Here is a 69907-nt window from a genome sequence, read left to right as displayed (position 1 = left end):
GGTCGGCAAATTATTATTATACATGAATACCAGTAGCATATCCATAAAAGATTTCATAGTAACAATTTTGTATCATTGAATATTTTAGAGTATCTTATATGATCTTTTAGGAGTGGCTACATATTTCATGAGTTATTTCCTTATTTAATTAGGATTAGGAGTCTAGTATTAATATTAATATATATAGTTGTTAGTACTTAGTCTCTCGTTCATTAGTTCATATCATGTTATATCAAATCAATATCCTTATGATTTCAACATGTACAAATTGATCTGCACATGCAGTGCTGCAGCATCATCCATGGCTGCTTTAAAACAGCCAACAATTAGAGTTGTTGCTATTATTGCTGAAGGAGTACCCGAGTCAGACACTAAGCAATTGATTGCATATGCCCGATCAAACAATAAGGTGGGAGTTGAAATAGATATTGGTCGACTTAATAGCTATATAGTAACATGGAAAAACTGATTTTAATGCTCTTGATTTGATAGGTTGTTATTGGCCCAGCCACAGTTGGAGGCATTCAAGCAGGTGCTTTTAAAATTGGTGACACAGCTGGAACAATTGACAATATAATTCAGTGCAAGCTCTACAGGCCTGGATCTGTTGGATTTGTTTCTAAATCTGTATGTTGTTATTTACTTCTTACTCATGTTTATGTCATCTTCGCATTGGGGATACACTTTTTCTTCTAGTACCACTATAAAGCTTTTGATAATGCCAACCTGCTTTTATATTAAGAAGGTGCAGGATGTTTTCAAGGTCTTAGCAAATGCATGCATTTATTTTTTGAATTTAGATATGATACTTTGTTATGTGTACCTATCTTGTACCCAGAGAAAGATTCCACCAACAGAAGCTAATTCAAGTTCCAAATAGCAGCTTCAAAAAATTTAAGAATCTTGCCTTTTGCCTGTTTATACTTGTCCATCATGGATTAGTTCATCTAGAATCTTGAAAAATAGTATAGTTACTTACTAGTTCTTGGCTGTCTCTTGAATACCTTGTTTATTTACTAGCTTATTGTGTAGGTAGTATGCTGGTGTGATTGGGCAGAGTGAAATGGCTAATAGCAATTTTCTGGAGCTCACATCCTTATCTTTGAATTTATTTTTCTCTCATTTAAATTTTGTTTCTCCTTTCTGAAAGAACCAAAGAGATTGCCTTTATATACTTTTGTGGAGATTGAACTCAATCTTTATATTAGATTTCAGAGTGGACAGTGAGATGATAATAATAATGGTGGAACACAGATAAATCAAATTATAACTAGAGAATGGCAAAGCTTAATGGCATCATAGCATGAATTGGTAGTTTACTTGCGTGATAAGGTTTTTGAACATTAATAGTCACTCTTCTCCTCCCCTTCTCTCTCTATTGCTAAATAATGGTAATAGCTTCTTTAGCTAATATTAATATCACATGTTCAATGAAATTGCTTTTATTTAACATTTAGCACCAAATAGTGTTTTATAGATATTTAACAGTTGATCTTTATTTTTTTTATTTTTTGCGTGATTTAATGTGTGAATGGATGGTTCTGAGGGAAGATAACTTTTTAAATTACAGGGTGGGATGTCCAATGAACTATACAACACTATTGCCCGCGTAACTGATGGGATTTATGAAGGTATTTATATGCTGACTTTATCTTTTCTGTTTTGTTAATGCCAGTATTGAGTTATGTCTTATTTCACTGTAGGCATTGCTATTGGAGGAGATGTTTTCCCTGGTTCCACACTTTCTGACCATGTTTTACGGTTTAACAACATGCCACAGGTAAATTTTTGCTTTCTTCTTGGGGAGCTACCTAAAATGTTTGCATCAAGTAGAATCTAGAGCATATAAGTGTTTTTGGTTATTTACTGTCTTGGATTACATTAAACTTCAGGTTAAAATGATGGTAGTACTTGGGGAACTTGGTGGGCGTGATGAGTATTCCTTAGTGGAGGCCTTAAAACAAGGAAAAGTATCCAAACCGGTTGTTGCCTGGGTCAGTGGGACATGTGCACGACTATTCAAATCTGAAGTACAATTTGGTCATGCAGTATGTCTCAGCTCCTTTAACTTTGACAAAATTCTCAATTAAAGCATTCATCATAAAAGGACAACATTCTTAATGTTTGTTGGCTCTTGCATAAATCAGGGAGCCAAAAGTGGTGGTGAGTTGGAGTCTGCTCAAGCAAAGAATCAGGCACTAAGGGATGCTGGAGCTGTTGTTCCCACATCATATGAAGCTTTTGAAGTTTCAATTAAGGAAACATTTGATAAATTGGTTAGTATGCATGTATATTGAAATTTTCCTTAAGTTTAATTGAGTTTTCTCCCATCTCCTAATCCTGGAAATAGACAATGGTTGAAGAAGTCTCTTTAATTTCCTTAATAAGTTGTAATATTCATAGTTATCTTATCTTTGATAGGTTGAAGATGGGAAGATCACACCAATCAAGGAAATCACACCTCCACCAATCCCTGAGGACCTTAGTACTGCAATTAAGAGTGGAAAAGTCCGTGCTCCAACTCATATTATTTCCACCATTTCTGATGACAGAGGTATGTGTTGGAATCCACTGATGTAATTTAGAAATTGGATGCCTTTCATTTTCTGGATAAGACACTCAAATTTGATAGTTAAACTAAAGTTTTCTTCCAATATTTTCTGAAGGAGAGGAGCCATGCTATGCTGGTGTACCCATGTCTTCCATTATTGAAAAAGGTTATGGTGTTGGTGATGTTATCTCTCTTTTGTGGTTTAAACGAAGCCTTCCCCGTTACTGTACTCAATTTATTGAGGTAGGCTATTCAACAGCAGAGATTTCATTGAATACTTTCCTTTCACAGTGTTTGTCTGGAGTATGTGAAAATATTCTACACTCTACAGACAAACTTTTATGTTGTCAGTTTTCCTTTTAGATTTTTTTTCCCAAAGCAAACTATTCATATCATCTTCCACCTTCTATCTTGCTGATACATTACATTGGTCAGATATGCATCATGCTATGTGCCGACCATGGTCCTTGTGTCTCTGGTGCTCACAATACTATTGTGACAGCAAGGGCTGGGAAGGACCTAGTTTCTAGTCTTGTATCAGGTAAATACATGCCTTTAATCTGTCAACTACCGGTGTGGGTATTGTATCTGATGGGGTGACCAAAACTTTGTATGCTAATAATGTCATAAAACGGTTACTAACAAGCTTCTGAAACAGGTTTGCTTACAATTGGTCCTCGATTTGGGGGTGCCATTGATGATGCTGCTCGCTACTTCAAGGATGCTCATGACAGGGTATGATTAGTTCTTTCCTGTGAAGCTGGTTGGAACTAGAATAAAAACATCGGGGAGTGGTAGAATGAACCTAATGGGTTAAAGAATTATTTTATAAAATAAACTTAGAACCAGGGGAAAAATTCAAAAACCTCAGATCCCCTCCAGCCCCAAAAAAATAAAAATAAAAACACCACGAACCTTGTCTTTCATCTAATGTGTGGTACTTTTTACTGTGTCTTGTCACAGGCGCTTAGTCCTTATGAGTTTGTTGAAAGTATGAAGAAGAAGGGAATTCGTGTGCCAGGAATAGGGCACAGGTAACGTATTCCATCTGTTCATTTTATTAAGCAATAAATGTTCCAATTCCCTTGCTATTGCTGTAGTGTTTTATAATAAATCCGAGGCTTTGTTTTGCCTTGTGAACAGGATCAAGAATAGGGACAACAAAGATAAGAGAGTTGAGCTGCTACAGAAGTTTGCACGCACACATTTTCCTTCTGTGAAATACATGGAATATGCTGTTCAAGTTGAGACCTACACGCTCACAAAGGCAAATAATTTAGTTCTTAACGTAGATGGTGCAATTGGATCTCTTTTCTTGGATCTTCTTGCTGGTAGTGGAATGTTCACCAAACAAGAGATTGATGAAATTGTGGAGATTGGCTATCTGAATGGCCTCTTTGTGCTGGCACGCTCCATTGGTCTGATTGGGTAAGTTTAAATTAATTATACCATTTCATGTGAACAACACTTTTTAGACATTGTTGTAGTTTTAGACCTTTGTGGCTATTTTATCCACAATTCTCTAGTGGACTTATGATCCAAAGAGTTATACATTCAGTAGATGGCCTTCATAACCACTACTACTGGATATGCTGTCGTTTGTGAATCAATTGAACTGAGAATATCCATCCATCTAAAAAAAAATAAAAAATTATGGCTTGGTCTCATTCATTATTTAAAATTTCAGGCACACCTTTGACCAAAAGCGATTGAAGCAACCACTTTACCGTCACCCATGGGAGGATGTTCTCTACACAAAGTGAGAAAGTTTTGTGCGACTGTAAGAACTTTGGCATGCTTCAAATTAGCAATCTTTTGGGAAATCATGCACATCTGAAATATGCTGGAGTGGTTTTGTAGCTGTTAGACTAGTGTTGTACGATCTATTGGTGAAAAGTCATCTTCCATTTGTAACTTGTATTAAATTTCATAAAGAGAGAACTTGGTCATTTTTAAAATTATATTTCTCTTGATGAATATTTTGGCGCATTTATTCTGCAGTATGATATATGTTCATGGAAACGACAATTTTATTGCCCTCAGCGTATGAAATGTTTTGCTATGGCCGCTAAAAGATCCGGTTTGAATACGTTGGTGGCCTATTTTCTCATGCACAACTTTGAAACTTATTTCAGTTTCCAAAACGATTAGTGATGGGCCAAAAAATATAGTATTACCTCCGGTCTTATATTTATCCATAGGAAATAAAAAATAATATTTTCTTGGTATTAATTATGAGGAATATAAGATTATTTTTTTATTGTTATTTTATTTTCCTAATTAATTATGAGATCTATTAATTTTTTTTGGATAAGTGTGAGATCTATTAATGATTTCTCATAAAAGTGGAAGTATTTATTGAGCTATCAATAAAAAAAAAAGGTATACTTAGTTGAAAAATTATATATCCCTTAAATCATTTAATATAATGGGTGGTTTTGAAATAAAATTAAATTGATAAAAATTAATTAATCTAATCATTCTTATTGGTGTTGATCAATTAGATAATTGTTTCTTATCAATAAGATCAAATGAGATAATTCTTATTTTATAAGCTGATTTTATAAGATTGAATTAGTTTATAATTCAGAAAAATTTTAAAAAAAATATTTTGTGATGAGTGAAGTATGGTGGGGATGGAAATGGACAGAAAGAAAATAAAATAAAATCATCTTGAAAATATGAAATTTCTTCCGTCGGTTGTTGCTGTATACCAAACCTTCACAAGAAATGGTTAAAAAATTTAATAGGTGTATTTTTAATTTTTCAAATCCAGTCGTCGTTGCTGTTCACTGGCTAGTGAGTCATCAAACTATAGTATTTCCAATAAGAACAAAAACACCAACAGTCTAGGTTACTTTTAGAAGCACATTCATAAATCAAAACCCAGCTTCTGACAACCTTAAATAAATGTGAAAACTATTGGTTTGGTTCTGAGTTTTCACATGCGTGGATGCTTTGAATTTTTGAAGTTTTATCATCGATCGCGCATTGTACAGCCATCAATAAAGTTGTGAAAGGATTGGAGAGTTATCTCTTTGCTAAGACAACCTTGCGAATATTATTGTTATCTTGTCTGTCATGATCGTTACCTTCTTTTTTAGAAAAATAAATAAATAAATTGATAATCATCATGCATTGTTACTATTAAAACTATACATTGAGAAAAAGTAAATAAAATAATCTTTGGCAACAACAATAATGGTACTATAGCTATCGTCATTTCTTTCAAGCCCATCATCGTAGCTCTCTCTATGGTTGTTGTTGATAAAATTATTCTCTTCTCTACCACTGTTTTTGTTCGTAGAATCTTAACTAGTACTAGAATTATATCTATTCCATTACCTCCACTGCTACTTTTTATCACCTCATCTATCTTCAACAATTGACTCAATCACCTTTTCACATGGCATTATTTGCTTCGTATTCCTTCGTTTATAAACCGAGTTATCGTACTATGATCCAAATGTCACAAAAAGCATCACTCCATTAATCAACGAAAAGCATTTTACATGCACACATTTTGGTATCATTATAAACTAATTAACAAGGCTCAAGGTTCATGATAATTAGTAGATAACTAGGTTCTAAGTATATTGTCTAGGAATGAAAAATCCTTAGTATATTGTCAAGACTTTAAGAAACAAATTTCATTTTAATGAAAAAGACTATTGGTTTGAGAAATCCTTAGTGTAAAAAAAAAATTGTCACTATATTATTTTTTCGTTCAATTAATTTCCTAACGATATTTAGAACCCAATGTTAATGCAATTGCTCTTATTGGGATATACTATGTTAATTCAGTAGTTGGAAAAGAATAAAGAAATGAGGGAGAGGTCATATATTTGAATTCTCCCATCTGATAAAATGGTAATACAAAAACAATATAATTGAGCAACAATGCATGACTAACTGCATAATTTTTTATTGTAACAAATCAAAATTAAACCCTAATAATTGTATGAAACATTTCTAGTTATCCATTCGTATGTCTCACATCTCTCTGCAGTCTGCAGACTCTCACATGTAAAACTACGTGGTAGAATCAAGTGTAGATACGTGGAAAACAAATAAAAGTAACTATATAATTTGCCTTTAAAAAAATAAACTATATATAATCAAATTATAACAAATATTCAGATATGAAATAATGTGCGTTAGTTAGATTAATCTAATCTACTGATAAACATGAGAATTGTCATTTGACTGACACATTTATTCACTGTTTGTTTTTTTTATAGTAAAAGTGATTTTATCTTAATATTAAAATAGAATCACTTTTAAAATGTACGAATACTTTTTTAAAAGTTATAATAAGTTTCACACTTAAAATAAACTTTGTGGAAAATTTCTCAAATTACACATTTTGTCACGTATCTTTTCTTAAATTTCATAAGTTTGTCAAATTTTTTTAATGTACACCATATTTTTATGTTCACTGTTCTGACTTCCGTATCAGCCTCTTTTTTTAAATTAATTTATATGTTTACATTTTTATTTTAATTTAAATTATTAAATAGTACAAATATTATATTATATAAATATATTTTAATTGATTTTAAAAATAATTTTTTTATTAAAATAATTTTTTTAATAAAAAATAATATTATTAAACATAATTACTTATCTTGTATTATTTAATTTATATAAGGTATTTTGTAGGTGAACATTTTTTTAAATATGAATTTTGTATAATAATATATTTGTTTTAGTAAAAAAATTAAAACTTTTAATATTATTATGTTATTAAATATAATTTGTTTGTTTATGTCATTATATTTTTTTTAAAAATGATAATACTTTTTGTTTAACAATTTATTTATTTATAGAAGAGCATTATACTACATTATAAATAGAGTACTTAAACAATTATATATGGTCAAGGAAAAATTTAAGATGAAAGCATGTTAAAATAATTGTTTTCTGTTATGGTCATGTTGCCGTTAAATTCCACATTTTTTTTACTTTTTCATTCATTTTCATCTTCGTCTATCTTAGTAGTAAAATCGAACGACCCTTTGCGATCCTCTTTTTCCCTCGATCACTCATCTCCTTCATATTATTGTCACTTCGTGTGAGTAGATGTACAAAGATGTATTGTAAAGTGAATAGGGCGACACATAATTTATGGGATCAAGATTGACAATCACACTTTTGCTCATGGGATCAAGATTGACAATCACACTTTTGCTCGTGTGACCGTGCCACTGATAGTGCCACGTAAAAATAAATAAATTAACATAATAACAATTGTTGGTAAAATCATGATCATGAAAAGATTCATATATGTCGTTTTGCCAGAAGTCTTTTGTGTGATTACTGATTAATCATTTCTCATTGAAATTATAATTTAATTGAATTACATTGTTTTTTTTACGAAAAGTACTCAAATATTTTTTTTTATAATTTACATTAAGGAGATAGAAATGTAATATACTGAGATATGTGAAAAAATAGTTGAAATATGTGAATTTTTTTGCATTGTTAATCAATAACAAATTATTATGTATAATAAGTTAACTTATTTTTATAATAATTAAATAACAATTTTTTTATAATTAATTAATTAATTTTATAATAATCATCTTAAAAATCATATCTATTAAAATAACTAATAGATTGATAATGTAAAAGTTTTTATAGGTGCATAAAAATTCAACTCTAAATGTGTTTGGCAAACCTAATTTATAAGCTAATTAAGACTTATATGTGAGTATAAGCTAAGATCTAGAAACTTAAAAAATGTCGGATTGATAATGTCATATAAGATCAATTGATAAACTAGTTGATAAATGTTAAATGATATAAAATGGCATGTTTATTATTTGATTATTATAATTATATATCAATATATTTATTTATCACTTTCAATATTTAAATTTCTTGTAATATCATATTATCTTAAAAATGAAGGCAACTCTTTTTAAATTTTATATTATTCAAAAAATGATGAAAAATTGATGATTTTGCTTAATACTCTTCAAGTATGATAACCAAAATAATAAAAATAAAATAAAAATAATAAAATGAGATTTCTGGTAAGTTAGTGAGAAATAAAGAAGGTTTTTTTTAAAAAAAAAATCTAGGAAATTATAAGCTACTAAGAGTGGCTTGTGCTCGCAAGGGAGAAAAAGAGAGAGTAAATTGATAAAGGAAAAAAAAAACCCACCAAAACAGTATGTGGGAGCGACACATATGATAGTAGCTGCCTGGTTTTTATATTAGGATAGATAAAATACTTGAAATAGTTTACAAAAATAAGTATATGTATTATTTTTTTATATTTTTTTCACCCAATGTCGATAGAAGTGATAATGATCATTATTTTTTAATTAAGTGATCTAAAAATTCAAATTTTGATTAATTTGAATATGAAATAAATTTTGACAGAAAAATAGTATTTATTTGATATGTATTTATGATTTTTGACAAAAATTAATCATCATTCTAGGATAAAACCATTCCTGCACTAATTTCAATATTTTAAACTAAAAAATATTACAATTTTAACATCTTTTAAAATAAAAAATTAGTCACAGTTAGAATTTTAAAAAATTATAAATTATTAAAAAATTTATTTATCAAATAATCAAATAAATTTGTAGATAATAAAAAAATTAAAAATTAATTAAAATATCTTATGAAAGATAACCTAAAAATCTTAAGAATATCTCCACCGTTGAATTATTGATTGTAGGAAGCTTGATAATGGAAAGAGGAAAGTCTGTTACAACAGTTTCTTTTAGCTATATTATCATAGTACAGTATATAATATAATATTATTTTCATCACATTAACTATATTACCACATTTTGCTTTCTTTTTATTTTATTTTAGTTTCTTGTTGGGTAAAAAAGTATACAAAATTATTGTAAAAGTGTTATTTTTTTACTGGATAAGTTTATATCAGCTTTCCAAGAAGTATTATTAAACTTTCTAATCTAATCTTTGGCCGTCACGGTCCTCCAATGTGGCAAAGCTCAATTATGTTCGCACGACCAAATCCCTGCCACTACTAATTCCACCTCACCAAAATCAGAACAAAAAAACAAAGAAAGCAAAAGCAAATAAAATTATATTATTTTTGAAAAGATAAAAAAATCTCCAGATAATTAATTACTTTAATCATATTCCTCAAAGTTAAACTCTATGAAAAGTACTTGACTAAACAAAAAAGTATATTGAGTGTAAGTTTGGAGCTCAAAAAGATGTTTTCAAAAGGATTAAGAATAGGCTTCATCACATAATGAATGGAAACACAAACAAACAAGTCCTAATATGTTTGATTATATGTTTACCTAATTTAATCTGCGGCTTGCTTTATTCCGTATAATAATGTCAATGCGAGTTTGTGACTCAAATCAGAGACAGTTACTTTTCTTCATTCAACAAATTAAAAGTAAAAACTATAAGTTGGACAAAAACAAATTATTAAGAACAATAATGACATAGTTAACATGACTAACAAGTGTAATAAGAGTATTGATTTTAAAATACTCCATAAATACACTTTTACCGATGGTAAACTGTAGTAGTAATTTTGAAGAAAGAAAGGGTTTTGATCAAGTTCACTTTTCTTTCAGAAGAAGCCATCGAGCAATCGCGTCGCGTGCGAGAGAAACGCCAAACAAGAAAAGCAGCGTTACTTTGCTGCTGCACCTGTCACTGTCACTCTGTCTTCTTTTTTTTTTCACTCTTCCCCTCCAAAATTTCGCTAAACAATAATCATAACCTCATGAAAAAAAGTGATAGAATAGAGAAGAAGAAGAAGAAGAAGAAGTGATAGAATAGAAGTAACTTTTTCTCTCTTCTCTGCAGTGGTGGTAATTTATTTTCCAATGGCTTCAGCAAGCGGAGCGGCGAATTCCTCCGTTCCGCCGCCGCAAATCCACACCTCACGAACAAAGCTGAGCCACCACAGCAGCAACAACAACAACAACATCGACTCCATGAGCAAGGCCATCGCGCAGTACACGGAGGACGCGCGGCTCCACGCCGTCTTCGAGCAGTCCGGCGAGTCCGGGAGGTCCTTCAACTACTCCGAATCAATCCGCATCGCATCGGAATCCGTCCCCGAGCAGCAGATAACGGCTTACCTTGTCAAAATCCAGCGCGGCGGCTTCATCCAGCCCTTCGGCTCCATGATCGCCGTCGACGAGCCCTCCTTCCGCATCCTCGGTTACTCCGACAACGCCCGCGACATGCTCGGCATTACTCCGCAGTCCGTCCCTTCGCTCGACGACAAGAACGACGCCGCCTTCGCTCTCGGCACCGATGTCCGAGCCCTCTTCACTCACTCCAGCGCCTTACTCCTCGAAAAGGCCTTCTCCGCACGCGAAATTAGCCTCATGAACCCTATCTGGATCCACTCCAGAACCTCCGGGAAGCCTTTCTATGGAATCCTCCACCGAATTGACGTCGGAATTGTCATCGATTTGGAGCCTGCGCGTACGGAGGATCCTGCCCTCTCTATCGCTGGAGCTGTCCAGTCGCAGAAGCTCGCGGTTCGCGCGATTTCGCAGCTTCAATCTCTCCCCGGCGGTGATGTTAAGCTTCTCTGTGACACTGTTGTGGAAAGTGTTAGGGAATTGACGGGTTATGATAGGGTTATGGTTTATAAGTTTCATGAGGATGAGCATGGAGAGGTTGTTTCTGAGAGTAAGAGGCCTGATTTGGAGCCTTACATTGGATTGCATTATCCTGCTACTGATATTCCTCAGGCTTCTAGGTTTTTGTTTAAGCAAAATAGAGTTAGGATGATTGTGGATTGTCATGCTTCTGCTGTGAGGGTGGTGCAGGATGAGGCTCTTGTGCAGCCTTTGTGTTTGGTTGGGTCCACCCTTAGGGCACCTCACGGTTGTCATGCTCAGTATATGGCTAACATGGGCTCGATTGCGTCTTTGGTGATGGCAGTTATTATCAATGGGAATGACGAGGAAGGCGTTGGTGGTCGCAGTTCGATGAGGCTGTGGGGGCTTGTTGTCTGCCACCATACCTCTGCCAGGTGTATTCCTTTTCCCTTGAGGTATGCTTGTGAGTTTCTGATGCAGGCGTTTGGGCTGCAGTTGAACATGGAGCTTCAGTTGGCCGCGCAGTCGTTGGAGAAGCGGGTTTTGAGGACACAGACTCTGTTGTGTGATATGCTTCTTAGGGACTCGCCTACTGGCATTGTTACTCAGAGTCCTAGTATAATGGACTTGGTGAAGTGTGATGGGGCTGCCCTTTATTTCCAAGGGAACTATTATCCGTTGGGTGTGACTCCAACTGAAGCTCAGATTAGGGATATTATTGAGTGGTTGTTGGCCTTCCATGGAGATTCGACCGGTTTGAGTACTGATAGTCTGGGTGATGCTGGATATCCCGGGGCTGCCTCGCTTGGGGATGCAGTTTGTGGGATGGCGGTTGCTTATATTACAGAGAAGGATTTTCTTTTCTGGTTCAGGTCGCACACGGCCAAAGAGATCAAATGGGGTGGTGCAAAGCATCATCCTGAGGACAAGGATGATGGGCAGAGAATGCATCCCCGTTCTTCCTTCAAGGCGTTTTTAGAAGTGGTGAAAAGCCGTAGCTTGCCGTGGGAGAATGCGGAAATGGATGCAATTCACTCTTTGCAGCTTATTCTGCGTGACTCGTTTAAAGATGCTGAGCATAGAAATTCTAAGGCTGTTGTGGATCCCCATGTGTCAGAACAAGAGTTGCAAGGGGTGGATGAACTAAGTTCTGTGGCCAGAGAGATGGTTAGATTGATAGAAACAGCCACTGCTCCAATATTTGCTGTTGATGTCGATGGCCACGTAAATGGGTGGAATGCAAAGGTTTCAGAATTAACAGGACTCCCAGTTGAGGAGGCTATGGGGAAGTCCTTGGTTCACGATCTTGTGTTTAAGGAGTCTGAAGAAACTATGAACAAGCTTCTTTCTCGTGCTTTAAAAGGTATCCTTTCTAACACTCTGGCATTCTGGTCAATTCATTGAGTATATTTGGTAGGAGAACCCTGTGCCTTCTGGAAGAGCATGCCAATCTGGCTATTTTTGTTTGGCAAAACTATACTTGTAAACATGATGGCTAGATGTTTAGTAGGTGCACAGGATACTTAATGGTATTGGAGTCAACTGGACAGTAATAATAGTTCATAGCACGATAAATAACTGCCTTTTCCAAATTATCCGATGTTGTAAACAACTATGCACATAATGGTTCAGTCATTAGTAATTCAATAAAAACCTCAACATAGGCATAAAATTCAACTTTGTAACAATGCAAAGCTTGTAAAAGGGAAAAAGACGAAAAGAAAATATTTGCAGTCCAATATAGTTTTCATTCTACGTTGGTTAGCATTCATGTCATTTAGGATCTAGTGTCTGCTTGATTGGAGTAAGAGGCTACTAGTGCAAAGGTGGAGATTCTGGAATTAATATCATTTTAACTCTTGCTTGATATAAAAAAGGTATGATGTTTTAGAAAACAAAATGTACTCAGTTTCACTTTTGTGCTTTCCTGCATTCCAAGTACTCAATCAGGCAGACTGTATTTCAATGAACTTAGAAGTAAATTGTTGCCTACTCTATAAACTACATCTAGTTTGGCTTTAGGAGAAATAAGGTATTGATAATTTGGTTGTACAATGACATAACTTAAATTTAATTAGTACAGGTGAAGAAGATAAGAATGTTGAGATAAAAATGAGGACGTTTGGCCCAGAACATCAAAATAAGGCAGTGTTTTTAGTGGTGAATGCTTGCTCCAGCAAGGATTTTACAAATAATGTAGTTGGAGTGTGCTTTGTTGGTCAGGATGTTACTGGTCAAAAAATTGTAATGGACAAATTCATCAACATACAAGGTGACTACAAGGCTATTGTACATAGCCCAAATCCTTTGATCCCTCCCATTTTTGCATCGGACGATAACACATGTTGCTTAGAGTGGAACACTGCAATGGAAAAGCTTACTGGTTGGGGCCGTGTGGATGTCATTGGAAAAATGTTGGTGGGAGAGGTTTTTGGTAGTTGCTGTCAGTTGAAGGGTTCAGATTCAATAACAAAGTTCATGATTGTCTTACACAATGCACTTGGTGGACAAGATACAGATAAATTCCCTTTCTCATTTCTTGATCGGCACGGAAAGTATGTACAAACTTTCCTGACTGCAAATAAGAGGGTTAACATGGAGGGTCAGATCATAGGAGCTTTTTGCTTTTTGCAAATCATGAGTCCGGAACTTCAGCAGGCTCTTAAGGCACAGAGACAACAAGAAAAGAATTCCTTTGGTAGGATGAAAGAGTTAGCTTATATTTGTCAAGGAGTTAAGAATCCTTTGAGTGGCATACGCTTTACAAACTCTCTTTTGGAGGCTACAAGCTTGACCAATGAGCAAAAGCAGTTTCTTGAGACTAGTGTTGCTTGTGAGAAGCAAATGTTAAAGATAATACGCGACGTTGATCTTGAAAGCATCGAGGATGGGTAAGTTTTCTATTTAATCCTTTAACAACTTTTGGTTGTCCTGGAAGAGTGTTAAGAATTATAGAACTTGGCTATATAAATCCAATATCCCTCTCATGTCACGTGAAAGCTTGCTAGTTTTGAAATGTGATGACTTACAGAATAACAATTCAAAGTTGTATAGTATTGAAATATAATAGCTAAGTTTTTAGAACAAATGGTATTTTGACATGGGACTAGGGACCGAGTTAGTCCTAAGGTTCAATGTTGCTCCACAGTACTGTAACTAAAATGTCAATGTAAAGTTGCCTGTAGGTCCAGACTTTTTGATTTGTGAGCCTGATATCTATATATATTTAAGGCCTTGCAGGTTTTCACGTGTGAGGTATGTTGGAATTCTAAAAGCTATCTGAAAGGTCAATGGGTTTTTTTCACTTGTGATATGATTCATGAAGGCATCCTATTGTGCAAATTGAGTATTGAATTTGCACTTGTCACCCAGCGTATTTGATGGTTTTATGTGAAATTAACTTCTCTAGTACTGCTAAAGATATAAACCTAACATAGTTATCAAGTTCATTATATAGTTATTTTTCCCTTCTGATAAGATAGTCCTGGTACTATTAGATGCTGATGACTGGTTGATGCTAAAGAACGAGAACATGAGAATTACTTAATATCTGATATTGATGGGGTGGGCAAATATCTTAAGGCCTGATTACTTTGAGAAAACATTTTTTTTTTTGTTTCTTGTTTCACTTTTAATTACAGTATTTTTTTTTTCTGTTTTCAAAGGTTTGTACAAGAAGCAATGAAAATAATTTTTAAAAAAACTGTTTTCTAGTTGGCTTTGATCATATCTATGTTTTATCGATATGACATGAAAATTTCAATTTTGCTTTGATCTGATAACATACCGAAGCATCTAATAGTTTGTCAAATGCCCTGTTTTTTACATGTTTGCCAATGATGTGTATGGATTTCACTTGTCTTGTATGGTGCTCCTAAATAGACTAAGTCAGACAAAGCACATGTCACTCATAAAAATATACACTACCTTCTCGCTAGGATATGCAAATTTTTGGAGTTGGTTGGTATCTGTGAATATCAATAATCAATTCTATCTCAATATACCCTACTTTGCTAGTGGGTTGCTATTTTCATTTCATGTTTTGGTTCCTTTGTTAGTTTCCTCTGTGTGCTTACTTGCTTTAATGCCTCTATAAACTTACTGCATTGATTATCTTTTGAGTAAGGTGTGATTCATTTTTTGTTTTCTATTTGGGGTTAGGTCCCTGGAGCTTGAAAAGGGGGAATTCTTGCTTGGAAATGTCATAAATGCAGTTGTTAGCCAAGTAATGTTACTGTTAAGAGAAAGAAATTTACAGTTGATTCGTGATATTCCTGAAGAAATCAAGACATTGGCAGTTTATGGTGATCAATTGAGGATTCAACAAGTGTTGTCTGATTTCTTGTTGAATATAGTGCGCTATGCACCATCTCCAGATGGCTGGGTAGAGATTCATGTACGTCCAAGAATAAAACAAATCTCAGATGGGCTCACTCTTCTCCATGCTGAATTTAGGTATTGTGGCAAGATCTTCAAGTAATTTTCATTATTTTTTTCTTCAAGAGTTTATGGATGATAATCTAAACCTCAAATAAGTGTTTTTAAGAGCCCCAGGTATAAATCTGTCAAAATATGACAATATAACAATTAAATATTCTGAAACTTATTGAAAAATCTAAGTTTCCCATCTGAACTCACCCCTCAACAGAGCGTGCTTAATTTTTAACTCTCTCTGGAAGACCCTGGAGATAGATGTGATATTTTTATCCACTACTGTTACGATCTCTTGCCATTCCATGTAATTTCTTGAAAAGAGATTACACAAAAGAAGAAATAACTGTTCTTACACTACAAAAAGAAAGAAAGAAAAATATAAAAATTGCAATTGCTGATTATTAGCTAAATGCATTCTATACATTTAGCAACTTGTAGTACTAACCTGTTTTCTATATATTCAATTTTTACTTGGCTGTTATTATTTTCGAGTGGTTAATATTTGTTTGTGTTATATTTTTTCTTTTATGAAGAATGGTATGTCCTGGTGAAGGTCTTCCTCCTGAATTGATTCAAGACATGTTCAATAACAGTCGGTGGGGGACTCAAGAAGGTTTAGGGCTGAGCATGAGCAGGAAGATTCTAAAGCTAATGAACGGCGAAGTGCAGTATATCAGGGAGGCCGAACGGTGCTACTTCTATGTTCTTCTTGAACTACCTGTGACACGGAGAAGCTCTAAAAAGTGTTAAATATGTATTCTGTAGCTGTAAGATTAAGTTTAAAGCCCTGGCATTGCCCCTCATGCTGACCGTAGATAGTTTGTTGTTATAGATTATGCTCTCACCTAACAAGGCAACTTAAGGGGCAAGCATTTGAACAAGCTGATTTGGCTAGCTATCTCAGTCACATGTAATTCTACCAAATTGGACTGTTGTTTTGCACCCTGACAAAACTTGTTCGGTACAGCAAGAGTGGCTAGTTAATATGTGGCTAAATGTAACCTTAAATCTTACTGATAAAGATATGGCAGAGTAGATGAAATGAAGTTTCGCCAATATGCGCACATGTTTATGGCCAAGTGGAGTCTCCTGTGAACATTTTCAAGCAAATGCTTACATCATTAGCAGCTGTAGTGAACTCCAATCTATAGTTGGATTGAACTGCATCCATCTCCTGCACTGTTGTATGTTCTGATAGTAACTGCTTATACCAAATGCGTTCCCAAGTGGGCAAATAATTGTAAAATCTTAGTCTCCAACAAGATTTGCCATCTGCAATGTTGCTTTCCAACTCTCCACCTTTTTTTTTTCCATCATTGCCTGTAAATCCCTACCTACTCTGTAATAAAAGCTGGATTATTTATCCCGTATTTTTTTTTTAATTTCGTGAAAACTAGCTTTTCTTTAATAAAAAAAATGAAATGCACTTATCTTTCTTTATTGTCTTTATTTTTGAGACTGTGTTTCTGAGATTTATTTTATTCCGCAACACATTAGGGAGCGAGTGAATATCCTTAGAGAACTCCAAAGCTGATGTTACTGGATGGTTTGATGAGCTTGAAAGCTTTTGTAGTGTTTTTTTCTTGTATCTTGAGTTCACCATTCAAACATCACAATTATGGGAATTGCTTATTTTTATATATGAGATCATGAGGGTGAGTACGACCAGATACTGTTTACTAAATAACACTAGTTGAACGGATCAAATAAGGGATTGAGGATGTTCTAATTGAAATGAACATAATGTTGAAAGTAAATCCACTTGAAGTGAAACATAGTTAACAACGACTTGGTTTTGGGTTTTTCAACAATCAAGAGAAAATTTTTAGGATGACAGATTTGATGGTTAAGTCTTCTAAGGAAACTACTAATTGTGTGGTTAGTTAAAATAAAAATCATTCATCCATTACATAATATAAATTCAAGTACATCAACATCCTAATTCAGTAATTAGGGATTTAGTGATAAATTATGACAAAAAATGAAAAGAGAAAAGAAATAAAAAAAAGAGAGGAACTTTATTAATGAATTGATGAGGAAAGGTGTACTTCAAATGCTTTACATTTGCAAAGTATTCTTTCTTCCTTTTGTTTTACGCCACAAGTACAATTAGTGATATTTTATGGACGGCATTCAGGTGCTATGCTCAAGAGCAGACACACTTTGCAGCAAATATCGTTTCGAGTAGCCGGTGTTCAAACATCGGCTTCCTACCTAATGCTCTCAAGCTTAATATATAATAAAAAGAGGAAATCTAAGTGTTTTTGGCTAACGTTTCTTCTCTATGCATTAAGATAAGACTTCACAAATGTCAGAAATATATGTTATTTGTGTACTTTCTTTTATGATTAAGTATTTTGAGTGATTGCGAGAAGATCTTTTTACAGCATTTTTGTTGATTGTTATCTCCTAGCATGAGAGAGAGAGAGAATAAGAGTTTTGAAAGTCAAGTTACATGAATGTATCATCATTTAATTTTACTCATGCGAAGCAATGTGAACTTAATTTAAGGACGGATTCATTGATCAAAGGTAACTAAATCTTACTACCAACTACATATGCTTCTATTCGGAATGACGCCCTAGCAGAACAATTCATTGATACTTGTTGGAAATAATCAGTTCAGATCCATGTATATGTAGGTTCAACGTATACTTAGCAAATAGCATTCATTAGCATTGGATAGGATGTAGCACCCCTTATTATTCTTCCTTGTAATCATGAAGTTTAATTACTTCAGAAAGTTTAATTCATTTTTTTTAAATCCTCTTAGCATCTCCCCTCCCCCAGCATACTAATCAGTCTAAACATGCATAAAACATGGTAGACTACTCGATTCAAAAGGCAAAACTCTTAAAGAGAGAAAATAGACAAATAATCAAGATAATCTCGTTGAGGAGATAAGTACTCTTAAAAATAGTATAATCTTATTTAAACTAAAGAAGAGGAGGACCAAGCACATGTGATTATTAATGATGATAAGATTTTAATATACTATTTCGTTATATGTTGTTGGAAATACACCTTATTATGATTATTTTTAGTCCACCTTAGATGTCGTGGGCAAAGAGATAATACATATAGTATATAAGTGAGAAATAATCCTTATCTTGTAAATTGATTTTGAGGTTGAGTTTGATCTAAACTCAAGTTGTAATATGGTAACAAAATCTATCTTAAATTCATTGATGAGTCACGAGTTTATCATGCTCTAAGGAGGTAACTTTGAGTGTAAGTGTCAACCGTAGCCTACCTTAATTGTGGTGGGTAGTCATGGGCAAAGAGAGGTGCGTTGAATTCTCATACTAGCTAAAAATAGTGTATAAAATATATAAGAGAGAACAATACTCATCTTAGAAGTTAATTTTGTGGTGTTAGTTAACCCTAAACCTACTTTGTAACATAGGCAAAATATGGAATTGAAAAGGCTAAATAATTGTTAACAACACTTTGGTATGGTGGATATGATTGGCTCAATTTTTTTTAAAAATGAAATCTAAATTAAACGTGTTATCAAAATAAAAATCAGAGTATTCAGGGATTGGATTAGACCAGTTTTAAAGAGAAAAATCATTCAATCTAATCACTTTGATTTTCTTAATCATCCAATCAAATGGTTTCTCTATTTAAAACCAATCAAATCACTTCGATTTAAATGAAATATAAATTAATCATCCAATCAGTTTGATTAAAAATTTAAGTTCGCAACTAATCTAATCCCATTTAAAATGCTTTGGATTAGATTAGATTTTAATTTTAATCATTTTTTATTCTTTGGAGAAAGTATTAAATAAATGGTAATATATGATAAACATAGTAAAAGATAATTTAAGATTTTAAATATCTTCGTTATAAGTCAATAAACAATTAATAGTAGTAGTATAACTCTTCAAATATACACTATATATTAAAATTAAATTTACAAACTTAATAATTATACTTATGCACTTTTAATCAAATAGTTACTAAAAATTATCTTCAATCAAATTGTTTTTTCACAAAAAATTATAAATTATGTGATAATTTTGTAAACATATATAAAAAATGTAAACATGTAGTAACATAAATTTATTTATAAAAAGGTATATGTATATATAAGTTAGGTTTCAATTGGATTGAATTTTAAAATCAAATCTAAATTTGATCCAATCTAATGAATTTTTTTTAAAAAAAAATTGATCCATTTGATTTTTTATTTTTTTGGTTTTTTTATTATGTGGATAAGTTTTTTGGTTTTGATTGAATTAGATTGATTGATAAATACCCCTATATCAAAAGGTACAACACCTTTATAGGATAAATGTATCTTTATGTAAAAGTGAAATGAAATTGTTAAATATAAAAAAGTTAAATATGATTTTGATCCTCTAAATATTGAATCATATTGCTTTTAGTCCTCCAAAAATAATTTTATTGTATTTGGTCCTTAAATTTTTTAAAATTATCCTTTTAAGTCCTATATTTAACTTAAGTCTTTAAAAAGGAAGTTTGATCACACTTAAAAAAAAATTGTCTCTTTTACAAAAATGTATTATGTGAAGATCAAATTTGTTTCTCATAAATTCAACGTGTATTATAAGGTTGTTATTGTTTAATGAGAAATGCTACCAACAACATAGAATTAGTGGTCTCAAATTCAAGATTTAAATATATAACGATATGAAATGCAAAATGTTTAGAAGAAATTTTTTATCCAATTTAGTAATAATAGTGATATTCGACTTAAATAACATGTATCTTATAGATGGTAAAATAAACTATCCAACAATCAACTTAGATCTAATTCAAACCTAAAAATAAAGTCCAAAAACCCAATTTTAACTAACTTTTAATGAGTTTTTTAGACTTAGGCCGCGCTAGGCACTTGATTGAATTGGAGTAAAATGTTCAAATTCAATTTAAGCTTATAAAATTAAAATAAAGTCCTATATTTCATTAGGTCGGTCCGGCTAAACTAAACATTTTCTCAGCATTGTTTCATATAAGAGATAAATGTGATCTAAGAGGAAAATAAAAATCTCTACTTAAAAGATTCATGCATATATATCTTCTGTATAATCTAATCTAATAATTTCCATTTAATATTCTAACGTTTCACGATTCCTAAAACATAAAATATGAAGAAGAACAAGAATTAAAGTTGAAGCCGCCTAACACCGTCAAAGCCGACCGAACAAAAGGAAAGAAGCTAAAACAAAACTGGAACTGATAAAAAAGAAGAGCTTGCCGTTTGTTGTTGACCCTTGTAAGTTGCGAACAACACATATGACATGATTTGTGTTCTTCTTTCTTAAAAGTTGAGATAGTTAGTATTTGATCATGGGTAGTAGTACTGAAATGGGAATCCCAGAAGAAGAAAAAGAAGAAGAGCTTCTGAAGAAGATAGAACGGCTAGAAGCTGGTCACGCTCACCTCAAGCAAGAAATGTCCAACTTCAAGCTCTTCCAAAACAACAAGTCTCGTTCCAGGTTCGGTGCTGCCACGTGTAACAAACCCTCTTCTTCTCTGCATCAAAATGGAAACAAGTATCTCAATATCTTGCAGTCAATGGGCCACGCTGTTCATGTGTTGGATCTTCAATGTCGTATCATGTACTGGTGAGTAGCTTATTTTGATGCTTCTTCAAGTTTTGTCATGTGGGGTGTTCATTTTTGTTGCATCTCAGTGGTAAAAATTGTTTTTTTATTTCTGGGGTTGACTATTTTGTGATCATCGTTTTTTGCAGGAACCCTAGTGCGGAGAGTATGTATGGTTATGCCGCTGAAGAAGTTCTAGGGCAGGATGGGATTGAGATGCTTGTGGATCCCAGTGATTTTGGCTTAGCCAATGATGTGTTCAACCATGTCAAAAGGGGAGAGAGTTGGAGAGGCCAGCTCCCTGTTAAGAATAAGAGAGGGGATAGGTTCTATGCTGTTACAACCAATACACCTTTCTATGATGATGATGATGGAAGCTTGGTTGGGGTTATTTGTGTCTCCTGTGATTCAAGGCCCTTCCTTGAGACCAGAATTCCCTTGTCAGGGGTAGAGAATGCCGAACCGGATTCAGGTTTGAATGGTCGTAGGAGGAGTAGCATTTCGGATAAGCTTGGCCTTGACTCTAAGCAGCCACTTCAAGCTGCTCTGGCGTCGAAAATTTCAAATTTGGTTAGTCTTGTGCTTTTCGTGTTTGTGTTTTATGTATAGTTTGGCTTGTCTTGATGTTTGCAATCGTTGAGGCAGGCCTCGAAGGTGAGTAACAAAGTTAAGTCTAGAATCAGGACTGGAGAAAGTAACACCAATGGTGAAGGTGGGAGCGGAGAGAGTCATCATTCTGAGCCTAGTCTCTCGGACTGTGTTCTAGCTGACCAGAGAGAGGATGGTAATTCAAGTGGAGCTAGCACACCCAGAGGAGAGGTGCTAAAATCTCCTTTTGGTGTATTTTCTCATGTTGAAGAGAAATCCGAAGGAAAATCTGTTAGAGGCTCGGGTGAACAAAGTCAAGGAAAACCTATTCACAAGATCATAACTTCTAAGGCTGAAACATGGATTCAAAAGAAAACATCTTCATGGCCATGGAGAGCAAACGATCAGGAAGGATCCGAGGCAAGGAATGTTCGTGTTGCCTGGCCTTGGTCACAGGGCGATCAAGAAAATGAGTCAGTTAATCAGAAGAATATTTCTTCTGGATTGAAGCCAGAAAGCCAAGCAGGAGAAAGTAATCGATCTGGTATTAACGAGGCTTCAGGATCCTGGTCCTCATTTTTTAATGTTAACAGCACAGGTAGTACCAGCAGCTGTGGGAGTGTCAGCAGTAGTGCAGCCAATATTAAAGGGGATGTTGACTCTGATTGCTTGGATTATGAAATTTTGTGGGAGGACCTGACAATGGGAGAACCAATTGGGCAAGGTAGTCATGCTCAATACTAGAGCGTCATGCTTGAGAAAATAAGCTTTTTACAATATCCATGCATCAACAAAGACATTTGTTTAAACAATGTTTACATATCTGTAAACAGACTTTTTATTTTTGAAATTTCTTTGCTTCTTTATGAGGCCCCCTGTGTTAATATGATGCCCCTGCTTGCAAACCCGAATATCTAGTGATCAATGCTTATTGTTCATTTGTATGCTATATCTGTTTGAGTGTTTTCTACTTACCTTTCTGTTGTTTCTTTGCAGGTTCTTGTGGAACTGTATATCATGCTCAGTGGTATGGATCGGTATGTTGTTTTCTTCTCCTGTAATTTCTGGTTTAAAGTTCATGTTGCTTAACATGTTTAAGTTTTTCATATACATTATGCAAATTGTTATGTTGCAACTCAAATTACTGGTGTATATAGTACACAGGTCCTTTTTTATGTGTTAAATTGATTTTTGTCTAATTAGGGCATTGTCTGATTTCTGGAAGCCCTGTAATGTAAATGATTTTTTTCTGGCCAGTGGCACTATTCAGATTTCAACTTATATTAATTTTCTGCAGGATGTTGCTGTCAAGGTTTTCTCAAAGCATGAATACACAGATGATACAATACTGTCCTTCAAACAAGAGGTATGATGTCTGGTAGTCTAATTTGCTGTTATGTTGAGAAATGGGAATTAAGATAAATTTTATCCATATGATGAAATCAGCTTATGTTTAAAGAATGATGTGATTGCCATTAACTGGGAGAGAAAATTTGATTAGACCATAATCGATTTTCTTCTGTGGATTTTACTTTGATGCTGTTTTTGCAATGAGACCATCTTTATTACATTTTGCATAATATTTATTGCTTTTATGTGTCAAGCTAAAATCTACATGCATGTAGGATGTTAGAGTTATGAGCTCTTAATATGAGATCATGATTATATCTACTATTCATACTTATGAGATTGTTTCATCAAGCTTGGTTATGTTCAATAAGGATTAATAATAATCATCCTGTTGACTCTGCTGTAAATGCTGCCTTGTTCATATACTACCCATAGATAGGGTTTTGTTCTTGTCATACTTGGTCTTTCCTTGATAATAACTGAAATTATACTCCAATTTACCTTGACAACAACGATACATGATATCAGTGTTATAACTGGTATTATATTTTGTTGAGTGTATTCGTGCAATTCTTAATAATGAATTAAAAATGTTGTCAATTAAAAGAATTGGAAAAACTCATAATTGGAAGAATACAGGAACCTAATGGGTAACAGTGGAGTAATAGCTATGAGGTATACCTGGGATTTGATATTGATGTGCCATCTTAGAATGTAGCTGATATAGAGCTATATGTGCAAGAGCTTGTTCTTTCACTTCCTCAAGCTTTCCCCTTTGATTATTTTTTCTTTTATTTTGATAATCAGACAATTCCACCTTATATTTGGTAGTTCCAGCGCGTAATTGAGCCTCCCTTAAAATTCCTTTATATTATTATATACCATTGATTTGACAATGTCTTCTGTAAGCAGGTGTCTGTCATGAAAAGACTTCGTCATCCAAACATTATTCTCTTTATGGGGGCTGTGACTTCACCTCAACATCTATGCATTGTAACAGAGTTTCTCCCACGGTTTGTCCTGTACTTCATTTCTGATTTACTCAGTGTCATGAGCATTCTGATTCAATTTGTTGTGTCTCTCTGTCACATAATGTTGATTTGTGCTGATAATTGTTGCATCCATTTATATTTTATCCATTCAGTGGAAGCTTGTTTCGTTTGCTTCAGAGAAACACATCCAAAATTGATTGGAGACGGCGAGTTCATATGGCCTTAGATGTTGTAAGTACTTAAAGCAGTATTACGGACAAGATCTCTCTCTGTATCTATATATATGTATATTCGTTTTAACTAATTACATCTCATTCTTATGATGCTAATGTTTGTTGAGGAATAGTGGCATGTTAACCTTTTGTTTCCCTCTCTTTTCCTCTCTCAATATTATTAGTCATGCCAGACATGTATTATTGGAGCACTACTAGTAGATTTTGACTTTAACTTCAATCTGTTATCTTAGAAAGGATCTCTATCACTGTGATTGAAGCAATGGTGTATGCTTACTCTTTCTATAGGCACGAGGTGTAAATTATCTTCATCATTGCAACCCACCTATCATCCATCGAGATTTGAAGTCTTCAAATATTCTAGTTGATAAGAATTGGACTGTGAAGGTCTGCCACTTCTCACTTTTCTTTTTATTCTCTGTACGTTGGGTTGTATTCATTCAGTTGAGTGCTTAAGGAATTACAGCTTATTTTCTGTCCTATTTAGCCAGACAATATATATTAAGCTTGTGTTGGCAAAACAGGTCGGTGATTTTGGTCTTTCACGTCTTAAACATGAAACATATCTCACTACTAAGACAGGAAAGGGGACGGTAGGCTCTCATTTGTTGTGGTCCCTTAGATGATTTGTTTTCTGCTTCTTCAGTGTCAGAATATGTTTCTGACTCTCCAGTTTTTATTCTGCTTTGTAGCCTCAATGGATGGCACCAGAAGTTCTTCGTAATGAACTGTCAGATGAGAAGTATGTGTGGTTTATGCTCTCTATTACTCTCTCTCCTTTTGTCTTCCTTAATATTATTACTAAAATCCCATTTTAATTATCTTTTGCTGCTTCACGGGACCATTAGGTCTGATGTTTACAGCTTTGGGGTGATATTGTGGGAACTTACGACCGAAAAGATCCCGTGGGATACTCTGAACCCAATGCAGGTATAGTTTTAATGTGTACATGAACCATAGAAATTTATGGAAGTGAACGTATATAAAAAGGAGTCTTGCTTACTAATGCCTAAAGGGCATTGGTTAAGGAATTTAAAGAAGAAATTTTTTATTGGAAATCATATCGAAGCACATTAAAAATCACAGGGTAGCGCATTTTTTATGCATCCCAATAAAAAACTTTCTACTTTTACTTCCTTAACTTTAGCATTTGCCTATAAAAAGTGATGTGATAGTTAAGCTTATTGAATGCAAAAAGAAAAATGCTACTTTGGTTGAAACATTTAATATTTTTAGATTTGTGATTCCACTAATTCTAGTGATTGGAGACAAGTCATTTTACCAGAGTATGCAAACTAGGTGTTTGAACTTTGAATTGTTTCTTCGTGTTGTCACTAATCTAATTTTTAATTTACAAATAGTCTTAGAAGACAATAGTGAGTGACAGTTTTTATCGTCATTTGTTTCTTCGTGTTGGATTCTTGCAGGTTGTTGGAGCTGTAGGGTTTATGAACCATCGGCTAGAAATTCCAGAAGATGTTGATCCACAGTGGACTTCTATAATTGAGAGCTGCTGGCACAGGTGTGCTTTTTTTGTCACTGTCATTATTTTTTTTCTTTCCCACAGCTCTAATATCCATAGCACAATTATTATCACACTTTCAAAAAAAAATTATGCTATTGCACTATTTCAGAAAACAAAAAAATACTAAAACTAATGGAGATCAATTGTATAGAATGACTATATGCTAAGTATCATGTTTAAAAATCATACATGAGTGAAATGGTCTTTTGGTGTGGTACTGCTGGTAGCAACACTCTAGTTCTCCTATATTCCTCCTTATTCTTTATTGGTATTTGTGAGACTTCCCTGCTTAATATCTACATTATATCTAGATGAGTTACAAGCTGAAAGCCTGTGGGATGAATTTTAATTAATTCATATAGCTAACTTGAAGCTCGCATATGTAGGGTGCGTGGGTTTTTTACTCCAACTGAAAAATTTAATAGATCATAGCTTGTGTTTGGTTAACATGGATTTTTCAAAATAACGTTTTCCTTATTTCTTTTAATCAATGCTTATTAAATTGTTTACTTCATTAGTTAAAGTTTTCATATTAAACATTATTAGTTATCAATCACACTTTGTTATTTTGAAACAAAAGTGTGGTGCAATTACCAACACTCACATGCTAACTTACAATTTTGTACATTACTACCAGCGATCCAGCTTGCCGACCAGCATTCCAGGAACTGTTAGAAAGGCTAAAAGAACTGCAGAGACGGTACACAATTGAATTCCAGGCAGCTCGATCTGCTGTTGAGGAAGGCACTCAAAAGGAGTTCTAGCAAGTGGCCACAATCTTTGTGCTTGTTTCTATTTTATCACTAACAGGCTGGTGCATAAGGAATTTTACACATATATAATACAAAACATTCCTGATGAATAGATGTGTTGATACAAATAACTGCTGGGCTTGGAGTCCTGTTGTGTTGCTGGTTCATCATTATATTTGTCCAGCTATCATCCTATAAGTAGGAAAATGGTTACCAAATTGGTTTTGTCATGATATTTCCTTGATGGCACCATAGAAGTTGTTAAACTTACTAGTGATGTTTTAGTTGTGAATAGGTTCCCATTATCATCATTGTAATTTTGTATGGGAAATGTTTGTGCCACTTTTAGTTGTATAGAAAGTTGGAAAAAAGAACAAAAGAAATCAGTGGAGACAGGAAAATAGTAAACAGAGTGAGTTCAGAGAGAGAATTTGAGAATGAGAAATAAGTTTCTGAAACTCTAGTTGTATATTTGACATGAGTTTATTGATTACATGAAAAACTATTGATAGTTGTAGGGATATCACTAATCTCTTAGACCTATATCAGCTAGACAGTTAAGGGGATATATCAATTGGAGCATTTAAAAGATAGATTTCATTCTTTTAAAATGAATAAATGTGTGATATGAGAAAAGTAAGGATATAGTAGTATCTTATATTAATTTGAATTTAAGTATCTTGTAAACTTAATCCATTTTAAAACAATGGTGAATATATTTTTAATCCCTTGAAGATATAGGTTAACTTTCCTTTGTTGAAGAAAATGGGAGGGAAATAAACACCTTTTTCATTTCACCTCGTAGATGTTTTAAGTGTGGAGAAGGAACAAGAAATTATTAATTACATGTAATAAATTAACTTATGTGATTAACATGAGAACGAATTTGACTGATAGATTGCATATTCATAAAGTTTGTGAGCAATTTTCATCTTCGAAAAAAATTGCCAACGTCATATTCTTGATAGATAAATTTGACGATCGATTCAGCTACTTTTCGAATATAAGAACACATTCCGACTATACAATATGAACAGATTAAAGACTGAAAACGACCTAACTGCCACATTGAAAAAGTTACTCGTGTTTAATTTTTATACCAGTATATATTATTTTATATTGTCAATCAATAAAAAATGATACAAATTATACCATATAAGTTATTACTTTCAAGATAATTATTATATATAAATCAGTGTGACAATGTCCATGATAATATAAAAACTCTTTATAAAATTAAATTCTTAATCTCCAATATATATCTAAACATTATTTTTATTCTGTCCTGCTGCTGAGTTTGTTTTTCGGGTGGGAGTGCGACACGACGAATAAGATCACGTGAAGCGGATAACAAAGGAGACACATCAAACTTTCTCATGCAATTTGTAGAATGTCTCAAAGAACCTTGTTTTGTTCTTTTGGCTGATGGAAGGGGGGCAAAATACCATTACGGATTGCAAGGAAATCTAATATTTGAAAGAAAAATAGGAAATGATCTATTTGGTCTTTTATCTTAATTTTTTTATTATTTATTTTGATCTTTTTTCTTTTAAAAAGTTTATTTTATTCTTCTGTTTAAAAAATGATCAAAATGATCCTTCCATCAATGCACACTAAACACCATTTGGAAAACTTAGATAATGATAGTTTTTAGTCACCACTATCAAACATTTATAAATTTGAAAGAAAAAAAAACTATCTTCCCCACATACACAACCGTTCTCCTCCAATCCATGTCTTTCAACAACACAATCAAATCTCATAAAGTCAAATCTCACAAGTTGTGTAACTTGGCTTGGTGGTGGTTCGTTGACGCATTTGAAGCACACCCATCGCAACAAGTTCAAATTTGGAGAGACTACACAGAATTGTATCAACAACCATGTCGATGAGTGACTTTGGTTAGGGAAGCAAGGTAGATCTGTACTAACAAAATCGTAGAGTTCCACTACCCTCGTGCTTGCGGTCATTGTTGTGTTGCGAAGGTTGTCACAACAACAAACTCAAATGCGAGATCACGGACTTTGAGGAACTTCTTGCAAATGTCGAGGAGCGCTAGGATGCAGTGGTGCAACAGGAACTGGATTTGATCGACGATGTGGTGGTCGTGGTGGAGGAGGAAGTCGGGAATAGATTAAACCCTAATTGAGTAAATTGGAGGTTTTGTTTTGAGTTAGTTTTCCACCATTTTGAGACCATTCGATCTTGTTTTTTGGATTGTGGGTGTGATTGGTATTTTGGAGTTGAAGAATTTTGTTGTATGTTGTTGAGTTGGAGATGAAGATAAGGGAGGAGGAAGGGAGAAGAGGAGGAAGATGAAGAAAAAAAATTACATTTTTTGACGACTTTTAATCACCACTTAGTTTCATTAATGGTATTAAATTTGTATTGACCGAAGGATCATTTTGATCTTTTTTTTTAAACATAAAAGACCAAAATGATCCAAAAAATAAAAGAAGATAAATGACTAAATAAGTCATTTGGCCAAAGAAAAAAAATACTTCTATGATAAATAAAAAATAAAAAAATGCTCACAGAATTTGTGTTAAAAAAACTTAAATTAATTTTTTCTCTAATTTATTTGATTGATTTGGTCTTCTAAGTTATTTTAAGTTCAATTAGGTCCTCTAATTTTTAAAATAAATTCAATTAGGTCTTGATAGTCAATGACGTGTAATTCTGGTTGAATGCATAATGTTCATGACCTAATTGAGCACAAAAAAATTAAAAGACCTAATTGAGTACAAAAACTAATTTAACAAAAAAAAAATGCTCCCGAACTGGATCCCTACCATTATAGATACACCGGCCTTTGGGAAATTTACATCACCTATTTAATTACCATGATTTGAGATTTTATTACTCATAAAGTGGAAGTACAGTGCCCTTTCGGAAGAGGAAACTGGTGGAGTTAGAAACAAAAATGGATGGCAATAATTAACTCTGCAAGACATTATTAGGGTGTATGGCCAATGAAAGAAAAGGCACCATAGAGTGGGGGACCTTGGCATTGCATGGTGCCAGCAACATAATCTTACTGAATAAGCAAAAGTTAGTAAGAGTGTGGACACTTCCATCACATCAATGTCCATTTCAAGAAACACTGGCAAAAAAATCTGAAATCTTAGCTTCATCAATTTGGATGAAACAAACAAAATAAGAGATGCTACTTGCACAAGCATTACAGACCGCAATCTACAAGAGTTGAAAAATATAAGGCTTTCTATTTGAGTTGAAACAATCACATGCTGAGCTTGAAGATAACAAACACTATCTATGCTTAATGAGCAAGCATATGTATGATTCGACACGTGGAGGTCCTCATGAAGCACTTAACTTCACCGTTAGATAACGGGTTCTTTTCTTAACACAGAAAAGTTTAGGGGGAGGGGTGGTAAACTCGATGTCAATCAATAACACAGTTATGATTTCTTAATGAATTAGGTCAGAGTATACATTTGAGATTCAATTTCTATGAAAAACAATATAAGCTGATACACATAATATAATTCTCTGAAGCATTCACCCTTGTTACTTCCCTCGCTAGTGAAGCAAGTGCCGAATGGCAGCAACTGCATCACCTTTATGCTCCCGCAAAGTTCTTTCAGCAACTTTTATGTCCAACTGTTGGAAACAATAAGAAAATATATCAATATTCTATTCAATGGAATAAAATCTTCTAGACGGATTGATGAACAATCTGTTGAAGAAGTTACCTCTAGTTCATTTGCAATTATATCAACATCTGCTGCATTTATCTTAACAGCAGCTAATTCTTTCTCCCTGTAATTGGATAACAATGCATACTAAAGTTTAGAGATAAAAGGTAAACAAATGCAGACCAAACAAATCATCTATAGGGTCTTTTTAATTTGCATAATCATGTTTCATTAATGTTTAAATTATGACCTAAAAAATAAACAAGCACTTCACTTTATATTTCTATCAGCAATGCAACTTTATATTTCAATTCATATACAAAAAAAAAAAAAAAAGAAGTACAACAATATGAAGTGAAGGAAAGCTTCGATATTAAATATTAGTAAACAACTGAAATTATATGATTTGGCTCTTCTAAGGTGAGTAAGGGTAAAGTACACAATTTCATTTGCTGATATTCCAAAACATACATGATTTGTTATGCAGGTACACGTAATATCAACCTTTAATTTTCTCATTAACAGCTGAAATTACTTACCGTATCTTCTAATGTGAGTTGGTCACTTTAAAGGAACCATATCCATATCATGAATTATAAAACTAGGAATAAAAACACCTCCTATAATTTCAGATTTTTCAGCTTAAAGACCATCAAAGATTTTTTTGTTACTTACCACACTGGAGGTTAAGAGAATGTAAGGGTAAAATTATACAATTTTTTATTGATGTTTTGGGGTTTGACCTTGAATAAAGGAAGGGAACACCTATATATTTACCAAGTAAATAACCCCCGAGCCTAGTGTTGTCAACCGGTGGCCACGGTGTTATTGGTTGCAGCATTCTAAATTCTAACAGATTGTCATCAAATGTTTAGTGTCATTGTGGGTTTACATTGCAACCTGTGGCAGCTGCCTTTGACTTGGTGACTATGGTAGTCATGGGAGAAAAAGTATTTTATGCTTTTTTATTTAAAAAAAAAAAAAACTGATTAGTTTTGACCATTCAACAATTTGTTTAGCATGTTTTAAGAAAAAGGGACTTGATGTCCATGCACAAGCAAAGCCTATTATTAGCCTAATGACCTCCACTCCATGACTACTACATTTATTATAAACCAAATGACGATGTACACCATGTCCAATGAACAACCCACCGGATTGTGTATTGTAACCTTTTTGTTCTTTCTTTCTCTGCTTCTTTGTTTCACTCTATTTCCTTTCTTCTCAATTTCTTTTCTATTTCTCTCCATTCCATTTGAGTCCTTGTTTTCTACAGCCATTATTTCCCCTTCGATTGATTGTTTCAGCTGGCTCTCTCTCCATTTTCATTTGTTTGTATTAAGGGTCCTCTCCTCACTCATTTCTTTGGTATAGTGGTTCTGACTTCTCTCTGTTTGTTGTTCTCAGTAATTTTAGTAATGGCAAGTAAGTTAAAGGATCATCACAGGCTTCATGAGCTAGAGCCTATAAACAACGGGGATCCATTCACTTAATGCCTTACGGCTTTGGCTTCCTTCGTGACCCAACAGTGGGTGGCCATGGTGTGACATCTTGAACAAGTAATTGGGGGTGGATCATTGTTGGAATGAAAAAAGTGAGAGAAAAGTCTCAAATAGGCATATAATAACGTCTTAAAGTTTGAAGTTTATTATACATTTCAACAATGACGATTCCCTAAGAGAAAAATGAAGTAGTGAGCATAGTATAAGGAATAATGAAATATAGTGACCTAATACGCATGGCATTGCGATCAGCTTGGGCAGAAGCAGCGATGGAAGCCATGGCCTCGAGGACGCGAGTGGAATCCAGTTGGCGATCCTCGACGCGGTCAGTGAGTTTGTCCAACGCTTTGCTCTGTTGCTGTAAGTCCTTTGAGTCCACCATCATCTCCACTCCTTCTTCTCCGCCCTCCATTGCTACGCTTTCCCAAACGCACCACTCACCACTCCCCACCCTTTTTCTTTCTTTCTATGCCCTAACCCTTCACAATGGAGTCGAGTGGACTGTGGACCTTCTTCCCTCATTCCAATGGGCCTATCACCCATGGGCTTCCACCTAGAGGCCTCTACATAAGGCCTTTGACTTTTTTTATTTCCAAAAATACCCCTCATGGAAACACATTTCGGTCACTCAAAATGCTTAATGGGGATGCAGTCCAAATACATTACATAAATTGTTTTTTTTTTCTTCAAAAAATACACAACAAAAATGTAATTTTAGTGTGTATTTTACTTTACAAAAATGTGTTTTAGGTTCAGCACTTCATGAGATGTAGATTGTTTAGTCAGATAGATCGATCAAATATACCTTTCAGATCTAATACTTGATTGGGTTATGGACTATTTAATTGAATAAATTAATGGAACATAATAAGCATTCTCGTCTTTTAGGTTCAACACTTAAAAGATTGTAAACTATTTGACCAGGTTGATCAAACATAACAAATATTTATATCTTTCAAGCTTAGTGCTTGAGGGGGTGTGAATTGTCTAACTAAATTGACGATCTGAGCATAACAAAGGTTTATGCCTTTTTAACTCAAGATGTGAGGGGTTGTGAATCGTCTAATCTAAGTAGATAGGCTAATTGAGAATAATGGACAAAATATAATTAAAATAGTTTATCTTCTAATATTAAATCTAATCCTTTAATCAAATTATATTTCATGAATAAGGTTGATGTTATTTATCAATTATCATCTTAAATTCACCCGAACTCTAAAGTTTGGTTGAGAACTCTAAAGCTTTGGTTTTAGGAACTTTGCACATAAACATTAAACATTATGTAATTCGGTAATTTTGTAAGGTTAGCTATTCAACTAGATTATTTGTTCTCTTTACTAGTTTCAACTTAATGACTTATGACAGGATAAATCTTTTACATACGTGTCGTTTCTTTCTAAATATCTGTAAACAACGTCTAAAATCTACTAGAGTGGGTAAAAAATCTATAAAGCTTGAGAGTGCTAAATTTCCAAAATAAACTGATCACTCTTGCAGTTTTAAACTTCAGAGTACATAGTTTTTCATGTATGAAAAGCTAACTCGCACTAATTGCATATATGGTTTTGGATTAATTAATTAATAAATAATACATGTGTTTTTTTTTTTTTCCGTGTGTGTACTAAGTGATGGGACACACAACACAAGTTTCCCACTTGCGATTTACGAATGACAAGTGGCTCACAAGGTGTTTGTTTTATTTAATTTATTTTTAAAAAAATATAAGAATGGAATTACACCCTAATCTTACAGTAGAGGCGACACTGCGGTTTAACAGATTAGATTGGATAGATTTTAAAGAGAAAATCATATGATTTAATTATTTTATTTTTGTTAATTTATCATCCAATTAGTTTAGTTTAAACTTTTTATCAGATTCATTCCAATTTAAACACAATTTAAATTGGATCAATTTTAGATTTTAATCTTATTTTTATTTTTTTCTAACTAACTAAAAGGTAAGATATATAATGAATACAATAAAAGATACCACATATTTTATTTATATGTCATTATATAACTAATAATAAAATATTTATTAACTTAAATAATTAGTAAAAATATTTTTAATTAAATATATTTTTTAAAAATAGATATAAATTATATGATAATTTTATAAATATATAAGAAATAAAAAAATGAATGATATTAAAAATTTATGAATATATATATAAATTTGATTTGGATTGATTTTTAAAATTAAATCCAAAATCTAATCCAATTAAAAATTTTGATTTTCTAATTTTTTTATCCATTTAATTTTCAGTTTACTCAGTTATCCATTCTTTAATCTCATTGGATTTGATCGGTTTATTAACAACTCTATCCATGTCTTGGCCTTTTTCATCAAAACATACATGGACATGTATTACTCCAGTAACTTATTTATATCTATTCTCGGAGCCTCCAATTTATTTTTTGTTGTTGACAGAAGCCTCTATATAATTCTTATTTTAGACCTAAAATATATAACGAAAATTACCGAAGACTATATTAATTGACATTACTAAAAGGTTTATATTCAACGTAAATTTATTTTCATTAAATAATTAAAAGTGAGGATATTGTCATCAGTAAAAAAACAGAGACCAGAGAGAGAAAAGTCAAACTGAACTTTCAAAAGAGAAATTTTAAACATAACTTTAAAATTAGTAGTAGATTTGTATCTATTGATCATGACCTATTTGAATTTTTACCAACTAAAATGACAGCAAATTTGAATGTACAAACTTTTAAAATGGAATATTGTTACTACAACTTGATTTTTTTTTATTTATATTCACAAAAAAGACTCACGAATATTTTTAAAATAATAATAATAATAATAATAATAATAATAATAATAATAATAATAATAATAATAATAATAATACCCTGTCTCACTTGGATGTTTTAACAAAAAAAAGGTCTCATTTTAATTGTTAATATTTTACAATATTTATAATGAAATATTAAATATTATGTTCTTGTTAAACCTTGAACCATTTATTCACATTAATAAAATCATGTATATGCACGTATGTTTACAGTGCATATGACAATATTTTTTTCTTATTCTATGGTTAGTTAAGAATTTATCATATAATTTTTTTGGCCGGTGTGTAATTCATGCAAGAGGCTGTGTCAAACTGACCCTCAACTATTTTGAGTAGTAGGTCCATCTTACTCTATAATTCCGTCAAATTTATACAATTATAAGTATGATTGTTCATTTATTCAAAGAAAAACAGTATGATTATTGCTCTCATTTTGAAACTACATTTTGTGCTGTAGATAGTACATATTTAACGGGCCAGATTATGAAAAAGTGCACTAAACTTGTGAATTAATCGCCATTAATTATCCTTATTTTTTAGTTAACTGATACAATAGATCTTAGTTGAGCTTGAACAAATTACCAAAAAATTGAATGAAAATAGTAAATTTAATTTGAAGTGATCATTTTCGTTTGAAATTTTTTTTACGTCTATATTTGCTGTCATTTTGAGTTCAATTGGTACTTTATTTGGTAAAAACAAATTAAATTAAATGAAAGGTAATGGATGAAAGTCAAGAATGGATAAAGAGCCACTAAATTTCATCCCACTTTCAGATTAAAAATTGTCGGCAGCAATATTTGATATAAGTCATTAATTAGTATCCAAAAATCTTGGTTAAATTAAGAGATAAATAATGACACATTTTATATTTATTTTTATTATTTGATAAATTTTACTTAACAATTACTATATATTTAAAAATATGTGATGCATTATTAGCATTAGTTCTTCTTGTTTAAAAAACTAAGTGTTCTAACAAGTTTAGCAGATATAAAAGTTGTTTCATAAACATATTAATAGATTATTAGGTGCCAAAAAAGGAATGGCATGGAAAAAAAAAGTCTTATACTCCATATTCCAGACGAGTTTGAATTGTTTTGGCCAAGTGATGGACAGTAATACTATGGAAAGGCATCAATATCACAATGAAAGAGAGATCTCAACAACGTGAATTAATGGCATGTAGTGTGGCTTCCACTATAAATACTACTCCTTTGCTAGCTTTCAAATTGCAAGCATATATAACGCAAAAATTTCTAGTTTGATTTTTTGTGATTGTTCAGTAATGGGCAAATTACGTAAGAGTATCGGAATACTTTTTGTGTTCTTATTACTAGTGATAGTAATAGCAGAATGCCAAAAAGTAAAAAAAGATGAATTACTCGAGGGCTTTGAAGGTGGTGGTTTTGGCAACGGAGAAGGTTTCGGTAAAGGTGGTGGAGATGCAGGTGGTGGGTTTGGAGATGAACATGGGAGTGGTGTAGGAGGAGGAGCTGGCGGAGGTGGTGGAGGCTATAGAGGTGTAGGAGGTGGTATTGGTGGAGGTTTAGGTGGTGGAGTAGTTGGAGGAGGTGGTGGAGGTGAACATGATGGTATTGGAGGAGGAGTTGGTGGTGTTGGAGGAGGTGGAAGTGGTGCTGGTGGGGGTTTAGGAGGAGGAGATGGTGGTGGCATTGGAGGAGGAGCTGGTGATGGTAGTGGAGTTGGAGGAGGTGGTACTGGAGGCAGCATAGGAGGTGGACATGGTGGAGGTGGAGGTGGAGGAGGAGTTGGTGTTGGTGGAGGTTATGGAGGTGGTAGAGGAGGAAGTGCCAGAGGAGGAGCTGGTGGAATTGGAGGTGGACATGGTGGTCGCAATGGAGGAGGATTTGGAGCTGGTGTTGCTAGTGGCACTGTAGGAGGAGTTGGTGGGGGATATGGAGATGGAAAAGGTGGAGGTGTTGGTGGTGGCTTTGGAGGGGGACATGGTGGTAGTGCTTGTGTTGGAGGTGGCAAAGGTGGCGGCAATGGAGGAGTTGTAGGTGGTCATGCAAGTGGGAGTTCCCGTGGCAGTGGCTATTAATATAAATAAATATTCCTAAAAATATGATGTTGCACTATCATGCATGCATGGATGTAACGTGCAATAATATATATTAATTAAATAAACTCATGTTCATGCATCCATATGTTGATGCAAGTATAAGTATAATATAAATTAACGAATAAATTTGAGTTTTTGTTAATCTTAAGCTTTCACATAATAATAACATATTATTATTATTATTATGGAGTTAGCGTTCTACATGAACACAATCCATTACCGCCACAATTAACTTGTAAATGTAAAACAGTCTATAAAAATAACAAACATGCACCTGAAATGACATGTTTCTGGTTTAACTCAAATAATCTTTTATAGCATTAACAAGAGCCAAAGAAGACAAGTACAAGGCAATAACGATACCTACTCTTAAAAACGGTTGATCTTTGATAATTTTAATTCAATCTAAAATGCGAACTAGGCATAAATCTAAAGTACTACTATAAATTACAAGCTGTGTCATGACAAAGTGACTACACAATGCAGCATCTGCTAACACAATCCAAATGCATATTCAAGAGTCTCTCACGTCCTTCATTCTCCATCTAAAAGCTTTGCATGAGAACAACACGATTATACCCACGCTGGCAACCAATTCTTGCCATCTATGTAATCTATTGATATGAAAGGAGCAACTTCTTCCTTAGTTAGCTGCCTAGACCAAGGAGCACGTCCCGTTGTTAAAGCTCCAGGTCCATGGCATTCGTACTCCGCATGGTATAGATCTCTACAATTTTAATCAATTATTACCACACAATTAATCAATATTAATCTCATTAACATAAATACATAATCATACTATGTACAAATATAAGAGGAAGTTCAATTAGTGATTTTCTTACTTTGTGCTACCATCATAGCTCCAATTGGTCCACCCTTCTGGGACAATGGTCTTAGATAGATACGTCTCAGCAAAAATCACCCTAGAATAAGGACCCTTTGCTCTTCCTAGGTACACCCCTCCAATGCCATAAACCTTTCCTTTGATGAAGATAAACCCGCTCATCTCACCTTCACTTTCCCTATTTTGAGCTGTGACTGAACCTTTAATCGTTACCCTTTTGTCATCCACCACAAATATATCCGCTTTCTACATAGAAACGTATTCAGTGTGTGATTCACTCCTAATAATGGATGCTAAGAAAAGTATGGATGAAAGACGCATGTAACTTACATGGAAGATCGATCTGCCACGGCCAAATATGAAATCAATTGAGCCTTGAATGTAGCAACTTTCATAGTAATGTCTACCTTTGTAATCGAAAAGAGTATTATGAGTACTGTAAAATGCGCAATGATAAAATGCCACTTTGTCTGCTGCCACAAATGCTGCCACTGATTGGTTTTGCGAGGTATATGCAATCCCCGTAGGTGCCTCATTCTGCAATGAAAATAACAACAAAATAACTATCACAACTTTGTTAAAAAAATTTAGCTAGATGTGGATAAATGTAAAAAAATATTTAAAATACAATGCATATTCCTTAAATTTTATCACAAAATATTTTCTCCTGATAAATTTTATTTCATTTTCAACCCCCTTTTCCATCACAAGGTTGCAAAGTTTTGAGTATATAGAAAGAATTGACCTTGAAGCTAATTCCAAAGGCAATGAAGTCGTGTGCTTCGACTTTGAAGGTGGCAGAATCTATGTTATCTTCAGAGCTCTGAGACCAAACTATGGCAGTTTTTCCTCTCCCATTCCCTCTCATGAATATATAAGGCTTATTTTGTGGTACGTGCACCTTTTCTCTTCACATGATCAAAATGAAAATAAATAAAATTTAGCACGTTAAGTTCCTAAATATGATCAATTAACTTGTTATGGTTAGGTTATTATAAATAATATATTTGTACCTGTATATTCCTTTTCTAACATGGACGATGACCCATTTAGAATTTCCTTCAGGAATGGAATCTATGGCAGCTTGGATAGATTTGAACTCTCCATTGCCATTGATATCTACTTTGATGGTGCGATTGATTCCTAATTTTTCTGTTAACAAAGGAGAGTCTACAACGGTTTGTCCATCAAGGCAAAGAGCACAATGTGACAAGCAAAAAATGAGAATTGTCACTATGAATGATGAGACATGAAAAGACAACCAAGAACGAGGAGAAGCCATGTCTTGGAGTGGGTGGGTTGAGAATGTGAAGTTAGAATTTGCGTTTCGTGGCTTTTGTGTGAGGCATGACTATGGGAAATGGGAGGCTCTTAAGTGCCTAAGGGCATTCTTTATTTTTGGAGTTAAGATGTTAGGAAGGTAAAATTGAGCGTCACCCAATTGAAGGACAAAGGATGGTTACAAGATATTCTCTATATTGGAGGATGTCCATTAGTTCATTTAATTTAGTTGCGTGACCCATGCGGCAAGTGGTTAGTTTGGTTTCTATGTTACTACTTTGGGGCTTTTGGCCGGTACTAAATGAATTGAAGGATTAAAATTGATTACATATGATCAGGGTAACATCTCATTTCTTAATGAAAACGCAAGTTTCTGTATGATATATACTTACGCCTATATTTATTGGTACAAATTAAATACTTATTCCAAAATAATTGATATTGATAAGTTTATGTATTTAAATTAAAATGTATTCATCAACCACATGCTTATTTTGTGCATTTCGTTATTTAACATTTTACCTCAAATTAAATAGGTCAATCTTACTAGTGAAAGAAGATTGATTGTGTGTCAGATAGAAGTCTAAAATTTATAAAAATACCAGTAACCACTATTAAATGGACTTTGCAATAGTTATATCCATCCCATTTTTTTTTAAGTACACTACCCTTCCTTTCTTAAAAACAATCTTCTCTCCCTGGCATACCCCCTTTTATCCTCGTTTTTCATAGAAACAACACATTTTCTTCTCTCATGACACTCCCTCTCCCTCCCCTCTTTCACTCTATTTATCCCTTTTGATCTCTTGTTATGTTGTCCTTTTGTTGTATTATTAGGATTTTTTTCATCCTCCAAACTCCCTGTTGTCGCAGTGGAGTGCCTCTTAGATTTGTTTAGATTGAATTATCCATATCAATTATATGTTTTCTCCACTTCAATTGCTTCATTGTACAATTTTTCTTTTATATTAGATTTTTAATGGTCCTAGTGTTTTTTGCTTGAATTTTTTAGCATGTTTTTCTTAACATTCTGGAAAAATATTTTTCAGAAGACAAAATAGTGTTCCAAAAAATACTTTCTAGGATGTAAAAAACAATTGTTCCAAAAAATACTTTCCAGAACTCAGTTTTGATTTTTAACATTCCGAAAAGTACTTTCTAAAACATTAAATAATATTCCAAAAAATAATTTTAGTAATGTCAAAAACAAAACATAGTTATGGAAAGTATATTCTGGAATAATAATTCTGTATCAATGTTTATGGTATGGAGAGTATATATGATAATAAAAAAGTTGAAAAAGTTAAATAGGAGTATACTTAGCAAAAAAGGAGTGTAGATATAGCAAAAGTCTGTTAAATGTAATTTCACTAGGAAAAATCATTTGAGAAAACAAATGAAGATTATATGTCACGAAAGACGACTTGCAGTTGATTTTATGATTAATGTTGCTCGTCATTCCTAGATGATGATTTACCTAGCAATGAAGAAAATTGTTAAATAATTTGGTAATAATGTACGAAAACACTTTTTTCTTTTAATAACCTTTTTTCTTCTTGCTTCAAACAATTTATTCTCCCTCCTTATTGCTTAAATATTCATTCATAAAACTTTTGACCAAAATATCTTCCTATCAGCATTCCTTAAAAGAAGGGTTAATTTAAACTTCAACAAAAAAGTTATCGTTATGTTTCAATTCTTTTTAGCTTTATTGTAAATTAATAAAATAGATTTGTATCTCCCTGCTCTTTGCTCTTGCGCAGGTCTGTTTTTGTTTGAAAAAAAGAGTATAATTTTAATAATTTATAAATATTTTATAGTGACATATCAAATAGTAACTCTAAATGTAGTGTTTTATTTAATTACCATTGATCTAATCGTGCAACAACTTGAGGTCTTAATGGAAAGAGAGAATTGCAATTATAATTTTGAATTTTAAATGTAATTTTAATTTTTTTATAATTAAAATTAGCTTAAAATATATTTGAATTGTGTAAAGAATTAAACATATAAATTGTAAATTTATTATATATATATGAGATAATTTTACTTGAGCTAATTAGAATCACTTAATAGTAAAAAAATTCTTTTCAACATTTAATATAACTACATTCATAAGATTTAAGCTCAAAATTTTTAATTAAATTAAAATAACTCAAAATTATTTGTGTGAAGTATTTATCAATTTTATCAATAAATATTTTTATTGAAAAATTTGACTAATTATATTTGATGGAGTCTTTCCTCCCAATTAATAAAAAATATATATCCTTAAATTTATAATTAGCTTAAATATCTTTTTAGTCCTTATAATTTAATATTTTTTTATATTTTATTCTTGTAAAATTATTTTTTATTTTTAGTACTTTATTTTATTTTTCGTGTTTACCACAATTTAGATAACACTTTTTTTTCTAATTTAACCCAACTTTTTTAGGTATAATGGTGGCAATTACCAGCACTGTATAATCCATATAAAGTATCCAAGTTTATTGATCTAATCCTTATTTGCTCCATCAAATCATAACTGAACAAATTGAATGAAGAACGTGAAAAATTGGAGGGTGCGAACGAGATGTTATCTGTATTCTTACAAAACTGTAGAGTATTTGCTTCACGCAGACATTCACCTGTCTGTGGTGCCTTGCTAATTGCTAATTAAAATTCGGACATAAACTCACTATTTTTGCTGCATTAAAGATTTGACAACCTACCCGCCATTATTTATTCTGTAGCCACAATACTGAACGCCCATATCTTACTGTCATACTATGCCTAAACAATAATGAGGGTGAGATAACAAAGTTTCACGGACTTTGGAACTTGGTTTGGAAGTCCTACTCCAACATTTTTTTTTTTTTTGTATAGTTAAAAATAGAAGTCAATTGCCAGCAACACTAGTGTTTACTCGTTTATGCATGCATATGATGCTACTGTACATGTTGGGCATGTTCAACACCAATATAAGTTCTTATTATTTAGATCAAACTCAATCCATCAAAATTGACAGATGTATAACAGTTGTTTCACGTTTATATACGTTAATTTTATTATATCACTGATCAATAATGGATCTCCAACATATCTTTCTCACACCTACAATTGAACATGTCAAACACAATTGGATAACTGGACATTTATGTGTGGTAGGGTAGTAATTATTAAGATAAACTTTAATATTATCTTATAATTTGAGTTTAATCTAATTCAATCCTAAATACTTTTAAATGAGACTTATCCCTTTTTTTATACTTTAATATGACTATATCAATAGAATATTTGGATTGAGTTAGAACAAATCTAAATTCTAAGATAAGTACATATATGATGCAATGCATCCTAATCGATCATTCCTCAAACCTGATAGCTTCAATTTGATGAAAAGCTTTGTAATTCTTTCATATGCTGTTCACTGTGCACCGTAAAGAAACTGAAAAGAAGAGTGGCAAGTTGACAGGTTATCTTAAATTCAAAGCAGTGATGAAATTACGAAATGGGGAAAGTTCCTGTCAAGTGTCATGGATTCATACTTTTTTTTTGCAAGAGGCAGGAGCACATTTAATTGGGGAAACGTGACAATCCGTAGGCTTTCACTTAACCTCCTGCATTTTGTTGATAGTTGAAGAATATTTTTAAAATGAATGATTGCTAGCTATGCCATGCACGGATTTCATTGTGTTGCACACAACTTTGGCACATAGTTGAAGAAGCTCATAGTTAGAAAACAGCTGGTTCGGGGACAAAACAAGTTGCATCGATGATTGTCTCTGGGTTATAGTTCAGAAATTAATAGATAAAAAGTTTTTTTTTTTTTTGTCAAAAACTATACTGAGAGTATATTAAAACTTATCATGAAAGTATAGTTTTTTATACATGATGATGAGAGTATATTGATAACACTAATGTAAACTTTTTTACACTATTAATCATGAATGATTTTTAAGATAATTATTAGATTGTTTTAGACTACCATCATCCTAGTTAATCTTTATAAGACAATAACTTTATTATACATAATAATTTATGATAAAATATAAAAAAATAGATTATCGGTTAATCTTTAGATGATACTTAAGTATTATTATTTCTTTTTTATAAATTGTGAAAATTGAATACCTGTTATATATAGACTTTATAAAATGACTTTATATCATGAACAATTGATGTTTAAGTACCATCCAATAATTTCTCTAAAATGATGAGTGAATAGGCAATTTAGTCCCTGAGATTGTACCCATTTTGTATATTAGTCCCTAACTTAATATTAAATTCAAAATAGTCCATATCTTTGCATAAGTGTTGCAAAATAGTCCTTCCGTTAAATTTTAAAGTAACGCCGTTAGTGATGTCAATTTTAGTGCCACGTGGACTATCCACGTGGCACTAAAGGATGACGTGACATGACACGTGGACATGCCTGATGCCACGTCATTTGATGATAATAAAATGAGTAAATAGGTAATTTAGTCCCTGACTTTGTACCTCTGTTACATATTAGTCCCTAACTTAATGAAAAATTCAAAATAGTCCCTATCTTTTGCATAAGTATTGCAAAATAGTCCCTAACTTAAAAGATGCTAGAAATCATGCTTAAAGTGTCCATGCATTGCAAAGGTTGTGCCTAGCACGATTTCTGACTGCGCAGATTCCTCCTTGGATTCCTTGTCGTCTTTTGATTCCTTTGGTTTTTTCTCTTCTTCTTTCTTTTCTTCTTCATTTGCTTTTTTCTCCTCCACTTTGTTTTCCTCTGGTTTTTTCTCTTCCTATTCAAAACACACAAAAAATCAGAACCCAGAATGATACATTGATGGTAATTGAAGAAAAAAAAAAAGAGGAAAAGAGAATGGTTATGCAGACCTCGCCCATTGGTGTTGACAGCTACAGAGATAAGGTTGTTGCTGTGGATTTTTGGTTCTTTTTATTTGTGCAAGTGTGTGTGAGTTCTTTTTCGTATATATGCCTCAATTGGTTCAAAACCATTAAATTTGAAGAAGTCACTCATTCTATCATCATCAAATGGCGTAACACTAAAATTGACCTTACTAACAACATTACTTTAAAATTTAACGGAAGGACTATTTTGCAATACTTATGTAAAAGATAGGGACTATTTTGAATTTTTCATTAAGTTAGGGACTAATATGCAACAAGGGTACACAGTCAGGGACTAAATTGTCTATTTACTCATTTTGTTATCATCAAATGACGTGGCATCAGACATGTCCACGTGTCATGCCACGTCATCCTTTAGTGCCACGTGGATAGTCCACGTGGCACTAAAATTGACCTCATTAACGGCGTTACTTTACAATTTAACGGAAGGACTATTTTGTAACACTTATGCAAAGATAGGGACTATTTTGAATTTAATATTAAGTTAGGGACTAATATGCAAAATAGGTACAATCTCAGGGACTAAATTGCCTATTCACTCCTAAAATGACATTATAAAATGTCTTTACATTAGTGTAAATGCCCCCCTTTACTTTTAAAAAAATCATTTTTAATTTCGTAATTAATGTCTTGATTAAGAGTGAATATTTGTATTTTTTGAAAATAAAACTTAATTTAATAAAACGTATTTATTTTTATCTGTTTTTGAGACAGATTTTAGAAAGTTTTAAAATTTGTAATTATTTTTTATAGCTTTTTTCTAAAGTTGCTTATCTTTTAACTCATGAAAAAGTATTAGCATTTTTTTGTAAAAGAAAAGATATGTTTTAAAATAAAAAGAATATTTTTCTTATTATCTTTTTTAAGCACTTTTTTTTATTATCTTATAAAATAGATGTAACAGATTTGCATTCATGATTGGTTGCTGGACATGAGAGCCATTAATGCTGACTCTCTCCATACTTTGATTTTAAACAGTATGTTGGGAAGTTGAGTTTTAAAAGTAACGGAGAGAGAGATTTTTTTTTATTTTTTACTTTTAATAAAACAGTATTTTTTTTTTTATTTTGATAACTTTTTTAAATGAAAGAAATAAAGTAATATATTAGTACAAACTTATTAATATACTAACTGTTTTCTTTATTTTTGTAAAGGTTATATAATTCTCTTAATCATAAAATAAAAAAATGTGTCCCTCCTTTCTTTTCCTTCAAAACTCAAATGAAAAACATGACATTAGATAATATCATGTTAAAGGGAAAAAAGACAACTTACATTAATAAACTCCACAAATAACGATACAGTACATCGTATTATAATTATTTTATGTTTTTCTTTCTTATTGCATGACATTATCATGCTTCTTACTAACACTAGAGGATACAAATTTCTCTTTCCTCTCGAGGAACTTCTCTATATATTATCCTGACCCCATCAACATTATCAAATACCAATCATATTCTTATGGTCTTGTGCACCTTATAGCAGTTAGTTATAGACAAAAAAATAGAGCTTCAAATTTTTCATTGTATTGATTATTTGTTCTATATATTTTCTAATGGGTATCAAGTTGAATAGACTAGTCACTGTTAAGATTTTGTTTCAAGTTTTTATAGTCCTATCGTTGTTTAGGATTACAACTTCGGATTTACAACCAGCAAATTTTGTCTTCGGAGATTCTCTTGTCGATGTTGGGAACAACAATTACATTGCTTCCCTCTCAAAGGCCAATTATGTTCCTTTTGGAATTGACTTTGGAAGACCAACAGGGAGGTTCACAAATGGAAGAACCATTGTTGACATTATAGGCAAGATTTACTGCTTGTTTTTTTCTTCTTCTTATATATCCTACTTATTGCATGGTTTTATCCATGTACCCAACCTTATCTAATAATGGGATAAAGCTTTGTTGTTGTCGTTGTTGTTGTTCACTTATCTGTCACTTGTCTAATAGCTTTATCATGTGCAATCAGGTCAAGAAATGGGTATTGGTTTTACACCACCTTACTTAGCACCCACCACAGTTGGACCAGGGGTTTTGGAAGGTGTCAACTATGCTTCTGGTGCAAGTGGAATCCTCAATCTCACTGGAAAACTCTTTGTAAGTTTTCTGCTTCAATATCTATTGTTTAAGTTCCAACTCTTAGTTGAATGAAATAGTAATAATGTGCATGTGATTTTGTAGGGTGACCGAATCAACTTCGATGCACAATTAGATAATTTTGCTAATACAAGGCAAGACATCATCTCCAACATTGGTGTTCCTGCGGCTCTCAATCTATTCAAAAGGTCTTTATTTTCAGTAGCAATGGGTTCCAACGATTTCATTAATAACTATTTAGCACCAGCAGTCTTAATTTACGAGAAGAATTTGGCATCTCCAGAACTCTTTGTGACCACCTTAGTCTCAAGGTTCAGAGAACAGCTCATTGTAATGTTTCTCAGAAGACCTAGCTTCTTAATATTTCATTCAGATAATAGTACTTTTTTTTTAGAGTAAATAACTCATACATTGACTATGTGAATAATTTTTTACATTGTCCTTTGATCATAAATTGATATATATATATATATATATATATATATATATATATATATATATATATATATAAATTTGTTTACTGTTATAATAATTTTTAATTGGTTGATAATATAAAATTTTTTACGTTAATAATGTATAGAAATTAAACTTTTTTTTCTCTAAATATTAGAAGGATTAGTAGGATATTGATGATTATATCATTGTTCTTTTATAAAGTTTGGTGTTAATTATTGTTATGCTTATGAACATTAATGTCTGCAGAGGCTATTCAATCTAGGTGCCAGGAAAATTATCGTGACAAATGTGGGGCCTATTGGGTGTATACCAATTCAGAGGGATATGAATCCAGCTGCTGGTGATGGCTGTGTCACTTTCCCCAATCAGTTAGCACAGTCATTTAATATCCAGTTGAAGGGCCTCATCGCAGAGCTCAATTCAAATTTGAAGGGTGCAATGTTTGTTTATGCAGATGTCTACAACATTTTAGAAGATATACTCAACAATTACGAAGCATATGGTGTGTGTCTGACTTGACAACTAATCTGTTAAAATTTCATTAATCATAAAAATAGGACAGTCACAAGGAGTGACCACCCCATTCAAATCTATTATTACCTTAATTTTGGATGGAGAAATATTTAGATAGTCTCAAGATCATAACATGTTTAATTTTAATCAATCTCTACATAATATATAGTCAAAATTTTCAAATTACAAGAAAAAACAAATAATACTTGATTATGTGTCATGTGAAAATTGATTAGTATCATGCTGATTCCTGATCATATAATAATTTCACCTTTGCATGATGTTTTTGAACTAATTAGACCCTTTTTTTTAATGTGGTAGGTTTTGAGAACCCATCTTCCTCGTGTTGTTCCATGGCTGGGCGTTTTGGAGGTTTGGTTCCCTGTGGTCCTACTTCGAGCATTTGCTGGGACAGATCCAAGTATGTGTTCTGGGACCCTTGGCATCCTACTGATGCTGCAAATGTTATCATCGCTAAGCGCCTCTTAGATGGTGATCATAATGACATTTTTCCAATGAATGTTGGCCAACTGATTCAATATTTGATCTGATTCTTCTGCTAATATGAATGTTTGAGGGATGCTTTGGAGATACTATTATAGATATCCTACATTTTGTATTGAGAGTAGGCAATATGTTTATTGATTGATGTTGTTGTTAGGGCAGGGTACCCCTGCAACTAGGAAATGTCAATTGTCAAATGTGTGCCTCTCTAGTGATTAATGCACCGGCTAGTTTAAAATGTAACAGTGAAACTCGTGATTTACGATGAAATGCAAGCATTTTTATAATCCTAGTTTATTTGCATTACCTTTGGTGGTGGATTCAAGCACGAGCATATCTTTTGAATCTAAGACATCTAAGTACACTCAATCAACGGATGCAGCTAAAGCATGGCTCAGGAACCAAACTGTTAAATGTTTAATCCAAAAGTCAATTACCATAAACAGAACCATAGGTCTCATTTTGTTCAACTGAAAATATGAATAGCAAGGCCTTATTGCTCTGTTTAAATTATAAGCTTATTTATGTTTAATCCATTTTAATAATAGATTAGGTATTTAATCTACTGAAACATTGACGATGCAACACCATTTGAATAATCTTTAATATCGAAGGTTAATCTTTTTTAACCAAAATAATAGTTCTATTCCAATTTAGGTTGATTTTGGATTCAAATATCACATAAAGAAAGAGATACATTTAAAAAAAAAAAAAACCCACCATTTCATATGAACCTTCTTCACAACTCTTGAGCCTGTGTTTCAAACATTACCGTGAGGGACTCAGTTATAGAAGTCTCAGATAATGAGGTTAGAATCAAGACATGGCAAGGTGGATCAGTATCAGGAGTGGCATTCAGTAATATTCACATGGATAGCGTAAGGAATCCCATTATAATTGACCAGTTTTGTTGCCTCACTAAGAAGTGGCTTGTACCATATGCAACACCATATTCCTTACTGCAAACTCTTGTATAAACAGGACAACTCTTTAGAATAAATTGGGATAACCAGGACCATTTTATAATTGCACTGCCACCCCTTATCAATTTATTGACTAATCATTTCCCTCACGGACAATGCCTTTATGCTTACAATGTGTGACACTAGCGATTTTCATGCCATAGAATGAAAAACTTGTTTTCTAGCCTATTAAATAATTAAGCTCATTTTCCACACCATATTATAAAAATTCCTTGGTGGGTCCACAATGTGCTTTAACAAGACTAACAGTTAGTGGCAATTATTTGGGTATTTCACCTTAATCATTGGCATATTATAAAACTCATTGTATGCCCCATCCTTGAGCAGAGAACAAAACAAGCATTTTCTCTAATAATATCCTTTTTTATGGGTATAATAGAAGAGTTTTTGTGGTCTTGCTCTTGTTCAGGATTGGAATGCCCACTGGGCGGTTCAGCAATGGAAGAACAGTTGCAGATGTCATAAGTGAGAGTTACTGATTTTCATTAGGTTCTATATTTCTTTATTTCTTTGTTCAAATTAATGTATTGATTATTATTTCTCTTTAATTGTGTGATGTGTGCTACCAGATCAGAAACTGGGCCTTGGATCCCACTACTACTGGATCAGTGGTTCTAAAGGGTGTCAATTATGCCTCTGGTGCAGGTGGAATTCTTAATAACTCTAGCGAAAATTTTGTAAGTTTTATGCTTCAATTAATGCTTGGTTAAGTTCTATGTACAATAGTTGGGAGTATTAAACTTCAAATTTCGATTTTGAACCATACAAAACAGCCTTTTCCTTACTTCTAGTCCTGTGTCACACTCCTTTGTTAGAATGGATTGCTTATCTTTGTAATGATTACTTTGAAAATCATATTTAAGTTAATCTATAATTGGTTGACTTTTTATGAAAATTAAACTAGTGATTTGTATGCCATTTATATGTTAAATAGTGATGATAAGCATAATCTTCATGTTAATAACAGGGTGGTCGAATCAACTTCGATGCACAGATTGACACCTATGCAAATACTAGGCAAGAAATCATCTCATTAATTGGTGTTCCTGCGGCTCGCAATTTGTTTAAGAAGGCCCTCTTTACAATAGCACTAGGCTCAAATTCCAGAAAGGGTGTTGGTATCTCCGGAAACATTTGTGGTCACATTGATATCAAGACTCAGACTACAACTCACTCTAATTTTTCTAAGAACCTAGAAAGCTTTGTTTTAAAAAAAAATGTTTCTATTTTCTTTGTTGATCACGAGCAATTTACTATTTGCGGCGGCTATTCAGTCTAGGGGCCAGAAAAATTGTTGTGGCTAATGTAGGGCCTATTGGGTGCATACCATATGTGAGGGATTTTAACCCATTAGCTGGAGATGAATGTGTAACTTTCCCAAATGAGCTAGCTCAGTTTTTTAACACCCAATTGAAGAACCTTGTTGCAGAACTGAGGACAAAATTGGAGGGGTCGTTATTTAATTTTATTTAGTATAGGACACGTATTAATGTAAAACTTATGGTTAACATCAATTTAAATATATATTCCGGTAACAGTCCAGCCCATATTTGAAAATTAATTTTTACAAGATTTCAAAATTAATTTCATTTAACCTTAAAAAAAGAATTCTTAATTTTCTTGATTTTAGTATTGAGCTTTCTATTTAATATTTTAAAATTATACATCAATTAATAATTTGTATATTACTACTTAAGTATAAAATAGTTTTTTTTAGGCAAAGGATAAAATGTTATGACAAAATAAGTTTTTGACATAGCATTTGATTAGTAAGATAAGCTTTTGAATGGATAGAGTATATTATGCTTCCCACCAAAAAAAGAGAGTGTATTATGCTAGAAAACGAATTTAATAACAGTTTCACGCATAAAAAAAAAAAAAGATAGTGCTAATTAGCAGCCGTGAATTGTTATAGTTCTTCCACGGTTAAAAGGTAATAGTAAAGAAGATATTCACTCTACCTTTGAATAGAAAACGATAGTGACATGATGAAAAATAACAATTAATTTTAATTCGAGAATTGCATCACCAATAATTATAAAATTGTAAGTTTTGTGGCACTGATAAAAAGGAGAAGAGACGTAGAAGGTAGATGGCGGTGATTTAATATATAATTGAGATAGTAATTGGGTGCTGGAATAATAGAAAAATGACTAATGGAATAAAATGGTTTCAAGACAAAAAAAAAAAAGTTGACTTGGCATGGGTGACAAGGTTTTAACATAAAAAACAAAATTCAAACTCATTTCCTTATGATATATGAGTCAAATCCTTACCTTAAATTTTCTCTCCCTTGTTTGAAGCAATTCCATGTGAGTAAAGAGGAATTAATTGATATATAATTATTTCAGTTTAATATAAGATTTTGAGTTTGAATTCTAATGTGCATTAATCATGGGAAGAGACATAATAATTCTATACCAAAAAAAACTATGAAAAGAATATTAAGTGGAAAAAAAGAGGTGATGATAATAAAAAGAAAAGCACGCAACAAGGGCTTCCCCACACCATCCTCTCCCAACAAGAGCCCATTCCTGTTCCTCCACCACCGAACACACACGCCCTTTCCTTCCTTCATCACCTCGCGCTAACCTGCGCCCCCTGCTTAAATTGCGCACTCCTTCTTTATCCCATTCTTTCCTCAGATTCGGAAAAAAAAAGCTTTCCGGTGCTGGGGAGCCTAGGGTTAGGGTTTCTGAGAGATGTGGGATGTTCCATGCATTGATGAGCCTTATCGCGCGCTGTTGGAAGCCGTTCGGGCACGGTGACGACGCCGCTAATGCCGCCGCCGCCGCCGGAAGAGAATGCAAGGACGGCCTCCTCTGGTTCCGCGACATCGGAAAGTTCGCCGCCGGCGATTTCTCCATGGCCGTCGTCCAGGCCAACCAGGTCCTCGAGGACCAGAGCCAGATCGAGTCCGGCGCCTTCGGCTCCTTCGTCGGCGTCTACGACGGCCACGGCGGCCCCGATTGCTCCCGCTATGTCTGCGACAACTTGTTCCGCAATCTCCAAGGTTAGTTACTTCGCGATTCAATCTCTTTCCTTATATATAGCGCAATTCCAATTCTCGATCGTGAGTCAGAACTGTTTTTAGTTGCAAGTGATTTTCGTATCTTCGCTTTTCGTGAATTTCGGTTTTGGACTTTAATTTCACCACCTAAAAGTAGTTGCGCTTTTCAGTTTTCACAGGAATCATTGCACAGTTGAAAAATGCGTGTTGTGTAATTCTGTTGGAGCTATGTCACAATCGACCTCTCCTTTTTTTAAAAAATTAATATTGTCATGTATGTGTGTGGAATGGTCAATGGATATTGTGTGTTTAGGTACTTTAGGAGCCATTGTCATGTAGTTGTTGTTTGTTCCGCAGCGATATTGGCTGAGTCACAGAGTGTTGTGACATCTGAGGCCATTCAACAGGCGTTCCGGCGGACTGAGGAGGGGTTCACGGCGCTTGTTTCGGAGCTGTGGAGCTCCCGGCCGCAGATTGCGACTACTGGGACGTGTTGTTTGGTTGGGGTTATTTGCCGGCAGACGCTCTTTGTGGCGAGTCTTGGAGATTCCCGTGCTGTGTTGGGTAGGAGAGTCGGCAACACCGGTGGGATGGCCGCGATTCAGTTGTCTACGGAGCACAATGCGAATTTTGAGGCTATCAGGCAGGAGCTTAAGGAATTGCACCCGAATGACCCCCAGATTGTTGTCCTCAAACATGGAGTGTGGAGAGTAAAGGGAATTATTCAGGTAATTTTATATGCTTGCGTCCTCTCAAAAACCCTCCTTACTTGCCAATTAATGTTTGTTTGAATTCTCTATTGTGTTTTCTTCTTGAAGTCCTGAGCGGAAGGAACTCGAGTATTGAGTCTTGATGATAGGACAATAGTGTTGGAACCAACTGAACCTTTGTCCTCATGCTTCTAAAAAGAAGAGGAATAAAAAAAACATCTGTTTCCATACATGCTGCATTTGATGATCTATAGTTTATGAAAACCATATATGTTAACCGACTCAAGATATGTAAAGCCATAGTCTCAGGAGGGTATAATTGTTATTTTACCGTATTTTGTAATTTATCTTTAAGTTATATTATTATTATATATATTATATATTTGTGTGTGCCACATGACATTCCTCATGCTATTCCCATCCTCTTTATCTTCTACAATATTGTTTGCCAGAAATTCCTCCAAATTGCCTGATAAAAAGAAAGTTTTCATTTAGAATTAGAATACATTAACTTAAGTTCTTCACCAAAAAGAAAAATACATTAACTTAGTTATTGCTGCATAAAAATATTATAAAACTATTCGTCTTCTACTTCAACCAAGTTTAATCATTGTGGCATACAGCTTCATGCAATGGAAGCAGAGAACAGACTTGGGAAGTATAGTTAGTGAAGCTTGATGATAATGTTTGAAGTCATTGTAAATAGTTTAATTTTCATATATTGTCACTATAATTTTTTACACTATCAATCAATTAGAAATCACTCTTGAAATGACTTTTAAAGTAATTATTACAAAAGTCAACTATCTTACTATACTTCACAATTTAATCTAGTATAAATTAAGTTTTTCACTGTCAGTGCATTCTAATTTATTAAACAAACCCATTCAGTTCAGACTGTCTTTTTTTTTTTCTGCTGAAAGTATAAATATCCTTTGTGCTATAAAAGATGATTGGGGAAGAAAGAAACGTTATGAAGAAAAGAGTCGAACTAGATATCCTCATAAAGCAAGGAACAAGCAAGAAACATATAAAAGACAATCAAGGAGATCAAGACAATAAAACTCAATAAACCCTTTGTATATCTGACTATTCGTTGGCATGCTAACAGTTTCATGGGCTTTACGAAAAATAGGCCAGAAAAGGAATCCTTCCACATGAGATGTGAGGATTGAGAAGAATTTTTAAAGATATGATCATTACAGTAAATGCAAAAACAAGCATAATTAATAGCTAGCCAAATAGCATAAAGTTAATCTTCCGTAGTTATACCAAATTCCTTAAAACTAGTTGAAACTTGAATGGAGTTGGTCCAAGTTGAGAGATTATTCCCAGCCCTGGATTCCAAATTCCCCAATGGCATGAAGTAACCTACTTCAGATCCAAGTGGCTATAGGACAATGCAATAACAAAAGAAGCGTTGAATGCTGATGCCTATCTAATGCTATGCATAACACATATATCAAGCGAAAGTGTTCACTTGGCCTTCTGTTTTGCAGTATATTATTGGTATATATCATTGAGCATCTCCGTGAGTTTAGAAGTGATAATCTTATACCACCTACATAAATACAACATAAATAGATTTGCTTGTATTTTTCATATTTCAGAGTTGTCTACTATCAATGTAAATCTAGTGTTTTTGTGCTTCGATTAAGTACACAGGAAATGATACAGCAACATACCAAGAAACACAACGACAGAAAGATTAGTAATAGGCTAGAAGTTTGATTGCAACAACGTTGTCACCTATATTTTGCATGAGGGGGTTGGTTATCCCACATCATATATTTGAAGATTTAAAAAGATTAAAAAAATGTAAAAGTCAATCTTTTTATTAGAAAAATTCTTATGATTATGGTAATTGTGATATGAAAAAGGTGGGTGCTGGGATTGGAGAGGAGTGTTTTAAGCTGGTTGTTTACTAATGTAAAATAATTGGTACTTTAGAAAACTTAATATTTTTTTATTTCACAAAATTCTGCTTCTACTCATCTTGCTGTTATTTCACAAAATTCTGCTTCTACTCATTTTTATAAACAAAATACCAATATGGGTTTTTTTTTTCAAAACAATTTACCGTTATGTGTCTGTTTGGCCGTTGACTGTCCAAAATTTTGATTGATAGGTTTAAGGAGAACATGACACTTGGCATGTTATTTGACACATGTCATGTTTTATTGAACTTATTAGTCAAACATATAATTTTGACCGATCAACGGTCAAACAGGCCCATAGTGGTAAATTGTTTTGAAATAGACTCATATTGGTGTTTTGTTTATAAAAATGACCCAAAATGATCAATCACTCATTTTGTTTATATCCCTCTATTTCTTTTTGTGTGTTGAATTTTTAGATTTTTGTTCCTATTTGTTGTTTTCAAAGTTCAAGGTAACATTATTTTTCATCAATTATACTTTTACTTCCCACCTAATTTTTAATTTACACATATATCATGAAAGTGAAAATCAAAAACAACTTGTAAACGTTTACTATGGAGTAAAAGTGAAAAAGGATACAATAAGAAACTTCATCTATTTTGTTAGAAACAAGAAAATTTATTCTATTTCTTGGTTCCTGTATACAAACCTTAGTTTTCAGGTATAAATTCTGTGAAAAACCATTCACGTTATTATCGTGGTTATATATGAGAACAATGAAAGCAGTAATCACAAACTGTAAATATGCTTTTCCCATTCAATCTTCAGCTGCTTTTTTTATTCAATTTATGATATTAATGGTTCATGTTTTTCCAAGAAATTCCTGCAACCATTATCTTATTTTTCAGTGTTAGTGTCTTACTTTCCACTCTCGAATTAATGTTGATACATATCACCACTTTCATGATATTTGGTGCAGGTTTCTAGATCTATAGGTGACGTATATATGAAACATGCGCAGTTTAACCGCGAACCCATTAATGCAAAATTCAGACTCCCCGAACCAATGGACATGCCTTTCTTGTCTGCTAATCCAACTATTCTTTCTCATACTCTCCAACCAAATGATTCCTTCCTTATATTTGCATCAGATGGTTTATGGGAGCACTTGAGTAATGATCAAGCAGTGGATATTGTTCACAGCAGTCCACGCGCGGTAAGATTCTTTTCCACCTTTTGATTTTCTTAATAGTACTTAGTTGTGTACTGGACATCACTTGGTTCATGGTTTCTTTCCGTCATCTAAATATGACTAAAGAATGCTTTGCTTTTATTTGTTTTGAACTTGATTTAACACATTGATTACATCTATCTTTGCCTGTATTATGAGCGCAACTACTACTATTTTGCAGTATTACAGTGAATAGAATAGTATGTGTAATTACCAGTATCATAGGCTTAACAAGTTATACATCTTCACTGTCAACTTCTCTACTGTTTTGCCTGGTGCTTTGACTTTGTCAATGAGTTGCGAAACTCTTGCAACCTCTATTGCTATTCCTCCAAGGGATGCAGAGTACTCGAGAATCATGAAGTTCTAGAAATACAATTTCATGATATGGATTTGCATTTTATTTTTGCACAATAGTTGAAATTTTGAGGGGTTGATTTTATTTTCTCAGCTGGTTGTTTGTTTTGTTTAGTTTAGTTTTTTCTTTCTACTGTCATGCGCTCATGCCATTCTCGTGCCTATCTTGAATCCATTGGTGCTTATAAGTTGTGTGAATTCAGGGTAGTGCCAAGAGACTTGTCAAGGCTGCCCTACACGAAGCAGCAAGAAAGCGTGAAATGCGATATTCAGACCTTTACAAGATTGACAAGAAGGTTCGTCGCCATTTTCACGACGATATAACTGTTATTGTTTTATTCTTAAACCACGACCTTATATCCAGAGGCGCAGTTCTAAATACGCCACTCACAATTCGAAGTGCTCTCGATCACTGACTCTTATGATTTGTAAACATGCTTCTCTTATACGGGTGTTCTGGCAACTGTGCCAATTCCAGAAAATACACCATTGGCACGTTGCTAGAATATACCATTCATAGTGCTGCCACGTATGGTTACTGATAACGAGACAACTTATTGATGACGCACGAACTTGTAACACTTGTTAGAAATTTATCCATGAAAATGAAAAAGAAAAAAAAATCAGAAAAGTAATTTTGTCTAGCAATTTGTCAAATCCCCTAGAATTAAATAATGCTGTTATTAGAAGGAAGTGCTTGATCTAATCTCCGTGCAAATTTCGTGCACGAGCAAAGTTGTATCATGTATGTAAGAGTTCATGGATAATCCTCAATCAGCTTGTTGATTGAATGAATTCAATTATTTGATCAGAAGATATGTTAGAGTTTTCGTGTATAATTAATTATCGTAGCGGAATGAGGTATATGATTGTTTTGTCTTTTTCAACACTAACCGCGAATGTTAAAATTCATGGACTATAGAATGATTAATGAATCATATAACATGCATGTGTTGGGTTTGATAACTTTATTAGTGTCCAATTCTAATGATTAATTTAGAAAATTGAGTGTGCTCAGAAATTGTGTAGTTGAAGCACTTACCATATGAAGTGTTCATATTATGAATGTTTTAAAGATTTATTACCTTACGGACGAAAAGTATTCTCATTAGAAAAGAAAAGTTTATTAATTTAAAAAATATTTTTCAATCGTTCAAAAAATTTACAAATAAAGGCTTGTCATTGTTAGGGATAATTTTTAACTTTAAATGTGGTTATGGATCATTTTAAAATTTTAGATAAACAGATCCTGGCTGATGCTTGATAATCTACATCCTTATGTGGTAAAGTTGTTTACATAATCATTTAATAACACTGTTAAGCATCTTCTATTTAAGGGGAAAAAATTAAATGCCAGCGTAAGAAAGGCTGTGTGAGTGTTACTTGGAAAAACATAATACAATAATGATCCCACACTCAATTTTTTTTATCAACAAATATATAATTCATCAAGTGAAAAATTATAAGAATTGATCATCAAAATTAATAATAATATAATTACAATAGTGATTGGAACATTGTAAAATTACCTCCATAATTAAGTACTTATAAAATTCGAAATAACATTTATAGATATATAATATTAATACTCTAATCGGTATCAGCTCTGTTCATTTTATATCTTAGTAAAATTAATTTAAATGATTCGATGTTGAAAAAGTTAAATTTCATTTAGAAATAATATTTTAGAAATGAATTTAAAAGAGTTAATTTTCTTTTGATGGTAAAGTAAAATTATTTATAAAGTATAGATTCAAATATATTTTGATAGTCCTGTGCATATATACTTAAGATAGAATTTACTAAAAACATTGAAATTTTTTATTTATTTAAAAAAAATGTACTCATCTCAAATAATTTTGATGACTGGGTAAAATTATCGAAATGCCCACTTTGCCGCTCACATTTTTATCACCAGAAATGTGAAGTTCAGAGCTTTCCAACCACTAACCAGGCTAATAATTGAGAACATCAGACTCTTGTCTATAGGAATTAAGATGTCACTGTTTTGCATGTGAAACATTAATGAGATTCATGTGAAATGTTAAGCTCTAACTCTCCATTTAATAACATCTATTGGTTTGTCCTTTTGTTGTCCTTAAGATGCAGCTATTTGGTGATGCTATTGCTAACTTCCTTCCGTGATTGTAGTTTTGCTTTCTTTTCTTTTAACAACAACAACAAATAATCATGGCTAATTCCTTTCTCTCACTAATATTTCTATATCATCTCAAATTGGGCAGACTCTCGCATGGATAGGAGATATACTTATGAGAGGGGAACTACTCTTCCTTCTTCCCCCTCGTGCTACCCTCCCCCTTCTCTCTCCTCTTCTCCTTCCTCCACCACAGCAGCAACCCTTCCATTCTCTATCCTCCACCAGTTTTTTTTATTTTTTAAAAAAAAAAGAGTAACAAAATCTACAATAGAATCTCGATTTCGTTACTCTTTATTTTGGATTTTAAACACCACAATGAAATCGTAATTTCGTTATGTATCTAGATAAAGAATAAAATAAAATTGTGATTTTATTTTTTATTACAATTAAATTTTGATTCCATTGTTTCAAGAGAGTGTAAAAAAAATAACAATGAAATTGTAATTCCATTATTATATTTAGGGCCTAAAAAAATTTACAATAGAATCACGAGGGAAAAAATAATTTTAGAATAAAAAAATAATTAATCCCTTAGTAGGGGAAAAGAACAATTCTAATAGGACCAATAACAACACCCTTATGAGAATTGTATCTTTGTTGATGATAATTTGATATATGAGAAAAGAAAGAAACATAATGTTGTGCCAAGATCAAGTGTTAACAAAATATCGATTCATAGCTAATAGCTTCTGCCACTTGAGAAGTATGTCTCAAATAGTTGCATATATGAAGAGAATCCATTTTTTTTTAATCACCAAACAATTGGAAAGAGAATCCAATTTCTTTAATCATTTTTTTTAATTCAAACAGCCTAAAAATCTTGTTTATTTCTCTTTTATTTCAGTTCAAACCTTGTGTGTTTCTTTCTTGTTTCTTCTCACCTCGAAATAAAGTAATGGGATTTCCCATGGTTTGTTAGTTATATGTTGCAAAGGATCTATGTCATTCTTTGATGTGCTAGTTAATTGATGGCTATATGCGTTTCATGATAAAAGGCATTGGCATAATTGACGGGTCTTGCCTCAGTTGTGGGTACAGTACGTAAATGTATATAATATGAAAGAAAGACTTATCATGAACATGAAAGAACTGTTGTTAGCTACTTGTTGCCATCCGTATAATTCTCTATACAGAATATAATCACATTTGACTAGTAATATAACAAAAATAAAATATATAAATAACATTTGACTAGTAATATAACAAAAATAAAATATATAAATAAGAAATAATATAATTTTTATTTTACAAATAAATTTTGTAAGATTAAATTAGATCCAAACTTAGATACTAAGATATAGAAACATAATATACATGTACGTGAGGATTCTGTACGTGATAAAATTCGTGAAACAACATTACAGATGATTCACGGTCGATTGAAAGTATACATACAATAACTTATTAGATTATTATTATGGATTTTCAATCAAATCTAAGACTGTCAAGTGCATATTGACTATGAAAACTTCCCTTGTAATTTTTTTCAGGCTAAAAATGATTTTTATCAAGTCAAATGTCTACATGACATCTTTGAAAAATTTCTTGATGCAGATAAGTCAAATATGATAGAGTACGAATTTCTTAAGAAAGTTTATAGGAAATATTTTCGTACTAACTGATTTGTTATTCAATAATCAATATGCATATCCAACGTAAAATTGGATGTTACTGTATTAACACGGAGGACAAAAATATATAGTTTCAAGTATTAATGTTTCCTTGCCTAGTCTTGCATGTAAATGCACATAAGGATGACTAAATTATCCGTACTTTGTTAATACTTGCAAGTAAAGTCTAAACTTGACCAGCAATTCCCTGTACTTATGGGTATATGCAAGAAAGAAAGAAAAAAGTGACTTTTTCACTCTTAATTTATAATTTATAGATATGAAGTGTTTATTAATTTATTGATAATTAATTTATTAAAATCTTTTTTAATCATTTTCTTATATATAATACTCGAACTTAAGACTAATTTACCTAAAAACATTAAATTTAATTCCATTTTAACCAACGATTTATTAATAGACAATCGGATATTAAATAAGCTATGTATTCATTATATTAAATTAGATATTGTTCCTACTTATATATATATATATATATATATATATATATATTCGTCCTGTGTTGACCGGACAGTTTATATAACCATTATATTTGTTTTTTTTTTCTTTCTTTTACTTTCTTTTTCTCTTTTCTATTTTTTTGTTTATTGTATATTTTTCGTGCAAAATCACGGGTTACACTCTAGTTTATATATAAACAAATATCCTATTTTACCTATTACTCTATCATATCACTGTATATTTTATTCTAGCTTTTTATACTTTTTGTAATTTTTAAATTATTTTAACTAAAAATAATAATTTATAAATATCGGTTACCTCTTGGATACTCAAATGATGAATACCCGTCATGTGGGTACGAACTAGCCCATATCTAACATCCATCTTTTTATACCTCCTAGTTGTTATAGGAGCTAGGCAAATTTGTTTAAGTAAAACAATATTCATAATATGATGTGAGGCTAAGTCTCTTAACAAAAGAATTCATACATAATACTGAAACCTTTATTGATGAAAACTAATCGTGTACTAGCTAATCACTATTAGTCATTGGTGAAGAGTTAAGACCCTCTTACATTAATTTATCACAATTTGTATTACGTAACTTCTTGCTTATTTGTATTTTTCAATAGTTAATTTAATTGTAATTTTTTCATTAATTAATGGTCAACTTTTTTAAAATAATTTAATGGTCAACTTAATTCTTTTTTGTTAAATTTAAATACTAATTAATAAAAGCATTTATATATCAATGACAAAACTTCTTTTTTCTTCTTCTGAGAAATGACTATATCCAAACTTAATTGAGGATAAGTTAGAAAACTGTTAATGTTATTTATTTACAATTTTACATATTTATACGTATGAACTTGCGATGTATTTGATAAAACTATCAGTCATTGAATTAATTGCAAAAATACCTTGAGTAAGAAATAAATAATAAACAATAAATTATTAATTTTATACTATAGTTTGGTCTGAATTTTTTAAGAGACCAAAACATATTATGGTTGAGATAAACCTTATATGCCTATCTTTCCTCAAAATCCAAGAAACAAAATTTTACATTGTCACAGATCTAGATAGAAGCAGAATTACCTGGAGCTTATATATATATATATATATATATATATATATATATATATATATATATATATATTTACTTGACATTCAAACGGTCATACAATAAAATTTAAAATGGTTCTAATACTGCAGGTAGTCTTTTTATAAATTGAGGTGCTTAATTATAAGGCTAAGAGTGTAGAATTTAAAAACATAAAATTGGTATAAACCCTAAACTCACCATCTAATCCGATAATAAGAACCAGGTTGCAGTTGCACTCATTTTGACTTAAACTTTAATATCCAAACTAATCCACTATTTTTTTTTATTTAGATTTGCTTGAGTGATGAAGTTCACAGGTTTTGGTCACCCATTTAAGCTCGGGATAGAGGAATTTGAATGATCTATAATCTATAACCTGATTTTTAGTTACTTCACTCATGCTTTCCAAACCAATCAGATATGAAAATAAAGAAATTAAAAGATGAAACTAAAGAACTATACTAGCTTGTTTTTAGTTGCTTATGATATAGTCTTGTTTACCAAGAAAATCAGCCAAAAAGAGAAAAACATGCATACATGCAGTTGCCCTAGAGTAACCAGGAATGCATACTTACACATTACACATGGAGAGACTAATAGCTTTATATATCTTAGTGAAACTAACATGCACACATACACACATATATAGACACATGCTAGTTGCACTTTATTTAACCGGTGCGCTCAGTACATACAACACCATGCATATATATATATTGGTCTCCCACTTACACAGTAACTAGATAGAGCTAGCCGTGAATGGGTGGGGTGCGAATATGAAAATAGTGGTGGCTGTTAAGGACTGGCCCTGGACCGTAGCTCTGATAGCTACCATTTTTGTCGTCATCGTCGTCGCCGTTATTGTCGCTGTTCTTTTTCGCTTTGCTATTGTTGACAGAATCAGCAGTGCTAATGGTATTTGCACTACTACTTGCAGAAACCTTCATGGTTTGTTGGTTATTTGTGTCGGTTCCCATACCCTTTCGGCCAAGAGAAGTTTCACTCAGTAGATTGCGTTTTGGCTTTGTTCTTTGCTCATGCTCCACCTTCACTGCACCAGCATGCAGCATGGTCACCATCATCATGAAGGCTAACAAGAGTGCAAGTAATAAGGTCCTCATGCTTCACAATTTGCCCCAACCTGCAAAAGGAATAAACATAGAATAAATCAATAAAAACATTAAGGAATTAAGCTATATAAGTAGCTACGTGAGTTCTTAGTATATATCTTTAACAATACTTGTTGCTTATGGTAAGCTTAAAGTCATAGTTCGTAGAAAAATTTAACCTAGTTAACCGTGTGAGTTATCAGAGCTTAATAATTAGGTTACTGGGTTACTGATATATATATATATATATCACCTACTAATTAACAAGACTAGTTTGAATTTAGAAGCATAGAAAACTAAGACATAGAAATATGATTTTTTAGACATGTATACTAGAGCTAGTACCAAGTTATATGTTAAATGTTTGAAGGCTACGACGATTGTGCTGCAAAATGTGGTAATTTATAGAGGTGATTAATGTGTGACAGTACTGTTGGAAAGAGGTAGAGTAGCCCCTGAGGTAGCACTATAGATGGCAAGGAATTTGAGTGGGGTTGCCACTAATTAATATTCATGATGCGCTATATACCATTGTATATCACTTGGAAAGGCCACCAAAAATGAAATTATTATTATCATCGGTAAGTAATGCAAATTCATGGTTTTATGTTCAATTATTCAATCATTAAAGGCAAAATTTCCGCTTCATGATTTAATAATGGGAGACAATTTGCTATATTTTTATTGTTCCAGGTACTGTGACTAGTTGACTGCCAGTTTTTACTAACAATCCGATGTGGTAACAATTAATGTTTAGTTATGAATTTTAACATGTTATAATAGCATGCTACTATTGTACGTTAATAGTAATTGTAAATTAGTGTAATTAAAATACCATCCACATGAATCACGAAAGCATTATAACATATTATTAATCCATGCAGTCAACATATATACCAACCGGTTTGTAATAGCTGAAAGAGTTTAAGGGGTCACAATTAAGAATGATGAGATGGGTAAACTATAATTAATTTTTGAATGACTTTTGGCTTTGCAATTGGCACCTCCCAAGCCTTTACATGGTTTCTGATGATTTTGGACAGGATTCCTATTAAGATGAATTTAGACAAAAGAAAAATATCTGTCTGGATGCTTCCTCAATGTTTTGTCCAATTTGCAATGATATTCAAGAACCTAAACACCTATTTTCTCATGTGATTTATCGGTGGAGGTTGGGTCAATTTTTTATTCCTGGTCGGGCTTTGATAGTAGCACTGAATTAGGGAAAACTCACTTCACTAATCATTTGAGTCTAGTAAAAGGGAAAACTCTTAGGAGAATTTGGATGATAATTTGGTTGGTTGCTATTTGGTCTATATGGCTTGATAGGAATGACATAATTTTCAACGAACAAGTGGAATTGAAGAGGATGTTGGTACTCATCAAGATTGGATTCTGGTTTTGGATGTTTTCAAAGTTTGAGGAATTTCTTTATTCTATCAATGAACTCTCCTTCATTTCTTTTTTCCCCCTTCATTTAGATATCTTCTTGATACGAAACCATCCTTGAGACACAATAGAATACTAAGGGTGTGTTTGAAATAACTGCGAAATCATATTATTTAACATTATTGATTATTGTTATAATCGATTATAATCAGAATTTTAGTTTAGGTGTGTTGAAAAGTGATTTTATGAAATATTGAAATGTGTGTACAAGTTTTTCCACTACATTGAATCTCGTTTGTTCAATAAGCTCTCCTTTACATACATAATTAATATACTAGACCACGTACGACATTATTTTGTTAATATTTTGAGAAATAAGAACCAAGAAAATACACCATTGTCCATTGGTGGTTAATATTATAAAATAAATGCACATGGCATTATTTTCCGAAGTGATAATTACTAACTAATTTTTAATTTTATAACTTTCCAGATTATATATATATATATATATATATATATATATATATATATATATATATATATATAATTTACACTTTTAATAATTAATTAGCATTTGTGGATAAAAAAATACTGAATCAAGTTTTTATATTTCTTCTCCTTAATAACTTTTTATAAAATATGAAATTTGTAAATTCAACCATCCATTCATATAATATCATGTGTTAATGATCATTCATCTAAAATTTTAGATCAATTGAATATTTATAGATATGTAATCATATATTTACTTATATTTTGAAAAATACATTGTATGTTGAAATAAAGTTATTTAATGAAATATGAAAAATTTAAATTGTATGAAAATATTTATATATTTGATCTACTTAATATAAATGCTCAATTGGACTAATAAAATCTAATGTCCATAAAAAAAAAGTGAAGTTAAGTATTTACTCTTAAACTAGGTTGATCCCTCTCTATTTTTTTTTTAAAAAAAAAATTCTTATGTAAAATGATACTCCACTTGCATAACATAATGGAGGAAGAGGAAGAAGGTGATCGATCCCTAGCTAGCTAGCTAGGTTTTTTCCACCCTATATAAAATTATACAAATTACATAGTCTCTCTTGGGAAGATATTAATTTTGACTGGTTGGCATAAAAATCATTAGATTTAGCCGCGGATTTGGCCATTATGTTTTCTTCATCCATATTCCATACTACAGATAAGCTTCTAGACATTGGGATGATAAACAAAGTTATCTTCGGGTACCTGTGATGACCCTAGTAGGCTGACTTAAGGTGCTTGAGAGTTGAGACCCTCTATGCAAATTTATATAGAGCTTTTTTTATATATAATATGATTTTTTCTTACTGAAATGAAATATATATATATATATATATATATATATATATATATATATATATATTATAAAATATTAACTTTTGGTTTTAATTATATAAAATCAACTATTAACTTTTGGTGAAGTTTATATTCATTAACCAATATTGCAATCATAAGTTATCTAAAATTAAAAAAAAACCAACAATATAATTTTATAAAAAATAGTCATAATCCGTGTTAATTTTTAGGTTTAAATGTATTTTTAATCCTTACAAATAAAATAATATTTATTTGTACTTTTCATTCTCTTTATTTCTTCAAGAGCCATGAGGAACGATAAGATCAATCCTGACCCTATTTCAAGTTCAAGCTTGAAGACATTTGTGAGGAATCCCCATTTTTCATGGCGGCGCGGCATGAGACGATAGAGAATAACTATTTGTACCTTAACAAGTATCTCGCACTTAACCAAAACTTTTTGCATTGATCAGGTAATTAAGGTGTTTTTTTTTTAATTTTAATACATATTATTTTTTTTTATCGATAAATATTTATTATTAGTTTCTTAGTTTTTATTAATGATAAAAACTTAAACTTATCATACCTTCTTTTCTTTTTTTTCATTCCATCACCAAATTAATTTTATAACTTCTTGTGTATTTTTACTTTGATAGTTTCATTACTTGGTGTATAAACTTAAACATTATACATTATCGAGGCTTGAATTTTGGGTTACCTCAAATCAATGTGTAATGTTTTTGTGTAATAAATCCATAAGTTTTTATATGGATTTAGAGTTTATCCTCTGCTTTTTAATAGACCAATTGATGTAAATTGACTAAAACTTTACTGTCCGATGACGATATGCACTGTATATATTTTCATGTAACTGCAGCCGTTGACACTTAGCATACGTTTATGATTTACTGTTATATTTGTAGAAGAGTTCAAAGTTTCTCATGATTAATTAATAATTAACAATAAAAACCATTTTGGAGCAGCTTTCGTGGGGAATAAGTTTATTTCAAGAGAAAAAATTACTATAATTTATAACATAATCTTAAAGAAAAGATATATATATATATATATATATATATATATATATATAGTTTAAGGCAAAGCAGAAGACGTTTTGTTACGTGGGTGAATCAAATGAACTAAATTGTAAGAATATTTGGTTATTTTAATCAAATTGAAAAATATTGAATGGATACAAAAATAGGTTATTGTGTGTGAAGTATAGGAAAATGTTTTTTTCTTATAAAATAACTTTTTTCCTCTATTCATGTACTCTTTCCTCTCTTATTGGTTACAAAGTCATTAACACTTTTCATCAAAGAGTCATTCTTATTAAATAATATTGCTGATTTAAAATAAAAATTCCTTTTAGTTAAATGAGATTTTCTTCGGCTAGAGATAATATTCAGAGCATCATTTCACTGTGCATGTTCGTGCGATTTGTAAACTTCCGCTGCTTTATGGTTTATGGTGGGAATTACTAGAAATTTATGTTCGTTCATCACACCTCACAAACTACAATTTGTATGTCTTGTTTGTTTCATTGTTCTAATAAGAAGTGTTAGAAATATATTTTTTAGTATACGTACTTCTTTAAATAATTTTTTAATTGATTAAAATTTATTGAAAATTATAAAATTAAAAGAAAAAATCCTTAAATATGATATGAGACCCAAAAATTGTATCATTTTTAATAAATTTTTATCAATATAAAAAATGATGCATTCAAAAGAATGTGTTAGCTAGATAATATGCTCATAACATTTTTCTTATTGTAATAACTCTATTAACTCATCATTGTATACTATTTTGGCAAAAAAAAAAACTTGAGACTTTAGATATGTTTTTCTAAAATAGCAATGCATTTATAAATTTGTCAGCTAAGTTTATATTTTTACGTGGAAGTTATTTATTGTAATAGTTATAAGGATAAAATATATTTTTAATTAGTCTCTAAATAAATTTTGAAGTTTATTTTATTGGTGTGAAGCAATAACTTTATTAATGATTAATTTTTCTAAAAAATATGACTACCATCTTTAATAAAATTTCTTATCTTAATCATATTTTTTTATCACACACTTAAATATAAGACTTTATTCAAAGGATCCAAAATGTGTTCGTTTTATACCAACATATTAATGTTTTATTGAAGATCTTTAAATAATATTTTAATTAATTTATAGTTTTTTTTACAACAATTAAGTTATAGTTCATACTTGTATTTTAATCAATATTTTTTATTCATTGATTTTTCACCGTTAATTAAAGTGTATATAACAAAATACCAATATGAAATATGAACATTACATTGAAAAAAAATTGAATAGTTCAAGTACCAAATAGGTAAAGATTCAAATATTTAAATTACAAACACATGGACATGAAAAAGATCCAAGTGCTTTTTTTAAAAAAATATAGGTTATTTTATTTTCATCGCTAATAATATATTTTTCAATTGACATAATTAAATAAGTTGATCTATTTTTATTTTGAAGTGTAATAAACTGATCTATAACTTTTATATAAAAAAGGCACTGCTATTCACTTGTTAAAAATACAATAAAGTACCACAAATATAATTCTTAATAAAAATTTAAATAGGAAAATCATTTTAATGTTAAATAATAAATATATAAGAATTTTTTATCGCTTATATAAAAATATTATCCTTACATGTAACACCATTTCGAATTCTCGACCTATATATAGTTAAAAATTGAAATTTCGCATATCACTGTTCAACTCCCGCCAAACGCCAATGAAAGAGCACCAAACACCACACAAAGTGTTCGCGCGCTCCACAGAGAATCGCCATGGCAGATTCAAGGATTTTCCGTCTAAGAAGTCGAACAAGGCACAGTACAATTCATCAGCGTTAATTTCTCACACTTTCTTGTTTTGCTTTTTTATTTTTTTCCATTTTTAGATTCATTTTTTCGTGTTCCTTTCCTTCTCTGTCGCCAGATCACAGGTAATAACTTGAATGCTGCATTTGCATCCGTTTCTGAAGATTCCGTGGATTTATCACCGATCTCAGAGATCTCGTATGCAAATCACGGCGAAGATGTCACGGTAAGTTCGAATCTCACTGTTTTGTTTCTTCCGCTGCGTTTTGTGATGCTTCCGTTGCCGCTTTCAATTGATACGAGTCATGTGAAGACAAGACAGTGAAAACGCTACCGAAAATTTGTCGCAGCTTGGAAAGTCTGTCAATCGTATTTCTAATTTAAGCTATTCGGTGTGCAAATTGTATTTTAAATTTTTATTGTTTATGCATCGGACACAATTCTTACATGTGTTGATTAATTGTTGATATGAGTTCAATTGGATATTGGATTGATTAGGCATTTTGTACTGATAGGATAATTGATACTGGAAGCTTCGTCTGATTTAAGTGTTTTATATATGTTTCAGTTTCAGACCTTCTTGTTGGAAGAACCTTCCTCGGTGACTTTGGTTCCATCTGATTTAACTCCTAAAGAAATCACTGACGCGACGGGAATTATTAGCTCCACTAATTCTATCAGCACCGATAAATTTGATAGTTCTAAGTTTAACTCTGTGGAAGCAGAGATTACTGTGAATTTTCTCAGAAATGTGAAAACTGATGTCCTCAACGCTGCTCCCCAATGTAGAAGAGAGCTTATGGATGGAATAATTGAGTATGTTATAAGCGATCTCCAAACCTATACCCTGCCAGAGGAGAGAGATCAGTTTGCTCATTTGCTTTCGATGAAAAATCGAATGTTGTTTCTGTGTACCTTCATTTGGGTAATTGGAGTATCAGTTCTGCTTTTCTTCACTTCGTATACTCGTGGCCCTTACAGAGGACCGACGCCAACCTGAACGATTCCACTAAGGTTTATATGCTTTTTAACCATGGGAGAAGAGGTAACATCTTCAGTTATGTAGCTTGTAAATATATCTCTTTAACTGAAAATTCTTGGAAATCATGAAACTGGTATAACTGGTTCTTAGTCTGACACTTGACTTGAGCTACTTAAAAATTAGAATTGCCCTGAACTTGCATTGTTTTCCATTGAAGTTTTTATACATATTTGAGTACTTTTATGATGTGGTTGATTACTGCTGTTAGCAGAAGATGTGTATCAAACTATCAGTTTTACCTCAAACGATGCTTATAAAGCAATCCATCTTAATTGCGTATATGTGGTTTGTGTTGAACTGTTGATGCGTTATAAAGGTTTTGTTGGTTCATTTAAGCTGCATGTATTGTCTTTGCATTTATGAGCAAGACAAATGCTAGCAACATGCTCAACATGTATGTGAGAGAAAAAATCACAATATTCACAAAGAAGAATATGATCAGGACTTCACATGCTGGTCAGTTGCACCTCAACTTTGGCAATTTTTTGTTTGCGGTAACACGTACTCTTTTTTTTTAGTGGTCTTGGGAATGTATATTCAAACACCACTGGTTTCTTTGACGATGTTATTTTAGTTTTTGCTTATAGTTCATGTCTTCATTCTCTCTCTCTGAGCTTTTTTTTTTTATTATTTATTTTAGGGTCCTAAATTCCTTTAATTGATGGAAGTGTGGAACCAGTTTCTTTCAATACCTCTCTAGGCCATTTTCTATCCGTTGGCCCAGTAAATGTAGGTCTTATGTTGACACATGAACAACATTCGGAAAATCTTGCATAACACTTTTCACGTTCCAAGATAATTTACACCACTGAATTTAATGATGGGATCCACAGCTTGAGAAACTAGCATAAATTAACGGTTAACATTTTACTCATGGAGGTCAGGTAGTTAAAAACTAACGGGGGAGAGGATATAGAATGCTGATAGAATAGTGACACTGATGGCTGATCAAATATAGGTCTTGTTCTTTTTAAAGTGAATAATTAGATCTATTTCTTACTGATAAGATTCACTAAAAACCATTGATTGAAATTTGGAAACCGACTTAAATTCACTTGTGTTGTTTGAATTCTAGTGGTGAAATAATTGCGATATCACCAAGCATGGAGCTAGCATGTGGCCAGGCACTAGTGGTTTAAAAAGTGAAAGTTTTGATGTAATCCATTCATGTACTTTTTAAGCCAATGAGAGTAAGACATTCAGAACTAACTTTAGTTAAAGTAAGATTTGGTGCATCGGCATCAGCAAAAATTGCACTAAAACACTATCTTATGTTGAGTTTTTCAGTCTGTGGGACATCAAGAGTGTGTCTATATCCACTTTAACTGTTTCTGCTTAACCAAAACCCAGGGAGACGACTGGCTGTTATTTACCACTGGGTCGTGCTAGGAGTATCATCATGTAGGAAAAGCAAATTTGATTCCCTAGCGCTGCATCGAATTTAGTGCACATTCATGTTT

The 69907-nt window shown here is 32.4% G+C and overlaps 10 protein-coding genes and 1 pseudogene across 12 annotated transcripts in view; 8 read left to right on the top strand and 3 right to left on the bottom strand.

Annotated features, from left to right (window-relative positions):
• The window catches only part of LOC100800904 (ATP-citrate synthase beta chain protein 1), a 6060-nt gene extending 1551 nt beyond the window's left edge, over positions 1 to 4509 (top strand). For all 3 annotated transcript variants that reach the window (XM_003533110.5, XM_041005344.1, XM_041005345.1), the window contains exons 4-17: position 1; positions 286 to 409; positions 493 to 627; positions 1571 to 1631; positions 1704 to 1780; positions 1893 to 2048; positions 2148 to 2276; positions 2422 to 2554; positions 2667 to 2794; positions 2987 to 3092; positions 3210 to 3286; positions 3515 to 3585; positions 3695 to 3979; positions 4239 to 4509. The exon at position 1 is cut by the window's left edge and continues 65 nt beyond it. In XM_003533110.5, coding sequence (XP_003533158.1) covers position 1; positions 286 to 409; positions 493 to 627; positions 1571 to 1631; positions 1704 to 1780; positions 1893 to 2048; positions 2148 to 2276; positions 2422 to 2554; positions 2667 to 2794; positions 2987 to 3092; positions 3210 to 3286; positions 3515 to 3585; positions 3695 to 3979; positions 4239 to 4314 — 1559 coding nt within the window. In that variant the 3' untranslated portion in view covers positions 4315 to 4509. The remainder of the gene's footprint in view (positions 2 to 285; positions 410 to 492; positions 628 to 1570; positions 1632 to 1703; positions 1781 to 1892; positions 2049 to 2147; positions 2277 to 2421; positions 2555 to 2666; positions 2795 to 2986; positions 3093 to 3209; positions 3287 to 3514; positions 3586 to 3694; positions 3980 to 4238) is intronic.
• A 5880-nt stretch (positions 4510 to 10389) lies between these two features.
• Positions 10390 to 16616, top strand: PHYB (phytochrome B-like). Its single transcript, NM_001253168.1, has 4 exons — positions 10390 to 12484; positions 13205 to 14012; positions 15283 to 15576; positions 16089 to 16616. The coding sequence occupies exons 1-4, from the start codon at positions 10390 to 10392 to the stop codon at positions 16303 to 16305; spliced, it is 3414 nt and encodes a 1137-aa protein (NP_001240097.1). The 3' UTR covers positions 16306 to 16616.
• Positions 16617 to 20627: 4011 nt separating this feature from the next.
• Positions 20628 to 27029, top strand: LOC100815858 (probable serine/threonine-protein kinase DDB_G0272254). Its single transcript, XM_003534765.5, has 13 exons — positions 20628 to 21152; positions 21281 to 21701; positions 21777 to 22443; positions 22716 to 22756; positions 23017 to 23085; positions 23982 to 24082; positions 24214 to 24292; positions 24583 to 24681; positions 24819 to 24887; positions 24987 to 25036; positions 25143 to 25224; positions 25722 to 25816; positions 26457 to 27029. The coding sequence occupies exons 1-13, from the start codon at positions 20875 to 20877 to the stop codon at positions 26581 to 26583; spliced, it is 2178 nt and encodes a 725-aa protein (XP_003534813.2). The 5' UTR covers positions 20628 to 20874; the 3' UTR covers positions 26584 to 27029.
• A 2948-nt stretch (positions 27030 to 29977) lies between these two features.
• On the bottom strand, positions 29978 to 32221 carry LOC100499958 (huntingtin-interacting protein K). The gene is made up of 3 exons (XM_003533107.5): positions 31960 to 32221; positions 30288 to 30354; positions 29978 to 30195 (listed from the first exon to the last, which is right to left on the bottom strand). The coding sequence occupies exons 1-3, from the start codon at positions 32142 to 32144 to the stop codon at positions 30115 to 30117; spliced, it is 333 nt and encodes a 110-aa protein (XP_003533155.1). The 5' UTR covers positions 32145 to 32221; the 3' UTR covers positions 29978 to 30114.
• A 3615-nt stretch (positions 32222 to 35836) lies between these two features.
• On the top strand, positions 35837 to 36613 carry LOC102663898 (glycine-rich cell wall structural protein). The gene has a single exon (XM_006587929.1). The coding sequence runs from the start codon at positions 35837 to 35839 to the stop codon at positions 36611 to 36613; it is 777 nt and encodes a 258-aa protein (XP_006587992.1).
• Positions 36614 to 37018: 405 nt separating this feature from the next.
• LOC100792967 (probable pectinesterase 67) lies at positions 37019 to 38814 on the bottom strand. Its single transcript, XM_003533102.4, has 5 exons — positions 38492 to 38814; positions 38224 to 38386; positions 37809 to 38015; positions 37477 to 37724; positions 37019 to 37361 (listed from the first exon to the last, which is right to left on the bottom strand). Exons 1-5 carry the CDS (start codon positions 38758 to 38760, stop codon positions 37208 to 37210), a joined length of 1041 nt encoding a protein of 346 aa, XP_003533150.1. The 5' UTR covers positions 38761 to 38814; the 3' UTR covers positions 37019 to 37207.
• Positions 38815 to 45210: 6396 nt separating this feature from the next.
• On the top strand, positions 45211 to 47442 carry LOC100815323 (GDSL esterase/lipase At4g16230). The gene is made up of 5 exons (XM_006586825.3): positions 45211 to 45460; positions 45626 to 45753; positions 45838 to 46083; positions 46456 to 46711; positions 47044 to 47442. Exons 1-5 carry the CDS (start codon positions 45211 to 45213, stop codon positions 47271 to 47273), a joined length of 1110 nt encoding a protein of 369 aa, XP_006586888.1. The 3' UTR covers positions 47274 to 47442.
• Positions 47443 to 48491: 1049 nt separating this feature from the next.
• On the top strand, positions 48492 to 49744 carry LOC100795060 (GDSL esterase/lipase At4g16230-like; annotated as a pseudogene).
• A 693-nt stretch (positions 49745 to 50437) lies between these two features.
• On the top strand, positions 50438 to 56208 carry LOC100814799 (probable protein phosphatase 2C 42). Its single transcript, XM_006586824.4, has 4 exons — positions 50438 to 51222; positions 51577 to 51947; positions 54789 to 55025; positions 55601 to 56208. Exons 1-4 carry the CDS (start codon positions 50919 to 50921, stop codon positions 55811 to 55813), a joined length of 1125 nt encoding a protein of 374 aa, XP_006586887.1. The 5' UTR covers positions 50438 to 50918; the 3' UTR covers positions 55814 to 56208.
• A 5110-nt stretch (positions 56209 to 61318) lies between these two features.
• On the bottom strand, positions 61319 to 62214 carry LOC100305834 (uncharacterized). The gene is made up of 2 exons (NM_001250438.2): positions 62187 to 62214; positions 61319 to 61873 (listed from the first exon to the last, which is right to left on the bottom strand). The coding sequence occupies exon 2, from the start codon at positions 61851 to 61853 to the stop codon at positions 61482 to 61484; it is 372 nt and encodes a 123-aa protein (NP_001237367.1). The 5' UTR covers positions 61854 to 61873; positions 62187 to 62214; the 3' UTR covers positions 61319 to 61481.
• Positions 62215 to 64867: 2653 nt separating this feature from the next.
• LOC102663762 (protein SINE3) lies at positions 64868 to 69347 on the top strand. Its single transcript, XM_026123665.2, has 4 exons — positions 64868 to 65029; positions 67269 to 67413; positions 67524 to 67631; positions 67974 to 69347. Exons 2-4 carry the CDS (start codon positions 67318 to 67320, stop codon positions 68403 to 68405), a joined length of 636 nt encoding a protein of 211 aa, XP_025979450.1. The 5' UTR covers positions 64868 to 65029; positions 67269 to 67317; the 3' UTR covers positions 68406 to 69347.
• Positions 69348 to 69907: the final 560 nt, after the last annotated feature.

This window comes from Glycine max, chromosome 9, assembly GCF_000004515.6.
Source record: "Glycine max cultivar Williams 82 chromosome 9, Glycine_max_v4.0, whole genome shotgun sequence".
NCBI classification, from domain to species: Eukaryota; Viridiplantae; Streptophyta; class Magnoliopsida; order Fabales; family Fabaceae; genus Glycine; species Glycine max.
Note: the sequence above shows the minus strand (reverse complement) of the source record. Positions and strands in the feature narration are given on the sequence as shown.

Bases quoted from the DNA above. Each gene is read 5' to 3' on its own strand.
- PHYB (NM_001253168.1), top strand. From the start codon at position 10,390: ATGGCTTCAGCAAGCGGAGCGGCGAATTCCTCCGTTCCGCCGCCGCAA. The intron at 12,485-13,204 runs GTATCCTTTCTA...TAATTAGTACAG, and splicing joins TCTTTCTCGTGCTTTAAAAG to GTGAAGAAGATAAGAATGTT. The intron at 14,013-15,282 runs GTAAGTTTTCTA...ATTTGGGGTTAG, and splicing joins CTTGAAAGCATCGAGGATGG to GTCCCTGGAGCTTGAAAAGG.
- LOC100815858 (XM_003534765.5), top strand. From the start codon at position 20,875: ATGGGTAGTAGTACTGAAATGGGAATCCCAGAAGAAGAAAAAGAAGAA. The intron at 21,702-21,776 runs GTTAGTCTTGTG...TCGTTGAGGCAG, and splicing joins CGTCGAAAATTTCAAATTTG to GCCTCGAAGGTGAGTAACAA. The intron at 24,293-24,582 runs GTAAGTACTTAA...CTCTTTCTATAG, and splicing joins TTCATATGGCCTTAGATGTT to GCACGAGGTGTAAATTATCT.
- LOC100499958 (XM_003533107.5), bottom strand. From the start codon at position 32,144: ATGGAGGGCGGAGAAGAAGGAGTGGAGATGATGGTGGACTCAAAGGAC. The intron at 30,355-31,959 runs GTCACTATATTT...ATCCAATTACAG, and splicing joins CGCAATGCCATGCGTATTAG to GGAGAAAGAATTAGCTGCTG. The intron at 30,196-30,287 runs GTAACTTCTTCA...TGTTTCCAACAG, and splicing joins TAATTGCAAATGAACTAGAG to TTGGACATAAAAGTTGCTGA.
- LOC102663898 (XM_006587929.1), top strand. From the start codon at position 35,837: ATGGGCAAATTACGTAAGAGTATCGGAATACTTTTTGTGTTCTTATTA.
- LOC100792967 (XM_003533102.4), bottom strand. From the start codon at position 38,760: ATGGCTTCTCCTCGTTCTTGGTTGTCTTTTCATGTCTCATCATTCATA. The intron at 38,016-38,223 runs GTCAATTCTTTC...TTTTCATTGCAG, and splicing joins CCTTTGGAATTAGCTTCAAG to AATGAGGCACCTACGGGGAT. The intron at 37,362-37,476 runs GTAAGAAAATCA...TTAAAATTGTAG, and splicing joins AGCTATGATGGTAGCACAAA to AGATCTATACCATGCGGAGT.
- LOC100815323 (XM_006586825.3), top strand. From the start codon at position 45,211: ATGGGTATCAAGTTGAATAGACTAGTCACTGTTAAGATTTTGTTTCAA. The intron at 45,754-45,837 runs GTAAGTTTTCTG...GTGATTTTGTAG, and splicing joins ATCTCACTGGAAAACTCTTT to GGTGACCGAATCAACTTCGA. The intron at 46,712-47,043 runs GTGTGTGTCTGA...TTAATGTGGTAG, and splicing joins CAACAATTACGAAGCATATG to GTTTTGAGAACCCATCTTCC.
- LOC100814799 (XM_006586824.4), top strand. From the start codon at position 50,919: ATGTTCCATGCATTGATGAGCCTTATCGCGCGCTGTTGGAAGCCGTTC. The intron at 51,948-54,788 runs GTAATTTTATAT...TATTTGGTGCAG, and splicing joins GAGTAAAGGGAATTATTCAG to GTTTCTAGATCTATAGGTGA. The intron at 55,026-55,600 runs GTAAGATTCTTT...GTGTGAATTCAG, and splicing joins TTCACAGCAGTCCACGCGCG to GGTAGTGCCAAGAGACTTGT.
- LOC100305834 (NM_001250438.2), bottom strand. From the start codon at position 61,853: ATGAGGACCTTATTACTTGCACTCTTGTTAGCCTTCATGATGATGGTG.
- LOC102663762 (XM_026123665.2), top strand. From the start codon at position 67,318: ATGAAAGAGCACCAAACACCACACAAAGTGTTCGCGCGCTCCACAGAG. The intron at 67,414-67,523 runs GCACAGTACAAT...CTCTGTCGCCAG, and splicing joins CGTCTAAGAAGTCGAACAAG to ATCACAGGTAATAACTTGAA. The intron at 67,632-67,973 runs GTAAGTTCGAAT...TATATGTTTCAG, and splicing joins ATCACGGCGAAGATGTCACG to TTTCAGACCTTCTTGTTGGA.